Source organism: Dermacentor albipictus, chromosome 7 (genome assembly GCF_038994185.2).
Source record: "Dermacentor albipictus isolate Rhodes 1998 colony chromosome 7, USDA_Dalb.pri_finalv2, whole genome shotgun sequence".
Taxonomy (NCBI): domain Eukaryota; kingdom Metazoa; phylum Arthropoda; class Arachnida; order Ixodida; family Ixodidae; genus Dermacentor; species Dermacentor albipictus.
The window spans coordinates 86,820,425-86,892,513 of NC_091827.1; positions in this window are offsets into that span (position 1 = coordinate 86,820,425).

The following is a 72,089-nucleotide window of genomic DNA, read 5'->3' on the forward strand; positions in this document are numbered from 1 at the left end:
TCAAGGCGTTCGCTGAAACCAGAAATGCACAAAGTGTTGGGAAGCCCGGTGCTTCTTTAGAGTGCGTGATGTGTTCAGTGGTTCCGCAATGTTCTAAAAGTTAATAAAAATGAAATTACCCGCCGGGTTGCGTGTTGGCGAAGGCGCTGAGCTAGTGACCACGAGGTCGCGGGATTGAATTCGGGCCGCGGCGGCCGCATTCAGATGAAGGCTAAATGCAAAAACAAGTGTGGATTTAGATTGAGGAGCATGTTCAAGAGCCCCGGGTAGTGGAACTTTCCGGAGTCCCCCACTGTAGCATGCCTGATAGCAGGTCATTGTTTTGGCACGTAAACACCTATGCTTTTATATTTAATTTACTAAAAATGATATTAAACTTGGCGTTTCGTTTATAGTATCGGAAAGGCTGCGTGAATACCACGCAAAAGCCAGTGATCCAAGTAGGGATAGTGATATGTCGCACTAGGCTTAAAACACTGACATCAGTCAGACATAACGCCGCAAGCACCGCAGCTTTATTGCAGCCTGCGTCCGTGTGTTCCGCTGCTGACGTGTCGAGATGACCATGGCAGTGCCGATGAAGGCACGATGAAGATGACGATGAAGTTGGCGATACATCACTTCTTCCCCTCTTACAGGTCCAAGCGTTCAGGAGGCCGTCGCTGTCGGGTCGATCTTCGTAACGGTGGCGGGCTATCCGTCTGGGCCACTTCCGGACTATGTCGCAACGTGATTGGAGTGCTATCTGCAGGGTTTACGGCTACCCTCTGTGTCGAGAAAGAGTCTGAGACAGTTCGACGTCTCACCTGGTCCAAGTGTCGCCGCGGAATTCCTTTCCCGGAATCAACAGTGACCATTCTGGACCCCAGTTGATCTCGCACTACTCCTGGTATCCACCTGCGACGACTTGTTCGGCAATCGCGCATCCAGACTGGGTCACCTGCCTGAACTGGAGACCCTCCAACTCGTGGTTGGATTTCTGGTGACCTTTCATCGGGAGCGATACAGTCCAGCTTTGTTCTTATTTGGTACCCCAATAAGAGTTCCGCCGGCGGCTTTCCATCCTTGACGGGCGTTCGGCGATATCGACATAAAACCCGCGCTATGCGTATTTTGAGGTCTATTCCGGGGTTCTTCTTTAGTCCTTTCCTTGAGCGTACGCACAGCTCGTTCGGCTAACCTATTCGACTGTGGATGATAAGGGGCTGTTGTGAGTTGTTGCACATTATTCCGTGCCAGAAACTCACGAAAAACTTTGCCCACAAATTGTGGTCTGTTATCAGAAACAAAGGTTTTTGGAAGGCCGAATCATGCAAATAATGATCTTAGCGCGTTGGCCGTGGTTTGCGAAGTGGCAGTTTTCATTAGAATGGCTTCCATCTATTTCGTTTCCGAGTCGACGACGACTAATACCATTTGTCCGTCCAACGGGCCTGCGAAATCTGCGTGCAGCCGGCTCCACCTTTCCCCGGTGGCTGGCCAGGCCAAAGGTATCTGTGCTGGTGGCATCGCTGAAGCCTGCGCACATGTGGAACATGAGTTCACCAGTCGCTCTATGTCGGAATCCAGTCCCGGATACCAAAGCAACGTTCTCACTGTGGTTTTCATGGCTGTCATGCCGGGGTGTGTCTCGTGCAAAAGACGAAACACACGCCTTGCCGCCGCCAGGGGTAGAACAATGCGATGTCCCCAGTACACCAAATTATGTCTGATTGTAAGCTCTGTTCTTCTGTTGAAGTACGGCCGGAGATGCTCATGGCCCTGCGGCAGATATGACGGCCATCCCTGGGAAATCCATTTTTTAACCTGCAGAAGGCTAGTGTCTCGATTAGTCAGATGTTCAACCTCGCGGGCACAAAGCGCTGTTTCCTCAAGAGAGTGAGCATACAAAACGTACTCGTCGGCAGCAAAGTCCCGCGGCTCCTCCATTACTGGCAAGGGCAATCGACTGAGAGCATCAGCATTGGAATGGTCACTGCCCTTCCGGTACTGCAATGTGTAGTTGTAGTTGCCAAGAAACAAGACCCAACGCTGTATTCTTGCGGCCGCCATCGGTGGTATGGCTTTACCTGGATTGAATAACCCAGTAAGAGGCTTGTGGTCTGTTACTAAGACGAACTGATGTCCGTACAGGTAGTCTTTAAACCGGGCCACGCCGAATACCAGTGCCAAAGCTTCTTTTTCTAACTGCGAGTAATTGCGCTCGCTCTTGGTAAGTGTCCTGGACCGGAATCCGATGGGGTAGTCAATACCATTCACGCGGTGCGACAAAACGGCCCCAATGCCTACTGGTGATGCATCGCACTCCAGCCGCAGTGGCTTATACGGGTCGAAGTGAGCCAGAAACTTGGAAGCCACAATGGCCTGCTTAACTTGCTGAAATGCTTTCTCCTGTTCCTGGCTCCATTGCCACTTGACTCCTTTGGATAAGAGAGCATGTAGCGGAGCTAGCATGGTGGCCAGATTGGGCAGGAACTTGCCATAGTAATTTATGAGACCGAGAAAAGCTTTCAGCTCACTCACCGAGGTGGGCTTTGGGGCTTCAACAACGGCTTTGATATTGTCGTCCTTCGGTCGCAGACCGTTCGCGTCGATACGATGACCGAGAAATGTGACTTCGTCTTGCCGAAACTTGCACTTTCCCTTGTTCAGTCGGAGAGCATACTCCCGCAGCCGCTGCAGCACGGTTTTGAGCCTAGATGAATCATGTTTTTTCTCGGCGATGATAATGTCATTCAGGTACACATGCACTCCAGGAATATCCCCCAGCAGTCCGTCCATTCGCCTTTGGAATATGGCTGGAGCAGAACTTACGCCAAACGGTAATCTGTTAAAACAAAAGAGACCCTTCTGGGTGTTGAGGACTGTTAGCTTCTTTGCTTCCTCATGCAATGGCAAGTGGTTGTAGGCTTGACGCAAATCCAAGGTCGTGAATACTTCGCCACCGTTTAACCTAGCAAAAATGGCGTCCACTCGAGGCAACGGGTATTGTTCTACCACAGTGGCCGCATTCACAGTCATACGGAAGTCTCCACAAAGTCGGAGGGACCCATCGTCCTTCAAAACGGGTACCACAGGGGTTGCCCATTCAGCGGTTTTTACCGGCGTCAAAACGCCTTCCGCGACCAGCTGATCCAACGATTCAGACATCTTATCTCTGAGAGCGTAGGGTGCGGGCAGTACGGGCCTTAAAGAACCACGGACACGCGTTTTCTTTCAATTGAAATGTGACCGGTGGTCCTTTGCACAGGCCGAGTCCCGGAGCAAACACGTCGGCATATTCGTCAAGCAGCTGTTGCAGACCTGTGCTGACAGCCTGTATTCCAGCCGGTTGCAGATTCGCTACCACATTCGACAACGTTGCCACTCCAACTTCATTAAATGCCTTGATGGTGTCTCTGCCGCACAAAGATGGTCCGGAGCTGTCGACCACTATGACAGTGCCAGGAATATTTTTCCCGTCGCACGTAGCGGTCATGCTAAGCTGGCCGACAACTGGAAGTTCTCCCAAGAGACAAGAGAGCTTGAGCTGTGAACTCTCCAATGGAGGCCAGAGGTGCTTGTACTTGCGGAACACCGTTACGGGAATGACGCTTACAGGTGACCCCGTGTCCACCAACATAGTGAGCGGAACGTTATTCCAACTGATGTCCTTGTAAATAGGCCTAACCTTGCAGATACTGGCTGCGTGATGGAGAACCACTGTAATCGTGTGCAAGGCGTCGTCGTCCGAGCTTGTGTCCTCTCCGGCTGCCATGGCGTACGAACCCTGGCGCCGTTGTCTTGCTGGATAAGGTCCCTGCCGACGGTCACTATTTGTGCTAGACAGGCACATCCGACGTAGATGTCCTCGTTTTCCACACCGGTGTCACACCGCGCGAAGGTGTTTGCACTCGTCCTCAGCATGCGATTCTCCACACCTTCCACACACGTCGCGTTGTTCCGGCTTGGGACGGAACAACTCATGGCAGTGCCGATGAAGGCACGATGAAGATGACGATGAAGTTGGCCATACATCAGACAGTCGTGCAACGAGGCTGAGCGTTCACGTCAGGCAACGTGCGAGGAGCTGGCAAAGCGAATATAACGATAGGAGCTTTAATGAAAAAGCAGGGCGCAACCTGCAGGGAACGGAGGGTGGATGGCGAAAGGGCAATAGCGTGACGTCAGCACAACTTTTTTCTGACTGATAATTTTTTATGTCCAATACCAGAGGGGAAATTGACGCTGACTCTAGGCCTCATATAATTGTGTGACGCGACCTCAGAAAGCCACTCGGCTGTGTGCAGAGCTTCCTCCTCCCGGTTGCACGCTCACCCTGAGTGTGTGTGTATGCTTGCGTGTTTGTGCCTGTGCACGTGTGCGCGTGCCAGTGTAGGTACGTACCTCCGCGATTACATGCGTGCGTTAAGCGTTCAAGAGTCACCTCTTCAGGCACCACAGTAAAGGAAGCAAGCCGCCTACAGATGAATATTTTTGTGGTGCCCTGTGCTGCCTAATACGGTGCTTGAGACTACGTGCACTAAGTTTGTCTCATATAGTGAACCGTTTAGACAATAGAAAAAATGCGTGCTGCCCATTTATAGGCTGTGAAAATATAGCTCATTCTTCCGCTGCCTTCAGAGCACATGTCTGCCGATATCCAAAGGTAACCAGAAATAGTTTGCTTTGCCCACTGTTGTCTCACGGGCCAAGTACGCATGTGGAAGCTCAGGTCGACGCTACCGTAAACATTGTCAGGGCGAGAATCTAAAATGTTCTCCGTGACGTCCATACCACGAAGAGAGCACTGACGACACTGATACCAATGATAGTCTTTTCAGAGAGCACTTCTGTTTTTCACCGTGGGCGAGATTATACTAAATAATAAGCGCCAGCAGGTACAGTACATTACATATTGAAAGAGGTGCGGAGCAATTACAGCTTAAGCCAACCGATTGCATTGCAGGCGCTTCCAAAGGTTTCCTCACCATTGTGTGTAACGTTCGAAGCCATCACACTTTTTCATGGCAATACCGTTCCACGAAGGCATGCAGAAATGGTCAGTGTCGCGGTGCGCAACATACGTCACTTCGTAGGCTTCGAGGCACCCAAATAGCACCACGCTTGTGCATATTTAAACAACTCCAGCGGAGTGTCTTTTTATTCTTTTTAATTCACCTCAGGCAGTTAGCACAGTTCTAGCCCTTCAGCTGTTCCAAGGTACTTTCCCGAGAAATTCAATCGTGTAATCGACTGAACAAATAAATTTGTCAAGTAAGCTTTAGTGAACTATTTCACGGCACCCATATCAATTATTAAATTGCAGCCAGTGAGACTGCAAGGCATGTCCACATTAAGAAAGTTGACACGATTTCTCAGATATGCGCCATCAATGTGGCCATAAAATGCACTCTTGTTCCACTTAGTTCTTTAAGAAAACGTTGTTTCATGCAATGAAGCACAAGAGTAGCTAGAAGAACAATGTCTTGCGTTCCGCAGATTGGAAATAATAATCTCGAAACTGATGTGATCCTGTGAAATCCTTCCAATTGGATGCGCCTTGCGAACTGTTAAGCTACAATAAGTAAATTGCAATATGTTTCCTTGGGTGATTAACTTTCCTTATTTAGTCAGTTATGCTGTTCCATTTTTCGTGCCAAGAATGTCCCCACTGTGAGCCTTCGATATCACGGAACGAAATTGGGCTATCTGCCACAGGAGATTAATAAACCTTGGTTAATGTCCTGGCTGAGACAACCGGCGTACTGGATTGCAAATAATTGAAACTTGTGTTTGGGAATTTGCTTTAAAACACTATGTTATCATATCTGCTGGAAGTATAATAATTATGAGGCAACCAGTTATACATTACAAGCTAATAAATTCTCTTGGCCAAAAATACTGGGCGCTTGTACAACTTCGCATCCTCAACACGGCTACATCCAACCAGCAACCAGGAAACCTTTAGTGATTATGAAGCGTAGTTTCGGTGAAGCGGGTAATACCAGTTCACCTGAAATTTACGCCCAAACACAAGGCCTCTTAATTTGGTGCCCGCTTGGTGCTCCTGAAGCCGGGGAAACACCTTCTGAGAGCCCAGACATGAAACAACGTGTCCTACACAAGCCATCATATTTAATTGTACAATGCAATACATAAGAGAAAAGATATGACAACCAGGTGCAAAACAATACATCGCGCGCTGACTACCTTACTTTTTCTTGTAGTGTATCTATTCTTACATCGACTGAAGGTCAAGTATCGCATAACTCTACGAGGCACACTTGTGTACATGTAGTAGTGCCAAAGATGACCTTGAAAATGTCTACCGTTAGGTACAGAAGTGGGAAATCGATCTGTGCAAGTCGTGAACGAAAACCACAATAGCATGATTTACAGCAGGACAAATGGCACACGTGGGAGAGTTAGAGCAGATGACACACAATACACACTTCATTTCACTTCGATACATCAAGAACCACATTATAGGGGCATTATATAAGAGGTGGGGACATAAGAGGAATAACATCCGGGGACACGTACGCAATGAAGCCAGCACTCGTCAGAAATGTTCACCGCCAGTGAAACAATTGCTCTTAATACGCACGATGCATTGCGACTCCGCTGAGCGCTGTCTTTATCCAGAGCTTTGAGTTCAACGTGAATATACACAGTTTCCACGAAATAGACCTAGTGCACATATAATTACTTACACACAGTAGAAGGAAGCGTGCCCCTGACGTACTAGGCACGAATAGAGCCGTTGTTGCTTCAAGAACGACATGCTATGGTCTTTCTTGCGTTGTTTCTACTGGCTTAGTTGGTGGCCCTACGTCATTTATACACTTCAACTGCTCACGCGGAGCTGCAAGTCAAATACAACAGGCGACAGGGTGTGCTTAAAAAAGAGTACCGCAAGAAAAATCATTTGCAAGGGTGGGTGGCACTGAATACCATAGGTCAATAATCAACCTCAACTCATACGTCTACGCGCTGAAAGTGTGCTGTCATGTTACGTCCGCATAGTGTAATTGTCTCTGTAGCTATGTGTATCCTTGGTGAACCTAAAACAGGCTGCTCATGCATGATTGGAACTTCAAGAAGCAGTGGACACGTTGTTGTGCTTTAGGAGGAGCATTGTGACATGGCACGTGGTAGAAGGGGAGGCAAAATAAACAACATGTAGTAGAAGTGAATGATAACACCGCCTTCATGTAGAGTACGATATAAACAGTCATTTCCAACCAATTACATTCTTGACGCCAGTTTCTGGAGGCTCAACTCTTGTTCCGCGAATGCAGTGCCTAGATGCAACAAATGTCTGTGTTGAAGCAAGGTCTTTGTTGAACCAACTATTGGTGCCAGAAACTGCGCAGGATGAGAAGCAACTTGTGGCAGCCGTGTAAAGAAGTACCTAAAAGGGGCTAAAACTGATTAATACATCGGGTGTCATATAGCGTGCTATGACCTGCGACTGGTAATAGCAGAGGTAAAGGGGCCCACCTAGTAAAATGCCATCACAATTCAGGGAGCAAGGCAAAGAGGATTTTGCATAAATTTGAAGCTACCCTACGTAAGACCAGCTTACTAAATGAAATACATGATATTGGAGTATACCTTCTCCTGCCCCTTGCGACGCTGTGACCCCCATACAACTACATCACGCCTCTCGTTTTCACCCACATTGGCACCCAGCACTGAAACTGTTCCCTCCCATCTCAGCCGATTGCATCTCATTGCAGATTTAGGATTACAGTAGTAAAGGTTCATTTCACGCTAGGAAATGAAAACGTGAATATTACAGTATGAGCGAAATTCCGGGATCAAATGACAAATTACAAGTGGTTTTGTATGATCGTCCTGGCTGACATTTTTGTGCTTCACGCGTGCTTCAGGCTCTCGTGCTGACAAACGTCCCCGTTGTGGTTTTCAACATCACACGCTACCCATCCAGACCACAGGTTATCTTGCATTTTGTTTCAGCGCCCCGTATGTGCACACGAACAGCCGAGTATCCATTCTATGCCAAAAATCACTAATGAGCTTGACAGAAGAAACAAGTAAAACCAGAAGAACTCTGATAATTCAAATATTTGGGAAATATCCTTTCTGATCTCGTAATTACTGCGACCAACCATATCGTCTTTACAAGGAATACGTTTATAGTAGGGAGGAGAAGCAGTCTCGAATAACCTTTGCAGGAGTTGGTCGTAGGCTTCAGCGAGGTTATAACTCTTTCGAACTGGAGTAGTCGCAAGTGTGAGTTTGAGCGCATCACGCGATTCCACAAAATTTTCCCTCACGTAGTTGTCGCAACGCTTTCGTCCGCATAGCAAACAAAAGAAGCCTGGCCTGCTTGCACACTCAAGGCATTCTTTAGTGTAGTCAAAGAGTTCAGTATTTGACTTACTCCGATAAAAGGCCTGTCTCAGTTTCTTCTCTAACGAGTTGTGGGCGTAACCGCTTTTCTCTTCTACTTTAGAGTGTAAGCAGCCTTCCCTGAGAATGCATGGCTGAATTTCCTTTCTATCCAGTGCCATTTCAAGCTCTTCAATGGTGTCTACGTGGTCTGGGGGCTGTGCTAATGTCAGTCGAGACGTAAGCTCGCTGCGAATGTAGGCAGATAAGGGCAGAATTCCAAGAAGCCACGCTGTCAGCGCTATAAGAAGCCCTGTCTTAGTGAAATGCGCGCTTCTTGTTCCATAACCCGTGTCCACGGGTGCAGAGTTAGCCAGAAAAGACGCGACCAAGAAGATTCCAGAGTCCATAAGTGCATCTAAGTGTAAACTGCCGTATCTGAAGTAATCGAAAACATTCAAAGCAATCCACACGATCAGCGTAATGACTAGTAGGAGTAGAAGCCCCACGTGGGATCCTCCAATGAGCGCGATAACTGACATCTTTACCGGGGTATTATCTCTGTGGACGTAGAATGTTTGATGCGTGTATTGTAAGGGTTGGGGAAAAAAGAAATAACTGAAAACTCTTTCCTCCATTGATATAAGGTATACAAAAATGTCAGCGCTTCCGTTAATAGTAGCTCTAACCCCCTCTGCCACACTCGAATAGAATTTGTGTGAGAGCGTTGCATTAATAGCGACAAGCGCCACAAGCACATCTGTGAATGGTTGCACCTTACAGCTCACAGTGCTTGAACCTCGGTTGTCTATATTGGGCATGCATGCCAGGAAAATTTGTCTACCAGAAAATGACGAAGTATATGGCATTCTTCGACCGGTGTCAAAGTTGCCGTACTTTCGAGCAAGTATAGTTGCCCCAGTCAATGAGACACATACTTGACCATTCTGTATTGCTTTAATAGAAGTGGTCTTCCTGCAAGCCTGAGCCGTTTGGTTTAATGATTGCAGATCTTTCTTTGGCGTGTTTTGAAAAGGCAGGATTATCCAGTCGGACAAATAAGCATATATAGGATATTTCTTTATCGTTCCCAAACACCACGCTTCTTTTTCTGGCCCAGCTAGAGCAAAAAATACAGTCTTCACATTGTTCTTTATGTTGGTCAGGACTCTCGTAAAAAACCCAATATTCGTATGAGACCAGACTGTCCAGCTCTTAGGAAGGGCGGACAAAAGCGGGTGTTTGTATATATCTCTATCCATGCAGGCGAAAAACACGACATCAACTCGCTTATCTATCCAATATGCGTGAAAATCAGGATCACGTTCGTAATATTCTTGATGATATGGCTGCTCGCTCCGTGCTGTACAGTACCAAAATGCTAGTAAGGCAAACATGCATGTTGCAGAAATCTTCATTGTTAAGTGATTGTAGCATTAAAAGGCTATTCCCTGTATTCGTTATGCGTGAAGCAGAGTGCATGAAGCAACTTTCATGAAGCAATAATTTCGGTTATCCGTGCAGAGCTTGTTCGTATACTCCACCTCGGTTGAAGAATGGTGCTGATGTTTTTACAAGACCTGTATGTCGCCCTTCACTAGGTAGACCGATAGGTTCCAGGCTTGCAAGATATACCGAAAGTAAGTATGCCTTTTCTTATTCAAGCACAGTAAAATATTTTTACTTCTAGATGTGCGACGAGAATGTTGTTATCAAAAAATATTACTCACGTTGCTTTGCCTCTTTAACATTTCGTGCACCGGAAATCAAGGTTAAGCCGAAACCTGGCAGAACACTACTTCAAGAGATAATACATGTTCTTTAAAACTGCACTGGTGTCAATTACCTCTTTTGAAATTGAATACCATATTTGTGCACAACTGACCTACAATTCCGCCTGTAACAATGTGGTTCTGCGGAGGTAAAGAAATGCTGATGTTCGGCTGACCTTACTAATTGCGCATTCGATGATTAATTGGACGTTTCTGTTTAAAGCATGTGAACACGTGGAGTGGTACACAGAAGTTTAGTAAACCACTCGGTAAACCTTGATGAGGTATTGACCGCTGTGGCTACCACAATTTTCATCCACGCTTCATAAGAATACGGGACCCGGATAAAGTAGCGGCCATCATAGTAAGTGCACGTTCACAGGTCCTTCATGTAACAACTATGAATGCAGTCAGTCAGATGGCGACGACTTCCTTGTCGGCCGTATATAGCTTGACAGTCGTTTTCGCTGTTGCCCGCAGCAACGTCGTTTTGCTGTCGCAGGGACCGTCGCAGGGACTGTGGCAGGGACTGTCACCGGGATTTGCTGTCGCAGGGAAGACACGGACCGTCTTGTCAGGGGCTAAGTACGAATGGACGTCACTTCGAACGGACCAAGACATTTATATATCGCAGCGCTCGCGGAAACAGCAGTTACAAATTTCATCCGCTGTCACAAAATGTAGTGGGCAGCCCTCTCACAGTCTCCCCGGTTCGTATCACGAAGGGAATTCAGGCCAAGCTGTTTTTACTACGATGCTGCAAAATTTTGCATCCACATGTACGCATGCGCGCTGAGTGCTCTCCATCTGTTGCTGCTTTGCGGGCACCCGAGGTAAAAGCATGTCATCAACGTTGTGCACGAGCCCATCACGCGCTCATCACTTATCGAGCGCGTAAGAATCTTTGCGCGCGTACTGCTGAAGTCTATTGAGTCACTGCTTCTCAAGGGCTTCTGCAGGCCTGTTATTCTTACCGGTGACGTTGTTCCCGATCGAAGTGCGCACAACAGTACACACGCCACTAAGAGCCTTCGTTTTCTCTAGTTTAGGTCGACTGCAACACCACCCGTGATTTCTAGAATTTCGTTAGCTATATTTCCGGTATGCGTTCAGCCTAATCGCAAAGTATAGGAAAACACAACTCGCTGTCTTGACAACGATTTTGCTGACGCGGAAAGAAAGGCTGTCGACAGCAAGCTTAAGTTGTCGCACTTGCGGGCCACGCATTGGAATCTTTGTAATCGCAAGGAGAATGTGTGGAGCACGTGTCTTTTTAACGCGTAGCTGTGTATGGCTAGTTTCCAGCGGATCGACGTTCGCAGACCGAAAAACATGGGCCGATTCCTAAGATGGTGCAATACCGGGGCGACCCACCGCGGAGATGAAGCAGGCTTCAAACACTCCGCTAACTTGTAAAAATATGTTTAATATCGTCGGTACAAGCACAACCTGCATCAGATATTTAGCTGGTAAGCTGCTGCAGGTGAACAACTTTGTGCTTTCTTGAGCGCTGACGACGCGACCGCTTGCTTCTACGGGGGAACGCTGTCGGCCTAACTATAAGCTTGCACTCCCCGTTTATTGTGTTTGGGTAAGTTTCTTCGCAATTTTCATATAATGTAACCTAAAGGGAATGTAGCAGATGAAAAATATTGCGAGCGTAGCAGGGCTGCGACGTCACAGGAATGCGGGACGTTGATCAACGCAGGATGGCCTTGGCTACGGTAAAGCACCGTGGTGATGTGCGTGCTTGTTCTACGTGCCGGGATTCGTTAGTAAAGGTTGTCATGCCGCGTTATGCAATAAAACATGGGCGTGTATAGCCCTGGGTGCGTCACCCTATTCTGAGGCTCAACATCGTGGGGGAGCGACTAGTCACGCCTCGCCTTCCATTTATGTGCATACGGCGTTTGACACAAGACAATGGACAGCTCGCCATTATGGGCCCTACATACCCAGTTTCGCTGGTCATCTACCTTCACAGAGTGAAATAGCGTTGAAATTTTAAAAGTTACTTTACCACTAGCTATATATATGCCACATTATGGCAGCCCGTCTATAGAGTCTAGCTTCCATCTGCTATACTGGCAAGCCTACACTCCTCACTTAACCACAGTAACCTAAAATATAAGTGCAGATACTCGCAATTTTTTATATCAATAAATAAAAATTACCTCAATATGTAATGTACTGTTTACGTAACTATGAATTTCTCTCAGATACGCGATAGAATGTAAAAGTACACCCTGACAGGGCAACTTATATTAGAAATGCGTATTTTCAAAATTTCGCATGCACCTTCATTGAAGTTGTGTTACAAGGAATATACCGTTTATTTCATATTACCATCATATGAGACAGCTGCAACAAATATACAAGTAATACTTCAGTTCTCGCAATATCACCATGAGTGAAGGTATTCACCATGGCTGGAAATTGAAGGTCACAAACACTGCGGAGTCTTACCTACACGCGTCTAATGCTCGCGAGCCTTTTTTTTCAGAATTCTGGCTGTTTAGTATTCGAAATGGATTTATTCATCATTATCCAGGGATTCTCAACAGCTTAATCACATCGTAAATAAAGGTAACATGAAATACACTGAGCTTGCGCATTATAGTGAGCCACAGCAAGAGACGCTTAGTGTTTGACTTATGCAATAAACACTAGTGGAGATAAAGTTGAGAACTCAGATAGCCGTGAATTTGGTGCTGTAGCGTAACCAATCCTTCCAAGTTGCGTAAGCTTTCACTGGCATGGATTTCGACATGTACATACCATCTAGGCATGCTAAATTATCCATGTCAAATGCAATAATTACATTTCAGGCTGGGAGCAGCATTTAAGCTTTTCTCAATTGACGACGGAAACGGCGTAGATCTTTGCTGGATCAATTAGGCATTGCTACGCCCAAATAATCAATATAGATGTATAGCTTTCAATAAAAACGGGGGGATATTGTTACCAAATTTACTGAACCTAATTAAAGCATATAATTGAAATGAAAAATTTTCAAGATGAACTCATTTGAACACAAATGGCACAGAGTTCAATTTGGAGCAAATGTACTGCTAACAATTTAAAATGGTATGCAAATTGTGCAAATCCTAATATTTATTGTACCTTCTGAAAATTCTGAACAATGCGTAGTCAGTAAACGAAATAAACAACACCTAGCAATTTTTCTATCTGGTAAGCTGAATGTACAGAATAGTATTCAGAAATTGTACAGTTTTTCTGCAAGCAAATATCAAGCAAATTATTGGAAAAGATTTCGAATACCGCTTTGCAATTTGAATAATGCTCAGACCTCCATGCATGCAGACTGATGGCAAAAGCAGGTGCCTCGTGGTGGCCACGACACATTGTGCATTTCACGAATGGTTTCCTGAAAGTGCGGATTGAATTTAATTCTGGGGTTTTACGTGTAAAAGCCACAATTTGATGAGAGGCACGCCGTATTGAGGGACTTCGGATTTATTTTAACCTTCAGTTGATCTTTATCGTGCACCCAATTCGCCGGACACGGGTGTTTTGAGGCGAAGCCCTTAAATGGCTCGTTGCTCATGCACCCCGTGCAGACGGTAAATCAGCGAAGCCGAAATGTGCGGCCCCTGTGTTTATGTTTATGTCGACGTTGTCGCTGTTCTGCCTCGCGGGCCCGAACCGCCGGATCTCCGGCCAGACGTCGCCGCTGGCGATCTCACTCGGCCGCGGTGTCGTGGCGCAATGTTGCCCCTTTAGCTTCCCTTCGGAATTAGCTCGGCCGCACGATCCACTGGATCGGCCCGACATTGCCGCTTGCGCTCCCCATCGCGCGCCCGATCTTCTGCCGAGGCGTTAGCGCGACGCCGGCTATAAAATCCCTTGGTAATTTGAGAGTGACGCCACTCTTTGAGATCTGCCGCCACCGCGCGACCTCCTCGTCTCCTCCTTGCCCCTTGCTCCCCCTTCTCCCGCGGCAACCCGTTTTGCCCCCGTTTTTCTGCACGACGATTGGTCTGCCTGCCGTTGCCCTTGGAAACGCGTGGATCTTGCGTTTTGCTGGATTAAGGTGGATTATAGTGTATTAAGCAGATTATGGTGGATTAAGAGGGATTAGTGTTGATGGAGTATTAAGAGCGATTAGGGTGATTCAAGGTGGATCAGGGTGCATGAACTGGGGTGGATTTAGGTGGATGACAAAGGATTAATGTCGATTAGGGTGAATTAGGGTTGATGAAGGAGCATTAAGACTGATTAGGATGGATTCGGATAGATTAAGGTGGATTAGGGTTGGTGGAGATGAATTAAAGCGTAATGATGTGGATTAGGGTGTATTAAGCAGGATTAACATTGATTAAGGAAGATTAGGGTGGATGAAGGAAAATTAAGGTTTTAGAGCCTACTGTAATAAACCTTATTCCACACTAATCGATCGTCTATCTCAATCGGCCCTAATCCTCCCTAATGTGCCTTAGTCGACCATCATCCTGCTTCATCACCTTAACCCACCCTAATCCACCTTCACTGACTTTAATCCAGCCTAATCCTCTCTAATGCACATAAATCATCTTTAATCCATCCTATAATCCTCCTTCATCCACGTAATCCACCACAGTCCACCGCAATCCTCCTTAATGCACCTTTATCAGCCTTCATCAACCCTAAGCCTCTTTCACCGACCTTAATCAACCTAATCCTCTTTAATGCACATTAATCCACCATAATCCTTCATTCACATTAATCCAACCTAATCCACCATAATTCTCCCTAATGCACCTTAACCCATGTTCATTCACCCTTATGAGCTTTTGACTTTAATCCACCTTAATTCCCTTCAATGCACCCTAATCCCCCTCAATACGTCTTAATTGATCTTATTCCAATCACTAATCAAGCATTACATAACTTTGCTAATCAGTAATCATCTCTTATACACGGCTGCACATGCTTTCGTTCGCTTCCGGCATTCCTTCGTTCCTGTGATATTTTCTGTAGCTCACAACGTGACTCTGAAACAGATATCTAACGCTTTCGCTTATAAGCCCCACACAAAGGGATATGCCACAAACAATACTAGGTCAGATGCACGAAAAAATGCATCTCATCATGCGGCAGAAAAATTGTCTGGAGTGTAGAACTCGCTTCAAAGCTCCTTTTCCATCAGTATGTCCCCTTCATACCGCTTAAGAAAAACGAACCCCCTCATAAATGTTGCCTTCTGTATTATCGATGCAGTTGTCGACATTTCTCAAAATTTTCAACGTGACTGGGGCTTGCAACTGGCCCAATATAACACGCCTCCATGTACGGCACTGCCCAGACAGGTGGCGCGCCACTGACCTGCTTCCCCCCTGCGTCTCGTTTGAGCGCATTGGGACCGTGCGGATACCGGTGCGAGGATGCCCCAATACCCTTGCGTTTAATAATTTTAACGCGACAGCGTTAAGGAGCTCGTGTCGCAGAAAAGCCGGTGTCGTCGGCGTCCGCGGCGTTGGCCGTGAGCGGTAAATCCCACAGGCACTTCATGAATAAAAAACAACTTTCAAGATGGGCTGAGTGGGAATCGAACAAGGGTCTCCGGAGTGTGAGACGGAGACTGTACCACTCAGCCACGAGTTCCATGCTTCAAAGCGGTGCAAAAGCGCCTCTAGTGAATGCGGTGCTGCCTTAGAAACCAGCCGTAGAAAGTTATACTGTGGTGTATATCGGTAATTATGAACATGTAACTCACAGAAGTTGCAGTTACACGAGTAGGGAAGTGCGTTTCCGCTACATTTCTTCAGCGCTTTCTGCACACACAGAGCCATCTTGCGGCAAACACAGAAGATCACCTCCTCTCAATGTTCGGTGCTGCCCCGACAGGTGTCGCGTCAAGCGCGCATTGGGGTTGTGCGAGGACAGGTGCGAGGCGCGTCGCGTCCCGGGCTCCCTCTCCCCTGACGACGTTTCTCCTTGCTCCCACACGGGTTGCAGAATCAAGCGTCCTTCCATTCTTTAGATCACTATCTCTCTATCTCTGTGCCCGTGCCGATCGCGACGTTTGGCTGGCGTGCGTCGTTTCCCCGGGGCTCCGAGACACAGAGTTCTTTGGTTCGTTCCGCTTGCTCAGGCGCACGTTTCGTTGCCGCGCCGAACGCTCCGTTGCTCGACGCTCACCGCATCCGATGCGGGGCGCCTCGTAAGTGATCGCTGCGCCGTAGCCCATTGTCTTACACCCCTTGGCGGGTCAACGGGAACGCTGTCGCGTTCCACTCTTGAAGGCGAAGCTTAAGCGTCTTCCAATTTTTTTTGCTCTCTCCCCCTCCTGTTCAGGCGACGTTGCTCCTCTTTTCGCTCACAGCGCGATTCCTAGGTGCAGTATCCGATGCGGGACGCCTCTGAAGTTATCGCTGCGCCGTAGCGCGCCAGGTGAAAAAGCGTTCCCGGCGATGTGTGCCGTTTTGCTGGCGAGGAGTCATGCGTCTGCGTGGTGCTCCCAAGCGATATAGAGGACGATCCCATCGAGGCGTCAGCCCCATGATCGCGTCCGCCTTCATGGCGGGTCGCGGCCCGGCTGTCCGTGCCGATGACGACGTTTCGCTCGCTAGATCGTTTCTCCCTCCGAGGCACCGAGTTCTTTGGTTCGTTCCGCTTGCTCAGGCGCACGTTTCGTTGCCGCACCGAACTTTGCGTTGCTCGGTGCTCACCGGGTGTCTTTGTGTGACACAACAGCAGGCCGAGCGAATGAGTAGGTGGTGTGAACGGGGTGCGATAACGCTATGGCGTTTCTTTCTTGAAGGCGAAGTTTATGCGTCCTCCAATTTTTTTTGCTTGCTAACGGGGTATGAGCCTTAGCATTTCTGTTTGCTTACTGAGGTATGAGCCATTTCTGATAGTCATATGTTGGTACCACTTAATTTGATTCAGCGTATTTTACATAAAGCTGTACATGCCTAGGTGAAATGCACGCGGTCCGACCACGGAAACGCTCTTAAGCTCATGCCGCCTGAAACACTGGTTCATACCAATGGCTCAGTTGTCAACGCGGCCTCTCCATTACGACGACAGAAGCAAAATTCTGCGTTGGAGTGATGAGCGGCAACGAAGCCAGCTGTGGAAGACGACGATGCCCTAGCCATTGCTGATGATGATAGGTTTTTTCCAACGGAGCCGATGCGCAAAAAACTGGCTCTGGCTTAGCTAAGGTTAAGCCCAGGATCCGAGGCATACTAGCCTTTATTTTAACGCGACAGCGTTAAGGAGCTCGTGTCGCAGAAAAGCCGGTGTCGTCGGCGTCGGCTCAGGCGTGCGGCGCTTGCTCAGGCGCACATTTCGTTGTCGCGCCGAACGCTGCGTTGCTCGACGCTCACCGCGTCCGATGCGGGGCGCGTAGTAGCTGCGCCGTAGCAAAGCCACCTAGAAACAGTCTCTGTAGCCCGCCGCAACCTTCGCTTCTCATTCCAACGAGCAGCTCTGTCTCCAGGAGGCATCTCACCTCGTGAGTGTCTAGCAGAGGCAAGCGCACCTGCTTATATACCGCTGCGACGCCGCGAGCGACGGCGCGAGTTGGAGCCCCGTTTCTCCTCTGTCGTGACGTCACGGTGTCACGTGGTCAGCCTTGAAGGCGACGCCGCAAGCAACGGCGTGAGTTGGAGCCCCGTTTCTCCTCTGTCGTGACGTCACGGTGTCACGTGGTATTGAAGGCGACACCACCGCGCCTGAGGAGCTGGGTTGAGCTCTAGTAATGTGCTTCGCATAAAAGACGATGGCGGCGAACGCGCGAGCAGTGGCACTATAGCATTTGCGCAGTTAACGCCAAGAATTGTTACAGTAAATCTGTAAATGCGCAGTCGAAACGCTCGCGGTCCTGCCACAGAAACCCTCCGGCCATAGTAGTAGTAGTATAAGACTTTTATTCAGCCAAAAATTACAGGCCGAGTATATCGACCGCCTGGGCGGTCAGTCGACGCTGTTCTTCTTCACCTTCGGCGCTAAGCCAGTCGAGCCAGGTAGTTATGGAAAGCGAAGGGGAGGATAGGAACTTGATTGTTGAGCAGCCGGACAGTAGAATAGGCAATGGGATAGGTCTGCATAAGTAGAGGGGCAGTTGGGAAAGGAGGGGTCGAAGCGATAGCGATAGAGAAAGAGGCGGGAAGGGGTTACCAGTGCATTCATTTGGATGTGCCGCAGAAGGCGAGCCTCCGGCACAGTGAGTGATGGATGAGGGGGAGGGTTGAGGCGCTTGTCGAGACGGAGCTGGAGGTAAACTTCCTTGATAGTGCGGCGCAGGGAGAGTCCCCAAGAATCCTGCGAGGGCCCCGAGCAGGGGATCAACGGTGCCCAGTTAAACACGTCATGGGCGAGCTGATGGGCCAGCTCATTGCCGTCAATCTCCGAATGCCCAGGGACCCAGTGGAGTAAAAACGGTGGAAGGTTGCAGTGCGGAGACCGCTCGTTCAACCTCTTGTTGGAGTGAATGGGGTAGGGTGCGGTTCTGTATGTGGCGAACGGCGGCTTGGGAGTCGGTGTATATCGTGTACTCTGGGAGCGAGGGCAGGGAGGGAAATGATTGTAGGGCATGTACAATGGCAAGGCCCTCGAGAGAGAGTGAATCCGGAGGGTGTAGGTACGGCCCACTCATGTGAGTTTCAGGTGCTGGGAGGTGGCGATAGTAGATAGCGTAGCCGCAGGAACCTCGAGGGGCTATGAAAGAGGCATCCGTGTAGGCTACTCCCTGGGTAGTAAAGAGGGGGGAATGATGCCGCGCGGCCGCGTGCCGACGGCCGGCATGCAGGACAGGTGACATACAGGACGGGAGGGGGAGTATGCGAAGATTGGGTGCCGGGGTGGATTTTGGAAAGGTAAAGGAGGAAACGGGAATGGGAGAGATACCCGCCTGGGCCAGTAACCACTGACCCTGACGGGTAAGAGAAAGCCGGGCAAGCTGGGAGTCACGGTGGAGAGAGAGAAGAGAACGAAGAGGATGGAAGAGGCCTGTGGCGAAGAGCTTAGCAGTGGAGGTGGTGATAGGGAGGTTGAGAGCTGCCTTGTAGAGGCCCACAAGGGCGGTCTCGAGGATGTTAAGCTGAGTGTGGGCGAAGGAAACGTAAGGCACAAAGTACAGGAATTCGTTGAGGGCGAGCGCATGGGCAACTCGGCACGCAGGAGCCTCGGGGAGGCCCGAGCGCCGAGTGACCACGCGCCGCAGGAGGTGAATTACCGAGTGACAAGTCCTGACAGCGTGGTGTAGGGCTTGCACATTCTTGGCTGCATGCAACGGGAAGCCAAGAGCTTTGCATTGGGGGACAATAGGAATGGGAGAGCCGGAAAGATGGAGGGAGATTAGGGCGTTGTGGGTGCGCTGGTATGAGGAGTAGTTAAGAAGGAGAAGCTCGGATTTCTCCGGGGCAGGTGACAAGCCAGTAGTGGAGAGAAAGGAGTTGATGAGATCGAGGCCACATTGCAGGGTGTCCTGTACGTGACCGGGAGAATCAGATGAACACCAGAGGGTGATGTCGCCGGCATTAAAGATGTGGTGGAGGTCAGGAATCTGGGCTAGTTGGGAGGCGAGAGGAGTCATAGCAAGATTAAAAAGGATAGGAGAGAGAACAGCACCTTGAGTAGTGCCACGGGTGAGCGGGTGGGGATCGGACAGATGTTTGTCCACTCGGAAACGAGCCACTCCGTTAGAGAGAAAGGAGTGGAGATAAGAGTACATGCGGTGTCCGCAGTCCAGGGAGGAGAGTTGAGACAGAATATGGTCGTGGCACACACCGTCGAAGGTCTTGCGGACATCAACAGTCACAAGAGCGTGGATCTGGCTGGAATTGGGTGAGAGCAAGGTGTGCTGGAGGATCAGGAACATGTCCTCTGCACAGACGCGCCGTCGAAAGCCGATAAGAGAATGGGGGAAGAACTTTTTCGCTTCAATAAAATCAGTGAGGCGAGTCAAAGCCATTCGCTCAATGGTCTTGCCAACACAGGACGTCAAGGAGATAGGGCGAAGTTTAGAAAGGGAGGGAGGTTTGCCCGGCTTCGGAATCATAGAAATAAGGGAGGATGTCCAAGCACCCGGCAAGCAGCCGGTGTCCCAGGCATTGTTGAAAGTCTGAACGAGGAATTCCTTGGAGTGGTCGGGGAGGTTGCGGAGTGTAGTGTATGTGATGGTATCCCCACCGGGAGCCGAGCGAGAAGCATTAGCAGCCAGGGCAGCTTCGAGCTCCCGGAGAGCGAAAGAGCGGTCGAGGTCTGGGTTAGGATCGCCAGAGTAGGCTGGGTAGGAAGGTGTGAGAGGGGGTGGGAGATACAAAGAAGTGAGCTTGTCAAAGACATAGGAGGGAGTCCCCTGAGTGAGGGCTTTTGCTAGAGTGGGAGCAAGGGCAGGCTTCGCACCTAAGAAAGATTTAAAAAGGGACCACGTGGATCGCGCGTGTAATGCAGAATCGAGGCCGTCACAAAGCGCACTCCAACGAGAATGCTCGAGGGTGCACCATGGGCGACTATCTCGGCCCGCAGAGCAGCAATCCGGGAAGAAAGTTGGGTGTTTTGGGGTTGGGAGAGCAAGGAACGTTGGAGACGTTTCAGCCGACGCCATAAACGTAGAAAGTGAGGATCCGGGTCTGGGATAGGGTGACGTGAGCGAACGCGACGGCTGCTGGTCGAAAGCGCTGCGGAGATGCGTGACGGTAGAGGTACGGCACTTGACCACTTCAAACGGAGAAGTTCGCTCTTTCGCACACAGTGATAAGTAACGTTGGATTCGCCGCTGCAACTGCCCTTGACCAAGATCCGCGGACCGTTCGAGCATCCCACGACATAACATGAACGTAGCATTCTCACTGCTTGATCGAAATGCAAGTTTCGCGAGCCAGCAGAACTAGTACAGCACGATGCGATAACAAAACAACTGAAACTCCATAGCGCGCACGGCGCAGAGTCGAGCGAAAACGAAACCTTTCGACCACCCATACTACTCAAGGGTGACGTCAAAATGTTATTTTTTTCTTAGAAATGAAGAGCCGTAGACAAGCAGCATTTATTCCGTCTTATAACCTAATGAAATTATCTTTTTAATACCTGTAGTTGAGTACTAGTGACGGAATTTATGATGAGGAGTGCCTTCGTCATTGGGCTAGCACAGGAATGTCGCTGGAGGGTCTCAAACCGTGTCATGCATTTACCTAAATTTCGCAGTTACTAAAGCTCTGTTCGCGACTAAATTGACGCGTTAGACGTTCTAGAGCATTGCTTTATCACTTTCACTTGACTTCATACGAAACTTTAGTGTCCCTTTAAGGACTTGGGTACACGATAAAGATCACCTGGTGGTCAAAGTATATCCGAAATACTTGGGAGGCGACACTCTCCGAACTGGACCTGGGAAGCCAACTGGCGACCCTGGACCAGGCCCGGCGAGCCGCGATCGCCAGTGGAGCCCTGTCAGAGGGAACCACCCAGGAATAAACCGCGCAACGGTTTCTGCAATAATAAAGTTCCTCCTCCGAAATACCTCACTACGGCGTGCCTCATAATCAAAGCGTGGCTTTGACACGTAAGTAAAACCACAGAATTCAATTCCCACTTACAGAAAAACATTCGCCAATGCACAATGTGTCGTGGCCACCACGAGGCACCTGCTTTAACCATCAATCTGCATGCAAGGAGGTGTGAGAATTAATGAAATTGCAAAGTAGTGTTCGAAATCTTTTCCCATAATGTGCGTGATATGTACTTGCAGAAAAACTGTACAACTTCTGGATAAAATTCTGTACATTCAATATATCTGATGGAGAGAAGTGCTAGGTGTTGTTTATTTCGTTTACTGGCTACGCATTGTTCAGAATTTTCAGAAAGGGCAATGAGTATAACGATTCACACAATTCGCAGACCTTTGTTTTTAATATCGTTAGCAGTAGATTTGCTCCAAATTGAGCTCTGCACCGTTTGAGTTCAAATGAGTTCATGTTGAGATATATTCATTTAATGCGATGTTTTAATTAGGATGAGTAAGTTCTACAACAATACCACCCTGTTTTCAATGAAAGCTATATGTATAAAAACATTGGGAGCAGGAATGCGTGCTTGATCCTGCAAAGATCTACGCAGTTGTCTCCCTCAACTGAGAAAAGCCTAGATGCTGCTCAAAGCCTGAAATTAAATTATTACATTTGCCATAGATATTTAGCTGCGTACAGGGTATTTAAATCTCGAAATCCATGCCAGTGAAAGCTTACGGAACTTGGAAGAATTGGTTAGGTTGCCGCACCAAATTCACGGTTGGGTGAGTTCCCAACTTTTCTATGGTAGTGTTTATTGCATAAGTCCAACACAAAGCGTCACTTGCTGTGGCCCACTATAATGCGCAAGTTCACGGTATTTCAAGTTACCTTTATTTATTATGTGATTCAACTGGTGAGAATCGTTGGATAATGGCGAATAAATGCATTTCGAATACTCAACAGTTAGAATTCTAAAAGAAAGAGCCTCATGAGCCTTAGACGCGTAGAGAAAACGCTCCGCATTGTTTGTAACGTTTCATTTGCAGGCGCGGTGAATACCTACATTCAAGGCAAGATTGCCAGAACTGAAATATTACTTGTATATTAATAGAAGTTGTCTCAAATGAATGTATTATATATAAACAGTACATTCCTCGTAATATGGAAAATTTTGAAACTTCGCATTTGTAATATAAGTTGCCCTGTCAGGGTGTACTTTTACATTCTATCGCGTTTCTGAGAGAAATTCATACCTGTTTAAACGGCACGTTTATTATTGAGGTAATTTTTATTTATTGATAGGAGAAATTCCAAAAACCTTCCCTTTTATTTTAAGTTACCGTGGTTAGAGGGTAGGTTTGCTAGCATAGCACATTGAAGCTCGACTACATGGACGGGCAGCCCTAACGTGAAATTTGCAGTTAGTGATAAAGTGAATTCAGAAAGCCGCGACACAAACTGCTATCTACCTCCGTAATCGAGGCCTGGAAATTTCCTCGGAGAAATGCGCACTAGTACCATTTACGCGCAAGCCCATGGCAAACTACAATGTAACGATAAATGGCCAAATAATACGACGGGTCCGATCGTACAAGTTTCTAGGTGTCATAATCGACAGGGACTTATCATGGAGCCCACACATTACTTACGTGAAAAAACGGTTGACAGGCATCCGCCACCTGTTCAAGTTTTTCGCTGGCAAGACCTGGGGAATGTCGCCTAGTGCCATGTTACAACTGTACAGGGTGTTTTTTCTGGGATTTCTGCGATACAGCTTGCCAGCAATAATCAACACAGGCAAAACGAATCTACGCACAATACAAAGTCTTCAGGGTCAAGTGCTCCGGATCTGTCTAGGCCTGCCTCAGAGTGCTTCAACAGTGGCTACGATAGCAATCGCTAGAGACCACCTTGTCAAGACCCACATTGAAATTGAAGTACTCAGGACCCATATAAGGAATCTAGCCAGGACTCCTCGTCACCATTTAGCCTCTCTACCAGCAGACAGGCCACACACAGCTTTCAGCCAAACGATAACTGCATATGATGAATCAGTGCCAGCTTGTTTCACTCCGGCTGCGAGACCTTCGATCCCTCCATGGTGCCTCGCTCAGCCAAAAATCAACCTCGCAATACCTGGTATCTCGAAAAAAGCTGATCTGTCATCACCAGCCCTTACACAGCTCACGCTACTATATTTGTACGAGAACTACCGTGACTCTACGCATATTTACACTGATGGATCTGTCCTTCCGAGCAGCTCCGCGGCGGCAATCGTCACACCAGCGAAAGCTACAACAATCAAATTTAAGACGATCCACGCGACAACATCGACGGCAGCAGAGCTCGCAGCGCTCTTTACTGCTCTTCATCACATTAGTGATGAACCGCCACACAAATGGACAATATTCTGCGATTCGAAGGCGGCACTGCAGTCTCTACTGTCACCTTTACGACGCGGACCGCACGAACAACTAATATTCCATATTACAGAGACATTACACCATATAAGTGATGCAGGCCACGAAATAACCTTTCAGTGGCTTCCAAGTCACTGCGGGATTGTCGGCAATGAACGGGCGGATCACGCTGCCCGCTCAGCCCATACTGAGGAGCGCCACGTTCCAATTCCTCTTTCTAGAAGTGACGCGGCACGGACGCTCCGCCTACTTGCTCGGCAGTGCACCGCGTCGCAATGGAATGAGCCACATTTAAGAAATCCGCGACTGTACTCACTTGATCCAACATTAAGTCTTCGCGCGCCATCACAGCTTCGCCGTTGAGACGCCACGCTTTTATGTCGACTTTGGTTGGGCGTCGCCTTTACTAAAGCCTATGCCTTCCGCATAGGGATGACCGACACCCCAACCTGTGACCACTGCGGCCATGAAGAATCAATTGGCCATATTCTGTGCACCTGCCCGCAGTACAGTCCACAGAGGGCATGCCTCGGCCAGGAACTCGACCAACTAACTGGACGACCAACCGCTATCCGAAAAAATGGCTGTGGCTTAGGTAAGGTTAAGCCCAGGATGCGAAGCATACTAGCCTTTATTTTAGTTGTTGAACCACTGTTTAGCTTGGTGAACTGCTGTTGCTTGGCTATATTTGGTTCGGCTAGACGAAGAAACAACTCATGCGTTACTCTGCTTCGCCTTGGACGCCCCGCATTGGACGCGGTGAGCGTCGAGCAACGCAGCGTTCGGCGCGGCAACGAAATGTGTGCCTGAGCAAGTGACGCACGCCTGAGCCTTAGAAACAGCTCGTTTCTAAGGCAACACCGCATTCACTAGAGGCGCTTTTGTACCGCTTTGAAGCATCGTACTCGTGGCTGAGTGGTAGCGTCTCCGTCTCACACTCCGGAGACCCTGGTTCGATTCCCACCCAGCCCATCTTGCAAGAGTTGAGCCAAAGCCACTTCTCCTCTGTCGTGACGTCACGGTGTCACGTGGTTTCAAGGCGACACCGCCGCGCCTGAGCAGCTGGGTTGAGCTCTCGTAATATGCTTCGCATAAAAAGAATTCTGCAACATCCAAAGGACCTACCATCACAGAAGAAGGCCGTGCGAGCGCTTTTGCGCTTCTTGCGATCTACCGGCCTGTGTGAACGACTTTAACTGGAACGCCTTTTGTGTGTGTGTCTCCATGTGTGCGCGTTCGTTTTTTTTTGGCGTTTTCCTCTCTGTCATCTTTCTAACCCCTATCCCCAATCCCCAGTGTAGGGTAGCAAACCGGAGACTCATATTTATTTATTATTTATTTATTTATTTATTTATTTATTCATACTGTCGATCCCATCAGGGATCATAACAGGAAGGGCATACATAGTTATCTTGCAGTGTAACAATAATAATTAGCGCAATAATAAGGTTAGACATATTAAACATGCAGTTAGCAGAGGCAGACAATGTAGTAGGCATAAAAGTAACGTTATCCACTGTAATAATGTTGATAAAAAAAGCAACAGGTAATCAAAGCCAGAAATTATACAAAGGTGAACAAAATGGTATGCATAAATTACACAATACATAGCATTAAATTTAAGAGTAACAAGGGCTAATGAGGTAGTCTGTCAAACATCAATGGTGGTAAGCAATAATTACAACAAGAAGGAAGTAAACAATTAGCATAAATCAACAATAGTACTCAGTAATGGCAAATTATACAAGTTATAAAAGTGAGGTATACACAAGAGGTAGTAATCCATAATATACGGTTAAGGTGTCGTTAAAGAAATTGGGATTATGTACACAATCTAATGAAATAAAATGGCACAAAAATAGATGGTGACACAAGTACATCATAATTGCGAAGCGCGCAATTCATTTTCGGCTAATGTCAAAAAAGTAGTTAACGATGGGCTGTCTGTAATATTAGGGTCCAGCTTGTTCCATTCACGTGTAATTAAAGGGAAAAACGAATGCTTATGGCTTTCCGTATGAAATGGGTGTTCGTTTAATGATAGTGAATGTTTATGTCGGGTGAGTCGTGTTTGTGCTAAAGATATGTATTTGGAACTGTCTATTTTCATTTCATTATGAATAAGTTGATACATAAATTTTAATCGTGCAAGCTTGGCTCGTTTTTGTAAGGTCAGTATACCGGCCTGTTTTAGCAATTCTGTGGTTAACCTCCCTGCCTTTCCTCTTCATTCTCTCTCTCTCTAGTGATAAAGTGGCCTTCATAAGTCCATCGCTATTTCAGTCTGTGAACGTCGATGACCAGCGAAGCTGTGTATGTAGGGCCTTTAATGGCGAACTGGCCATTGTCGGGCGTCAAACGCCGTATGCTCATAAATGAAAGGCGAGGCACGATTAGTTGCTCCTCCGCGATGTTGAGCCTCGGAAGATGATGACGACGCACTGGGGGTTATACACGCCCATGTTTTGTTGCAAGATGTGGCAGGAGACCTTTGCCTAACGAATCCCTGCACGTAGAACAAACGCTCACCACACCACGCTGCTTTACCGTAACCAAGGCGATCGTGCGTTGATCAATGTCCCGCATTCCCGGGACATCGCAGCCCTGCTGCGCTAGCAAATTTTTCATCTTCCAGACTCCCTCTAGGTTAAATTATATAAAAAGTGCAATGAAACTTACCCAAACACGATAAACGGGAAACTCAAGGTTATAGTTAGGCTGGCAGCCTTCTCCCGCAGAAGCAACTGGTCGCGTGGTCAGCCACCGAGAAAGCACAAAGTTGTAGATCTGCAGAACTTATCAGCCTAATATCCGATATGGGTTGTATTTGGGACCAAGATATTCAACCCGTTTTTAGAAGTTAGTGGGCCTGCTTGACCCGATATTGCACAGTATTCAGGATCGGCCCATATTTTTGGTCTAGGGACATCGATCCGCTGGAAACTACGCATACACAGCTTTGCGGTAAGAAGACTAGTGCTACACATATTATCCTTGTGATTGCGAAAATTCGAATGCGTGGCCAGCTATTGCGAGAACTTAAGCTTGCGGTTGACGGCCTTTCTTTCCGCGTCAACGAAATCGTCGTCAGGACAGCGAGTTGTATTTTCCTATACTTTGCGTTTAGACTGAAAGTATACCGGGCATATAGCTAACGAACTTTGATCGGGAACGACGTAACGGGTAAGAATGATAGGCCTGCAGAAGTCGTTGAGCGGCAGTGCCTCAAAAGGCTGCAGTGATACGCACGCAAAGATTGAAGACTTACGCGCTCGATAACTGATGAGCGCTGGATGCGCTCGTTCACAACATTGATGACTTGCTTTTACTTAGAGTGCCCGTAAAACAGCTCCAAATGGAAGGCACTCAGCGCGCATGCCTACAAGTGCATGCAACAATTTGTGGTCTCGTATGAAAAAAAGCTTGGTCTGAAATGGCTTGATTTACGCACTGGGGGCTCTGTGAGAGGGCGCCCATTTACATTTTGTAACAGCGGGGTAAATATATAACTCTCGTTTCAGCGAGCGCTGCCATATATAAACGTCTTGGTCCATACGCAGTGACGTCATTTCGTACTTGACCGTTGGCAGCACGGTCCGTGTCTTGAGATCGCATGATGCACGAGACTGCGACAGCAAATCGACTTTGCAGCGCGTAACAGCCAACACGACCGGCAAGCCTCCATAGTTGTCACCATCACGGAACTGTGTCCTTGCACTTATTATGATGGCCCCGGCTTTAATAAGGTCCCGTATTCTCATAATGCGTGGATAAAAATCGTGGTAGCCACAGCGGCCAATACTTCTTCGAGTTCAACAGAAACGTCCAAGAAATCGTCGAACGAGTAATCAGTAAGGACCGCAGAACGTCAACATTTCTGCACTCCCCAGGACCATTGTTACAGCTGGAATGCTAGATTATTTCTACAAAATTATGTGATTCAATTTCATATGAGGTAGTTGACGCTTGTGTAGTTTTATAGAATCTGTACTACCTCTTCAAGTTGTGTACTGGCAGGTTTCGACCTAACCATGATTTCCGGTACGCGAAATGTTAAAGTGGCAAAACAACGTGAGTAACATTTTTGATAACAGCATTCACATCGCACATATAGAAGTTCAAAGTTTTTGAGCGTGCTTGAATAAGAATAGGAACATTTACTTTTTATTTTTTCGCAAGACTGGAACATTTCCGTTCACCTAGTTAAGGCAGACATTCAGGTCTTGCAAGAACATAAGCACCATTATTAAACCAACGTCATGTATACGAATTATTCCTTCATGCAAGTTGCTTCATGCACTCTCCGTCAAGCATAACAACTAAAGTGGATGGGATACTAATGTTACAATCACTTAACAATGAAGATTTCTGTAACATCCACGCTTGCCTTACTAGCGTTTTGGTACTATACAGCATGGAGTGAGCAGCCATATCATCAAGAATACTCTGAAACTGATCCTGATATTCTCGAATATTGGATAGATAATCGAGTTGATGTCATGTTCTTGGCCTGCACGGACAGAGAAAAATACAAACACCCGCTTTTGTCGGCCCTTCCTAAAACGTGGACACTCTGGTCTAATCCCAATATTGGGTTTTTGAACCGAGTTTTGACAAGCACCGATAACATTGTGAAGACTACATTTTTTGTTCTAGCTGAGCCAGAAAAAGAAGCAAGGTGTTTGGAAACGGTAAAACAATATCCGATATTTGCTTATTTGTCGGACTGGATAATCTTGCCTTTTCAAAAAACGTCAAAGAAATATCTTCACTCATTAAACCAAACGGTTCAGACTTGCAGAAAGACTACTTCTATTAATAACGCAATACAGAAGGATCAAGTATGTGTTTCATTGAGTGGGGCAACTATAGTTTCTCGAAGGTCTGGTAAATTTGACACTGGTCATAAGATAACATTTGCTTCGGCATTTTCCGGCAGAAAAATTTTCCTAGCATGCGTGGTCATTGTAGTAGATCGAGGTTCAAAAAACATGAGCTGTAATTTCCACCCATTTCCAGAAATATTTGCCGCGCTTGTCGCTATTAATGCAACACTCAGATACAAATTCTATTCGACTGCACTAGAGGGGGTTAGCGCTACTATTAACGGAAGCGCTGACATTCTTGTATCGCCTATAAGACTGGAAGAAACATTTTTTCGTCTCTTCTTTTATCCCCAACCCTTAGTATATACGCACCAAACATTCTACGTCCACAGAAATAATACTCCAGTGAAGACGTCATTTTGGGCGCTCATTGGAGGATCCCACGTGGGGCTTCTACTCCTCCTAGTCATTACGCTTACCGTGTGGATTGCTTTGAGCGTGTTCGACTGCTTCAGATACGGCGATTTACATTTAGATGCATTTATTGACTCTGGAGTCTTCTTGGTCGCGTCTTTCCTGGCTACCTCTGCACCCGTGGACACGGGTTATGGAAGAAGGAGCATGCATTTCGCTAGGACAGGGCTTTTTATAACGTTGACAGCATGGCTTCTTGGAATTCTGCCCTTATCCTCCTACATTCGCAGCGAGCTCACGTCTCGACTGACAGTAACGCAGCCTCCAGACCATGTAGACACCTTTGAAGAGCTTGAAATGGCACTGGATAGACAGGAAATTCAGCCGTGTTTTCTCAGGGATGGCTGCTTCCGCTCAGTCGTAGAGAAGGAAAGCGCTTACGCGCACAACCCGTTCGAAAAGAAACTGAGGCAGGCTTTTTATGGGAATAAGACAAACACTCCTCACCTCTTTGACTACGCTAATGCATGCCTTGAGTGTGCAAGCAGGCCAGGCTTCGTGTGTTTGCTGTGCGGACAACAGCGTTGCGACAACAACGTGAGGGAAAATTTTGTGGAGTCACGTGATGCGCTCAAACTCACACTTGCGACAACTCCAGTTCGAAAGAGTTATGACCTCGCTGAAGCCTACGACCAGCTCCTGCGAAGGTTATTCGAAACTGCTTCTCCTCCCTACAATAAACTGCTTCCCTGTGAAGACCATATGGTTGGTAATGTTCGCAGTAATTACGAGAACAGAACGGGTATCTCCCAAATGTTTGAATTATCAGAATTCTTCTGGTTTTTCTTGTTTCTTTTGTCAAGCTCTTTTGTGATTTTTTGCATAGAATTGATAATCGGTGGCTCGTGTGCACTTACGAGGAGCTGAAACAACATGCAAGATAACTTACAGTCTGGATCGGTAGTTCGTCATTGTAAAAACCACAAGGGTGACGTTTGTCAGCGCGACAGCCGGAAATAAGCGTAAGTGCAAAAGCATGTCATGATTTCTGCTGGACGCGTGGAAAAGAAAAATAACGTCAGCCAGGACAATCATCGAGTGCTACTGATTGTGATTTGTCATTTGATCCTTAAAAGTCCCTGTCACTCCAATATTCTCGTCTTCAGTTGTTAGCGTGATATGGTACTGGGCTACCGTCTGTGTAAAAATAAATCGGGTATAATCTTATACGAGGCAGGGGTTTTACGTGGTTTCAACTGGTTAACGGCTTAGGTGAGAGGGAACCGTGTCAATGCTGGGCGCCGATGTGGGTGAAAACGGGAGGCGCGATTTAGTAGTATAGAGGATCACTCAGCGTCGAAAGCGGCAGTTTTTTTAGCTAAAGCTAAGAGAAGGTATACTCAAAAATTATGTATTCTGTTTAATAAGCTGTTCTTAGGTAGGGTTTCTTCAAATCCATGCGCAAGTCCTCCATGGCTTGTTCCTGGAACTGTGCCTGTGCTATTAGCAGGCGCCCCTCATAGCACGCTACATGACACCCAATGTATCACTTTGTTTTAGCTCTGTTCGGTACCATCTGTAGACGGCTGGGACAGCCTACTTTGAATGACAATTCAACGTGGTTTTGGTCACCCATAGCTGGTTTCACAAATACATTTGTTCAGTCTAGGCCACCGCATTCGCGGAACAAGGGCTTTGCCCCAAGAAATTGGTGTGAACAAAGTAATCGGATAGAAATGTCTCTTTATATCGTTATATACATGAAGCTAGAATTACCATTCACTTCTGCACCTGATTTTCTTTTTTTTATTTTGCCTCACCTGTTACCACGTGCCATGTCACATTTCTCCTCCTGATACGTCCGAACGTGTCCACTGGCTCTTGAAGTTGCAATCCTCAATGAACAGCCTGATTTGAACTCACCTAGAACACACATAGCTCGTTCAGCGCTTCTCTCCTCATGACGCCGCACCATAGAACCTTTTGCCTTTTAAACATATAGCTACAGAAACCATCACACCAAGCGAAGGCAACTTGACAGCGCACTTTTAGCGCATAGATGTATGAGTTTAGGTTGATTATTTACCAAGGGGGCTCTGTTGGACCCACCCTCTGAAATAATTTTTCTTGCGGTATTATTTACCTTAGATTGGATGTGTTCAACCTCATGGCCAGAGATGCGTATTGCTATTTAACATAGTCTATATGTTGTGCACCGACACGTGAGTGCAGGACCCCCAATGAGGATGAACAAACCCTCATGAATTTTAATCACCGACTCGCGTGTGTTGTAGTTGACTTCTAGCTGCGTTTGACCAGTGGAAGTGTAGGAATGACGCAGGAGGCAGCCACCAAGCCAGCGGAAACAGCGCAAGAAAAGACCACAGCATGTCGTTTTTGAAGCACCAACCGCTCTATTCGTGCCTAGTACATGCGGGGCACGCTTCATTCTACTGTGTGTAGTTAATTGTATGTGCACTAGGTCTATTATCTGGAAACATTGGATATTCACGTTGAACTCCAAGCTCTGGATAAAGACTGCGCCTTGCGGAGTCGCAATGCACCGTGTGTATTAAGGGCGATTATTTCACTGGCGATGAACATTGCTGATGAGTGTTGGCTTCATTGCGTATCTGTCCCCGGATGTTATTCCTCTTATGTACCCACCTTTTATATAATGCCCCCTATCAAGAGGTCCTTGATGTATCGCAGTGAGATGAAGTGTGTATTGTGTGTCATCTGCTGTAACTTTCCTACGTGTGCCGTCTGTCCTGCTGTAGATCATACTAACGTGGTTTTTGTTCACGAAGGGCCCAAATCGATTTGCTGTTCCTGTAGCTAACGGTAGAAATTTGCAAACTAATCGTTGCCACTACTAAATGTACACGAGTGTGCTTCGTAGAGTTCTCCGACACTTGACCTTCAGTCGATGTAGGAAAGGACACAAGGAAAGAAGCAAAACAGTCAGCGCGCGATGCATTGTTCCCGCCTGTTTGTCATATCTTTTTTTCTTGTGTATTGCCCTGCACAAATAAATACGATTGCTTGCCTAAGACCCGCCGTCTCATGTCTGCGTTCTCAGGTGGTTCCCCAGCTTCAGGAGCATCAAGTGGGCGCGATATTATGAGGGCTTGTGTGTGGGCCTAAGTTTTAGGTGATCTGGTAATACCCACTACACAGAAACTGCGCTTCATAATCCCTAAACGTTTTCTGGCTGGTGGTTTGGAGTAGCCGTGTTCAGGATGGCAATTTGTACAAGCGTGCAATGTTTTTGACGCTGTTGAGAAATTATTAGTTTGTAATGAATAAATGGGTACCTCATAATTATTATATTTGCAGCAGATATGATAACGTTATGTTTTAAACAAATTCCGAAACAGCAGTTTCAATTGTCTGCAATGCACTATGCCAGTTGTTTCTGTGACGCCATTAACCGAGGTTTAATAATCAGCTCTGGCAGATAGCCCAATTCAAATCCTTGAGCTCAAAGTCTCACAAGGGGGACATTGTTGGCACGAGCAAGGGAACTGCATGACTGAATAAATAAGGAAAGTACTAATTAAATTTCAATTATTTACCCCCAAAATGCATATTGCAATTTACTTATTGCAACTGGACAGTTCACAAGGCGCATCCACTTGGAACAATTTCAGAGCAAAGCAAAGCATTGCTCGTCTAGTTACTTTTTTGCTTCAGTGCGTAAAACAGCGTTTTGTTAAAGAAGTAAGTGGAACAAGAGGGCACTTTTACAGCAAGATTGATGGCGCTTATTTGAAAAATCCTGTCACCTTTCTTAAAGTGGACATGCCTTGCAGTCTCACGGGCTACCATTTACCAATTGCTATGGGTGGCGCGAAATAATTACCTAAAGCTTAGTTGAGACATTCATTTAATCAGTCGATTACACATTTGAATTTCTCTCGAAAGAGGTTTGGATCATCTGAAGGACTAGAGGTGTGCTAACTCCTTCAGGTGAGTTAAAAATATTAAAATGAAACTGCACTGGAGTTGTTTAAATTTATGTAAGCATCATGCCCTTTGGTCGTCCCCAAGCATACGACGCGACGTATGCTGCTTACCGCGACACTGATCATTTCAGCATGCCTGCGTGAAACGGTATCGCCATGAAAAAGTGTGATGTCTTCGAAACTTATACACAATGGTGCGAAAAACTTTGCAACCGCCTGTAAATGTATCGCTTGGCTTCAGCTGGCATTTCTCCACACCTCTTTATGTGTGTACTGCACTGTATCTGCTGGTACTTGCTACTTAGAATCTCGCACAAGGCGAAAAAGCGAAGCGCTCTCTGAAAACACTATCATCGGAAACAGTGTCGTCAGTGCTTTCTTCCTGGTATGGATATCCAGGAGAACAGTTTATATTGTCGCCCGAATATCAACCTGAGCTCCCAAATGAGCATCTGGTACATGTGACAACTGCGGACAGAGCTAAGTATCTCTGGTTACGTTCGGATATTGGCAGACATGGGCTCTGAAGACTGCGGAAGAATGGACTATTTTTTTCTCAGCCTATGAACGGGCAGCACAGATTTGTTCTCTTGTATAAACGGTTCGCAATATGCTAGAAACTTAGTGCGCGTACTCTCAAGCACCATATTAAACGGCACAGAGCACAACAAAAATAACCACCTGTAGGTGGTTTGCTTAGTTTGATGCGGTGCCTAAAGAGGTGAATCTCGAACGCCTAACGCACAGAGATCAGCACGCATGTACGCACGTATACCGACACCCGCACACGTGCACAGTCACATACGCACATGACGAGCACGCAACCAGGAGGCGTGAGATCTGTGCACCGCCTAGTGGGTGTCTGAAGTCGCATCGCACAATTATATGAGGCCTACAGTCAGAGTAAATTTCTCCTCTGGTTTTGGACATCCAGAACAAATATAACAGTCACAAATAAGTAGCGCTGACGTCACCGCTCTTCTGCTCTCGCCCTCCATCCTACTTTTCCCTGCCGGTTGTGCCCTGGTATTCCCTTGAAGCTCCTATCCTTACCTTCGCTATGCCGGCTGCTCGCACGTTTCCTGGCTTGAACACTCAGCGTCGTTGCACGGTTATCGCTACGGGAAGCGCTGGCTTTTGCTCGTTATTCACGCTGTGTACCAGAGACTGGTTACCAAACGCCAACATTATGGGCCAAAACCACTACAAGTTGTGAGGCATGCCGTAGTGCGGGAATCGGGAAAATTGGAACACCTAGGGTTCATTACCATGCACGGAAATCTAAATACAGGTGTTTTTGTATTTCGCCCTCATCGAAGGAATGCGGCTGCCGCGGCCAAAATTCGATCCCACGACCTCGTGCTCAGCAGAGCAACACCATATCCACTAAGCAACCGCGGAGGGTGATTTCATATTTATTAACGTTTTGAACATTGACGATCCGCCCAACACACACCGCACCCTAAAGCAGGACCTGGCTTTTCAACAAATTGTGCATTTCTGGCTTCAGCGAAAGACTTGACCCTCTTCAGTGCAGCCCTCATGGTAATTTTTTCAGTGGTCTTCTTTTGAACATCAACTTCGGGCACGCCTGCACTTCCCCTCTCCACCTGCGCGCAATTCTTGCCTGCGACCATAGCACATATATTTCACCCCGGCGTAGCGGGTTCAGTCTGCAAAGACACATGTGCATACATCACGTAACTTTCTATTGAAAAAGACAATCGGAAATTGAAACAGAAGATAACTGAAATAATACACATTGTAAAAGTTGCAAATGACCATTTCAGCATTAACAACTTGCCGGCACAACTCCTACTCCCCCCTCCACTTTTCTGTCCCTACCAAAATGGCGTGTAATGCAAAAAAGACGTAATGCAAAAAAGACGTAGCGTACATGTAATCTTCGCATGCCCTTACCACAAGCTAACTAGTCAGCGCTGTGCGAAATCTGCATCTCAGTGAATAGACTGACACATTCCATAAGTATGCAAAATAATTGTGTGCGTGCGTGCGTGCGTGTGTGTGTGCGTGCGTGCGTGCGTGTGTGTGTGCGTGCGTGCGTGCGTGTGTGTGTTCGTGCGTGTGTGTGTGTGTGTGTGTGTGTGTGTGTGTGTGTGTGTGTGTGTGTGTGTGTGTGTGTGTGTGTGTGTGTGTGTGTGTGTGTGTGTGTGTGTGTGTGTGTGTGTGTGTGGCCGCTCCCACGTTGGCACTGTCAGGCTAAGTCTTTCAGCTATATCAAGGGCCCTCTGGATTGCCCTTAGTTGGTCCTGAAACAATGATCTTTGAATCCTTTTCTCCCACTGTGTCCATTCTTCAACGAGATTGGGGAGAGTCGCGGGAAACCCCGCCAGCATATGTCTGATTCCAATGATGCCATTACAATCGTTGCAGTCCATCTTAATCGCCCTCTGGATATATTTTATTAATAGTGTGCGGTGGGGGATATGTACCCGTTTGAAATATACGCAAGGAGACTGCCTCAGCCCTTTTGGGCTTTGAATGTGGCAATGGGAATTGTCTGCGTCCTAAATAGTAATGTTTGGTAACGTCATTGTATGTTATAAAATGAGCTCTAGATTCTCCGGCTTGACGGTGAACGGCTCGGTTGTGACTGTCACGGTTAGCAAGTCCTCATGCCAAGTCATGAGCAACCTCAATAAGGCTTACCCGAGTCTCGTCCACATTCCCCATGTGCGTAGGAAACCATCGGATTTCAGTTTTCATAATCGCAATGTTTTAAAAAAGTTTAGCTGCAACTCCTGCTACGTAGCATTTATCCAAACACTTTACAGCGTATTTCGAATCACTGTAAATGCAGGCCCACTCATTACTCCTGATTGCTAGAGCAATTCCCGCTTTTTCCACCACCATGGGGTCCTTGGTAAAAATAGTGAGAGCGTCTTGCACCTTCCCTTCATAATTTGATACAATGGCCATATATGCTTCTTCACCTTTCACCCAGGCAGCATAAACTATAGCTGCCAGTTGGTTCTGCTGCTCTATTTCCTGCAAGACTGCTTTAGGTCTGACCTTTCTCCTTTCGACATTATATTCTGGATGCATGTTTCTGGAGAGAGGGTTGGTTCTGATCTTGTTCCTAACTTCAGTCCTTTATTCTTCTTCAGCCTCTATTGGGCTCCCTGATGTAATAAGTCCTGCACCTATTGCCTGTAATATGTTCCTGCCAGCTCGTGACTTTCTCAATCTTTCGAGTTGCGCCAGCTGTTGTGCCTCCGAGATTTCTTTAATCGTGTTGTGCACCCCAAGGCTCATGAGTTTGTCGGCTGCAGCGTTACTCGGTATCCTTAGGGCTACATTAACAAGCTTCCTGAGTATCACATTAGGTTTGTTAAGTTCTGCCTGCTTCCATTTGAATAATACAGCCACATAAGTGAAGTGACAGAGAGCAAAGGTGTGTATTAGCCTCAAAGCGCTGTCTTCTCCTAAGCCTCTGTGTCTATTGGTAATTCTCCTTAGTAGTGGCACTACGAGCAATCTGTGCCCTCAATTCGGCACTTTTCCCCCTTGAAACAAGCATTCGACGGTAACTTAAACAAATTTCCTCAAAGTGTATTACAGAACGCACTTGCTACAGGGTGATATTGTGAACCTGGGGACATGGTCATTACAGCCACGTGATCGCCATTTTGAGGAGCAAAATATCACGCCGCTGCAAGAATGTACAAAGGTCTGCTATGACTGTCGTAATACTATGTAGTTTATATTATTTAAAATGTTTGCCGGTAAGATCTCATCATTTGAAGCAAAATGATTTAAAGCATCCTTTCATAATGGCGACGTTTGCACTTATCGCAGCAAATGATTTCGCATATTCTCTTTCCAGAGTAGTTCTTATTCTTGGCGGATAAATTATCAACAAATGTCTTTCTTACTTTTCCCTAGCCCGGACAGCACTGATTCTGCAGTTTGCTGGCGCTCTGAAGTTACGGCCTCCTTTATTGTTTTCTTTCAGTACTCCTTCTAGAGGATAATAAACAAATAAAATTTTGTCCAGGCCATATTATGTGCATGCTTGCTAATACGGGTATCATTCTTCATAATTGTGGCAACTTAAATTGCTTTCTTTTGTAGTTTAAATTTAAAAAGTATTTTCAAGACACATCATTTTGCATTTTGATACAAAACGACTCAGCAATCTCGCTTTTCCGATTAGTTTTAATTCATGGCAACGTAGTTATTAGACAAGGGTGTGCGCATCTTTTGGTTACACAGACGGCCACTCGGGGAAAAGCTGTCATTGCTGCTGCCTCCTCAATCGGCTCTTTGGTTTTACCTGCGGAAGAAAATCTATATGAATGACATGCCTACCAATGACAAATGATTTAATGGCTCTATTCAGGGCCCGTTTGACTACACAACACATTATTACCTATTAATAGATGCAGCATTTTTTCGTTTGAAATATTTAGGAAAAGGTAGTTAGGCAAATGTGGTTTAGTGGCGCAAAATCGGCTAAACCTATACTGCGCCAAACAGCAGGTGTTTTAAAATCCAACTTGAAATGGAAAAGACTGTGCTGATCTAGAATTTGGGTAAAAAGTCTCGTTAACCTAGAAATTTACGCACGTCAGGTAATAGGACTATCGGATCAACTCCGAAAATTAAAGTGCGTTATAAAGGTGTGTGTTTTTTGTTTCAATTGCGCTAAAGATTTCGTATGTGTACTTTAATATGTGTGCATGTCACTAATATATGCATAATTTTTAGTGGTTCTTGGCATTTCTCGCATGTTGGTGCATCTTTCGTAAGCAAAAAACTGTGCCTGAGTTGTGTGGGCACAATGGGCGTAGTCGGCAAGGAACTACTTCGAAGAACCTCTCCTGGTGGCTACATGGCTTCCACTCACCAAATATGTGTTTAGTAAGATGTAGCTTGTCTGCACAATAGTCCCATTCGTGTTGCCATTTTGGCATTGAGGCTTTTCTTATCGCATGCATATTATCTTTATATGGAAGTGTTGTGTTTGTTATGTCTTTGTATGTCGCCATCGATGCACATCTATCAGCTGCTTCGCCTCCCGTTATCGCAACATGGCTTGGGATCCAGCGGACAGGAATTGACCTCCCATATTTGTTAAGCGCCACCATGTTTTAAACGTCCCCTATCAGGGGTTCACTCTGAGATTTCAGAGTCAGAGCCTTTAGTGTGCTTAAGGAATCAGTGTATATATCACTGCATGCTTGTGTTTCTGAGTGATTATGTTTTACCAATCCATATAGCATAATCATCAGCCATGAAAACAAAAGCATGCTGTTGTAATCAAATACTTGTGTCCCAATTTTCCGTTAGGGCTCCGTACCCACGTGCTCATTTGTTTTCGAGTCATCAGTGCGAAATTCCTTGTTATTTGTATATTTGTCCTCGAGAGCGCGGTATCCTTTTAGGCTAGTGTTCGTGTGGTTGTTTTTTTTCTTTAGATAAGTTAACGTCCAGTCACGTACCTGTGTGAAACTGTACCATGACAAGAATCGCTGTGGTTTTGTCGCGTCCTGTCGGACTTCAAAAAGAATTTCACACTCCCGACAATACCCTTCATATTCCAGCTCAAGTGGCCCAATCATGTTCGGTTTATTTGTTGCATTGAGTTGCATTGTGTTATGTTCTTGTAGCATATGTGTTGTGGGCATACCAGAGGGGCCATATGGAAAGCATAACAGAGAGAGGAATGACTTTGTTGAAAGAGTTCTTTTTCACTATAAAGAGCGTTGTGCTAACTATGAAACCTTCTGGCACGCTGTTTTCCTGGATAAATGCGCGCGAGAGCACAGCGCCAAGAGAAATGCACAATGTTAGCTGGTCTTAAAATCAGTGAGACCGATTAGGATTTTGCCATGGATTCCTAATGCAGCGTGGTCACGCAAGATCTCAAATATCCAGGCGGTGTCACACGCATTTTCTAGATCGAAGGATACTGTCAGGGAGGGCTGTTTGTGTAAGAATGCTTCACATATTTCATGTTTAAGACGGACAAGGTGGTCAGTCTTTGAAGAGCCTTTTTTTACACCAGCACTGCTGTAAATGAATTAGGTTCCGCATGTCAATAGTGAATGTTAATGTCAGATTTACGATACTCTGGTACGATGTACCCAGATAGCTTGTCAGGGCAACGGTTCGAAAGCTGCTTGTAGGTATGTAAGATTTACCTGTTTTTAAAAAGGTACCCAAACAACTATGGCGTTTTTCCAAACTTTTGGCATGATTGCAGGTTAAAATATTTTATTGAAAAATATAAGAAGAACATCTGCGGAAGATCAAGACAGGTGTGCAAGCCTGGAATAGTGAATCCGATCATTACCTACTGCAGTTTTTTTTTTTTGCCAGCACAGAGTATCCTGTTCAATTCCTTTAAAGTGAATAGAGAATTGTATTCTTCCTTTGACATACAAGTGGTTCGCAATTTCTTCTTTTCTGCTGACAGTTTGCATTTTAAGAATATGTTTGGATAGTTCGCTATGCTAAAGATATTATAAAAATGCTCCCCAGTATATTCGCTTGTTCTTGTAGCGTTGTCCGAGTGCCTAAATGTGAAAGTAATGGTATCGTGTATGTAGAGTAGTCAACCCTAAACTTCCTTACATGTTCCTACATCGTTTTCGACGTGACCCTGCTAATAATTGCGGAAATATACTTCGGCCATGACAACGTTTCGGCTTGTCTCTGAATATATCGAGCGTTCGCTTTGGTTTGCTTGAAATTCATAAACTTGCTATTTGTTCGGTATCTACACAAGATAACCCAGGACTTATTTTGCTGCGTTTTTGATTCGGCGCATTCATGTGTCCACTAAGGATTAAGCATTACGTGAACAATGCCAGAAGATTGACGAATGGCCATTCCGGCTGCGGCAATATTACACTTGCTAAGTTTTTCATTCATTTCACGAAACCATAGGTCTGTCAAATTGAGCTCCTACAGCCAGGCACTTTCTGTGAAAACAAAGCTATTGGCCATTTGTAGTTTCCAACCACGCGGTTAATAAAATATAAGAGGTAGTGCTGATGTGAAATTTATTATAGCAGGCAAATGAACACTGCCATAGGCGTATCCAGTACTTCCCACTTAATGTCGCTAAAAATATCCGGTGAGCAAAAGGATGAATGAAGGCCGCTCAAATTACGTGAGCTCAGTGAAAAATACGTTGGTGCACCTGAGTTCAAGAGACAGATGCTGTTTGTTAAGATAAACTCTTCGATAACGTAAAATCTTCGATAAGTTGTGCGCTTTAGTCATTCTTGTCGCAGCCCCAAAGTGTGCAATGACCAATAAAATCCGAACTAAACAAAAGCCTCCGTCAACTGGTCAATTAAATTTTCAGGGTCTCGAATAGTGAATTGGGTATGGGAAAGAATGTACAGTGAACAGATGGTGACAGTACTAAATGATAAAACGGCCACAGCTACAGCCTCGCACGGAGTATTTAACAGAACGTTCCGCGGGGGATGCCACTTTGAATAATAGCGACACCTCCTAATAGACGGGTGGAGTCCTCGCGGTTCTTTCGTACGACCGCAATGCCTTTAGGAAAATGTATTTTTGTGGCCCAAGCTTGTTTCATGAAGGCTGAATGCTAATGGTGACAACGTATTTAAAATGCCTTTGATGTCGCCTAGATTGTGATTTAGGCCTCTGCAAGTAAAATGAATGATGAAAGCCATTTTAATGGAATTTGAAAATTTTGCTTATGTGTGTGAGCTTACAAGTTCTAAGTGACATGTTTGAAAAAGTAGATTGCTCTTATTAAGGCCGGTGATCGTCCAGGTTACCTGTCCGTTTTTCGTAGGAGTTAAAGAAGTTTCTCGTTCTTGGTGCGCTCCAAGGAGCGTGGATCTCTTGGCGTCAATGACGCCGAGGTATTCGGGTCGAACTCCATCGCTTTCATCGAGACGCTGGAAGATCGGGAGCCATGCGTGAAAACGTCTGGACCGGGGTTTGTTCTCCGGACCGGAGACGACGTTTAATTCGTGTAGGGTCTGTTTGACTCCTTCAACCCCAAACTCCGCGTTTAGCTCCGGGTTGTCGGAGCCCCCCGTAATCCTCAAGGGGCGTAGTCGCCGGGCCGGAAACCACCGGAAGGTACTTGTTCACCAGCTTGCTTAGGATTTCGTCGTTCGAGGATTCGTACCTGGCTGTGCGCACAATGCGCGCCACCGTGCTCCATTGGTTTGACTTAGTATTCGTCTCGTCCAACAAGTGCTTGAGGTGGTTCTAGACCCCCTTAGCGCATCTGATCGTCTGTCAAATTGCAGACATCGTCCCACTGCTGTCTGGAGAGCACCTTGCAATGCTCCTCTATTATTTGTTGACTTCGGAAATCTTGTTACGGAGCCTTGTGTTGAGACGCGGCTCCTTCCAACTGGATAGCAGGTACTGCTCTTCCTGGAGCAGATGGCCGAGCCTGCTATTTATCTTCTCGACCGGGAGATATGTGCTGACATCCTTGGTGGCGGCCTCGGTATCTCTTCTGATTTGTTCATTCCAGCGCTGCAGATCACGCTTCACCTCCACATATACGGCACATTCCCCCCTAATCCTTCGAAACTTGTCCCAGTCAGTGACCCTGAACTTACGCACTCTTTTCTGCTCTACCCGTAGGGCCGTGGCCAAGATGTAGTGGTCAATGCCCAGGTCTATATTGAGGTTAGCCCACTTAGTTTCCGCCACTCTTTGACGAATGAAAGTGCGAAGTTGTATTCGTGCTGGCGGGCGTACCGCATCTAGTAGGGAATGATAGGTCGGTGCCGAGCATTAGGTCCTGGTTGGGAGCCTCTCTCCAAACGTCCTCCCCGTTGTGGCTGTCATACGGGTTGCCGCAAATGCGATATGGAGCGTTAAGGTCGCCTGCAATGGGGAGGTGGGAGTTTCTGGAGAGCCGCAATGCCCTGGAGATCAGGCCCCTGAATCGCTGTCTCAAGTCCTTTGGGCTTCTGTAGACGTTCAAGATGAAGAGGTGGGTCCGAATGATCTCGGTCGTGGTGTATCTGAGCTTGAATCCGGTACAAGCACGTTTCCCTGGCGCCACGATGGCTCCACGGTTCGTGATTGCACACGTCTCGTCGCAGCGATCTGGCTTGTGGTCGCATGTGGTCCCTTCGCATGTGGTCCAAGTCACCGATGGTGGAACACCAGCCGTTATTGACATGTGTCCGGCCCGCGTGAGTGCCGCTGGCCATCATACCTCTGTTTTCGTTTATGCATTAGAGCACTGCCCTCACAACCTCATCCTGGGCCTTGACTTTCTGCTTACCCATTCCGCTTTGATAGACTGTTCTGCTGGTGTTGTGCAACTCGCTCTACCTGCAGCTATTGACCCTCCCGATAGTGCTCCGATACGGCTATGTTCCACACAGCATATCCACCTCCCTCACCATGCATAGGCGTCTCCCCCGTTCCACCTGTACCAGACTGTGACTGCATCGTATCTCCTCATCCAGATGTCCTGCTCTCGCATAACGTCGTTACCATTTCGGACAACACTTCATGCCTTCCGCTTGCGAACCTTGGACTCTGTACGCAAGTACTCCCGCGCGGCATATCCCTGGCGCAAAAACGCCAGCCAGACACTACCACATTTCGGCTTTAACTTGTGACAGCTCCTCGTGTTCAACTCCTGCTTTGCCCCCTATCCCTTCACACCTGAATGCCCTAACAAAAATGATTGCTCCCGACCTTCCTCCCCAGCGTGCTCAAGAACTACGTTGCCTCCTTGCCTCATACTGGGACATATTCGACCTTGGAGAACGCCCTCTAGGACAAACATCTGCCGTAAAATATCGAATAAACACCTGTGATGCGAGCCCGATCCACAGGTGACCCTACCGCGTCTCGCCTACTGAGCGACATATAATCCAACACGAAGTTGACAAGATGCTTTCTCGAGACATCATCGAACCTTCTTGCAGCCCATGGGCATCCCCTGTTGTACTAGTTAAACAGAAGGACAACAGTTGACGATTTTGCGTCGATTATCTACACCTCAACAAGGTAACAAAGAAAGACGTCTATCCGCTACCACGCTTTGACGATGCCCTGGATTGCCTGCATGGAGCACATTTTTCGTCCATCGACCTTCGCTCCGGCTACTGGCAAATTGCCGTCGACAACATGGACCGCGAGAAGACAGGTTTTATTACTCCCGATGGCCTATCTCAGTTCAAATTGATGCCTTTCGGTTTATGTTATGCCCCGGCCACGTTTTAACGAATGATGGACGCCCTCCTACGCGGTTTCAAGTGGTCCATCTGCCGTTGTTACCTGGACGACGTAATCGTTTTTTCTCCAACTTTTGCAACACACCGCGAACGCCTGTCGGCGATCCTATCTGTTTCCCGCCAGGCGGGGCTACATCTAAATTCGTCCAAGTGCCACTTCGGTCGTCGCGAAATTTCTGTGCTCGGGCATCTCGTCGATACTTGTGGTGTACGCCCTGGTCACAATAAAATACGGGCTGTCAAAGACATTCCCGTGCCAACATGTGCCAATGATGTTCGCAGATTCTTGGGCCTTTGCTCCGACTTCCGTCGGTTTGTCCGAAATTTTGCGAACGTTACGCGTCCTCTCAATCAGCTCCTCAAGAAAGACACTGCATTCCTTTCGGGCCCTGAGCAAGCTGGTGCTTTCACCGAGCTGATTGGGCTGCTTACGTCCCCGCCCATTCTCACTCACTTTGATGCATCAGCTCCAACAGAAGTCCATACCGATGCCAGTGGCCAAGGTATTGGAGCTATCTTGGCACACAAACAACAAGGGCGGGAACGTGTTATTGCCTACGCCAGCTGCCTTCTCTCCTCTGCGGAGAGCAATTATTCTATCCCCGAACGCGAGTGTCTGGCTCTCCTTTGGGAAGTGGGTAAATTCCGCCCCTATTTGTACGGTCGCCAATTCAGTCATCAATGATAACCACGCTCTGTGTTGGCTTTCCTCCCTCAAAGATCCTTCAGTCCGCCTTGGCCGCTGGGCCCTGCACCTTCAAGAATAGAACTATTCAGTTGTATACAAGACCGGCCGGTTACATCAAGATACGGACTGCTTCTCGCGACATCCTGTCGACCCTCTTGACGTTTCTCTGGCCGGCATACCTGTCACCATTCTCTCTGGCTGCTTCTCGCGACATTGGAGCCGAACAACGTCGGGACGCCTCCTTGCCACACCTTATTCAACGACTCACTTCAACGACGCCCGATCTTTCCCTTTGCATGTTTGAACTTCAAGATTGTGTACTGTACCGCTCTAACATGCGCCTGGACGGCTCTGCCCGACTCTTCGTGGTGGCTGAGCATTTGCGTCAGACAGTTCTCGCCCAGCTTCATGATGTAGCGACTGCAGGTCACCATGGCGTGTCACGGACTTATGACCGCGTTCCCCGGCGCATTGTTTGGCCTGGTCTATACCGCGACGTCTGTCGTTATGTCTTTGCATGTGATGTTTGTTAACGACGCAAAAAGCCGACCACACTCTCTGTTGGTCGCCTACAACGACTTGTCGTACCATCAGACCCATTATTCTGTGTAAGTGTTGATCTTGTAGGCCCTTTTCCTACGTCAGCTTCGGGAAACAAGTGAATTGCTGTAGCAGCAGACTACGCCACCCGATACGCAATCACACGGGCTCTTCCGAGAAGTTGTTCAACCGATGTTGCTGACTTCCTCCTAGAAAACGTCATCCTTCACCGCGGCGCCCCTCGACAGCTCCTCACCGACCGAGGCCGATACTTTCTTTCTAAAATTGTCAACGACATTCTGAACTCGTGCGCGACTAAACACAAACGTGCTACTGCTTACTATCTACAAACGAACGGTGTAACCGAGCGCCTCAACCGCACCCTTACTGACATGCTGTTCATGTATGTCTCCGATGACCATCATGACTGGGACGTTGCGCTGCCGTTGGTTACTTTCGCCTATAATTCCTCTCGCTATAATACCGCAGGCTTCTCTCCTTTCTTCCTCATGTTTGGCCGTGAGCGTATGTTACCTTTCGACACCGTTTTGTCTGCTAGTCTGAATTCCACATCCGAGTACGCCCGAGAAGCCATCCTGAAAGCACAAGGAGCACGCCATATTGCCCGACGTCGACGTGTGGAGTCGCAGGACAATCAGTGGCGCTTATACTACGCCAGCCATCGTGACGTCCATTACACACCGGGTGCCTGGTCCTCCTTTGGTCACCGTTGCGACGCGTTGGCCTCTCGGAGAAGTGACGCTACTCCTGCTACTCCGTGTCTTGCGTCAAGTAGCTGACGCCACGTACGAAATCGCCCTCTTGACCCACCATGGCTCCGCATCGCTCCGACGTGGTCCACGTCGCGTGTCTTAAGTTGTATCACTCGCCCGCCTCTTAATCAGCATCGACCCGGTGCTTCAGCCGCCGGGGGCCATGTAACATGCTGGCGAAGAAGATATAATCATCGTCGGAAGAAGACGATGTTCTGGTCTTCGCAGGCTGTCTACCATCTTGGCAGCTGCTATAATTATTGTAAATATTCTGTAAATACACATCTTACTGTTTTAAGCACGTAACATTATATTGTTACGCATGAAGAAAACGAAGACCAGTGAACGTGCTTGGAGACGGGATCGGCTGCAGGAGATCAGCTGGAGCAGTAGATGGCCGTTTGTGGCACTGACACTGCATGCAGCTGGCCACATACGTCTCAACAGACTGTCGCATTCCAGGTCAATAAAAGCGTTCCTCAATACGGTAGAGTGTTCTCGCCGAACCTAAATGGCCAGACGTAGGGTCGTCGTGCAGAGCACTCAGAATCGCTGTGCGAAGGCTCTCCGGTAGCACTAGGAGAAAACGTGCGCCAGTGCCGGAAAAGTTATTCTTATACAGGAGGCCATCACGTACACAGAAAGGGTTTGCTGTCGTCGAGGCGAAGAGCGGTGTTAATGTATCGTCTGTTAGCTGTTCGGCTTTGAAGCAGTCGAAGTCTGGAAAACGCGGCGACACAGAAACCGATGTTCGAAGTCGTCGGCGTCACACCGCTGATCGAAGTCATTGGCGTAACAGTATATATATATATATATATACATATATATATATATATATATATATATATATATATATATACATACATACATATATATATTACGTTAGAGCGGCGATGTTGTTGGGCTCGGTGGTCGGTGGCTACCGTCGCGCCGCTCAAATTTCCGGGGCTTACATCGCAAATGCTTCCACTCCGCGACTATCACCGTAAAAAAAGAGGGCCGCCGAAGCAGCATTTCTGTTCCATTTAAAACCGTACCGAGAAACCTTGCCAAAGAACTATCCTTCACAGTGAAGGCAACACAACCGTAAGAAAACTGTCATCTTTCTCGTATCAAAATTCCTATCAAGCGCACTCAGACCAGGCTGCAAAGCATTGAAGATGGCAAGCGAAGACTTCCTCGTCGTACTGACAAAGAACGACCAAGTTAGAAGGATAGCTGAACAAGTATCGGTGACCATTTTGTCACAATCTCTCCACATCGCTCAAGCAAAACAAGCAGATGAGTATCAACAGCAGAGGATTTCTTGAACCTCAGTGACGGAGATCGCCTTTAGTCATTCCAGGAGCAAAAGGTAATGGAGGGACAAATAAATAAAACTTCGACGAAATGACCAACAGGTCCCCACAAAACAGGTAATACTCACATTTGGTTCTGGTACTGGGCCCATTTCACTCGACGCAGGATACCTGAAAATGAATGTTCGGCCATACATCCAGGTGCTGCTTCAAGTACCAGAGGTTTCGGCATGCATCACAATCATGCAGACCGAAAAAAAGAAAAAAACGTGCGAAGTGGAGTGCGAACGACCATCCGTCTCACAGCTGCAATGCTCCTGTACAATATGACAATTGCAATGGCTATCATCCAGCTTACTCACGAAGCTGACCTTGCTGGAAAAGAGAAAAGGAAATCATCCCAATGACTCTAAAGGAAAAGATCTCATTTTATGAAGCGATGACAAGGCTAAGGCCCTTGGCTCAAATAAACATTGCCAGTGTTACGCGGCAGGCGCAGCGCTAGACAGGTTTCAGGTGCCTACAGGACCCGCGTTCGGTGTTCCTGTAGAAATTCCCACCGGCCCTTGGTGGCTGCAGCCAGTGCTGCTCCATCATCATCGAACGTGGGCCGGCAGACCGATATGCCGCAGGGGCCAAAGTTGAACCGAGCTCCACGGCCCAAGACGCACGCCTGGCTCTCGATCCTCCAGCGTCTCGGCGTAGGCGATGGAGATCGACCCGAAAACCCCGGCGTCATTGACGGCAAAATATCCGCGCTCCTTAGAGTTTGCCAAGAAGGAGAAACTTCCTGGAACTGCGCCGAAAAGGGGACAGGTAACCTCAACTGTTACCGAACTTAATTCATGTCGCCTACAACTTGTAAGCTCACGCACATCAGTAAATTTTTCAAATTTCATTGAAATGGCTTTCATCATTCATTGGAATTGCAGAAGCCTAATTCACAATCTAGGTGACATCAAATACATTATAAATAGGTTATCACCAGCCGCATTCTGCCTTCAAGAAATGAACTTAGGCCCAAAAAATACACATTTTCTAGCAGGTTTTACGGTCCTATACAAAAGGGCCACGAACACTCCAGTCGTCTATTAGGAGGTGTCGCTATTGTTCAAGGCACCATTCCTCCACGGAACGTTCTAATAAATACTCCATACGACGCTGTAGCATTCGCTGTTTGATCATTTAATGCTAAGACTTTCACCATCTGTTCACTGTAAATTCCTCCCCATACCCACTTCACTACTCGAGAGCTCGAAAATCTCCTTGACCAGTTGCCGGCGCGTTTTGTTTTAGTTCAAGATTTTAATGCTCATCGCCCTCTTCGGGGCTGCAATAAGAAACACCAAAGAGGAAAATGTATCGATGATTTTATTGTCACGTGGTAGTGACGGTGACGAAAGAAGCAGTACGGTGGAATACAAAACTAGCTTTTATTGGGCGAACCTGTGCCCACAAAACAGGCTACACTTATAGCACAACGAAAGCGGTGGACACGCTCGGCGATCGTCGAAAATCTGATCAGCGGGTCAAGAGCGTCGGCTTTTATAGATCAGTCGTCGAATGTTCCAGATTAACTGATGGAACCCGCGTGTCTTCCACAAAGTTCTACACCATTCGTGTCACGCGATGAAATCTGATAGCACAAGGTTCGGCGACAACAGACACGCGGATATAAGCGTCGATAACTTTCCAGAAACGTCGGATACATGCAGGCGCGTCCCTCGCTCTGCGATTACAGTTGTTAAGCGGCGAAACGTGGTTGCGCGATAAAGATAAGTACACGTGTCATTATTTTACCAGACGACATCTATCTTTTGAGCTCACGTGAGCCAACATATTTTTCACCGAGTTAACACCCATTCAGCTGCTTTGATCTAGCCTTTTGCTCACCGAATGCTTTTACCGATTTTAAGTGGGAAGTACTGGAGAGTTCATATGGCAGTGATCATTTACCTGCTATAATCAACCTCACATCAGCGCTACCTATTATATCTCATAAACCGCGCCGTTGGAAAGAGAAAGAGCTAATTTATTCGAGTGAAGGCAGAGAGGTCGGCTTGAGCTAACGCGCTCTAGCCTGCTACTCTGCACATGGGGAGGGGGATCAGGGACATAAACGTGTGACGAGGTATGATGATGACATAGAAAGAGGGATGCGCAACGGTGAAAGCAAGTTCAACATTCTGATGACAAACATTCAGAAAGCTCATTCATGAAGTCAATATCTGGTTCCGTATTTAGTCAGTAGTCCCCAATTCGAGGGAACTTAAGGGCACTAGGATGAAACTGGTGTGTGGGCCTCCCCTGCGTGAGCAGTACAATCGCCAAACAAAAGCTTTGTAACATGTATAGTGCTGCGATAAGCGGCTCCAGCACGGCGAACACCTGCAGGGCACTTTAACGGCCGGATTCTGGACACCACCGAGAATCACGCACATTGACTCAACCAGGTGCTTCAGCATTTCCTGTACGCTCTCCTTCTCATTGTTTCCATCTCCGTGCTTGCCCATAGTGCCACCGGTTTTATTAGCCCTATCATTCTTGGCTTCGTGGCACAGAGAACCACTAGGACCCGCTTGCATGGCCGTGGGCCTGGAGGGCAGCAAAGGCCATTCCGTATTTGTATCAGCTGGTGGAGGTGAATGTTTGCCACGGGCTGTCATCAATCTTGCATTAGCAGAAGGCGCCGTTACCATCCTCTATGCACGCACAGGCAGAGGTGGTCATGGCGCCTGTGCCCCGCGATTTAGTTCTTCTGAAATGGCTTTGTGGCGCTTCTTTCGCGATCGTTGGTCACTTTGCCGAACAGATTGAGCACCCTGTTTACGTGAAGATTGGTCTCTTGCCATTTTTCGAAGAATAGGAACTTCGTGTTTCATCTTTGGAGATTCCTTCGAAGTCGCTTCGTGAGAGCCAGTACAGTTGGGGCATTTAAATGAAAACGCATCACAGTCGGTGGTATTATGCTCTCCGCCGCAATGCGAGCAGCTGGCTTTACTTCTACAAACAGCGCTCACGTGTCCTATCTTTAGACATTTTCGGCCCTGCACATGCCTCGGAACGAATGGTTGCACACGGCGAATGGTCGTACATTTTAACAGACGCTGGTAATGTTGAAGAAGCAAACATTAACTTGATACATCGGGTGTTCTCCAAGCTATGAATCTCAAGAATGCGCACCGATGACATCAAAAGACTATTGAGGTCCGCACGCTTGCTGTCAAGCTCCACGTCGGAAATCACACCAGTCGTTGTCTCCATCCCGTAAGTAATAAATGAGCGCATGGGGATTGCGATTAACTGGGGAATGGTCTTCAACTTCTCTAGTATTGCGGGATTTTTCACGTCTATTGTCAGAATGTTCTTGCGAGCGTTGATCATGATGTCGTTGACTTGCCCAGGGGCCACACTTTCAAAATATTCGGTTAGAAACTGCCTGCTGAGGGAGTCTCAATACCATAATCAAGAGAGCCTATAAACAAGCCCTACATCTTTCCATCACCACCTCTAACGAGAAACTGGACCCCCTCGGCATTCATAACACCATAAACGAGCTCATTGAAGCGCAACGTATTAGCCAATACGAACGACTCACCAATTCCACCACGGGCAGGCACATTCTAGGCACCCTAGGCATAACCTACACCACCCAATTCGGACCAAAAGTACCCATCCCTCCAAACATTCGTGCTCAGATAGTTATCCCACCCATACCTCGCAATATGCACCCTGAACACAATCCGGAGAGACGTGCAGAAAGAACTAAACAACTACAAAAGCGCTACGACCAAGCCGCTGACGTAACCTACATGGACGCAGCAGAAAACCCCAACCAAAACGCCATGGCGGTAGTCGCAGTCGCGGGTTCACAGTACCGCCTCACCGCGGCCGTATCAATATTCACCACGCGACCCGAAGTAGGAGAAGAAACGGCCATCGCTTTGGCGTACGCGGCAACCAATGCACACTACATCATCAGCGTTTCTAAAACGGCCATTCGTAACTACACAAGAGGACTAATAGCACCCCAAGCGCAGAAGATTCTCTCTGGCACTCCTCCCTCAAGGCAACGCCGCGTGCAGATCATCTAGGCCCCTGGTCACTCGGGTCTGGCTGGAAGCGAAGGCGCCCACGATGCCGCTCTACTCTCGCACACCGGGCGCGTCATCCTTCTTCTGCGTCTTCCGATCCCGACCAGCCCTCTGTTCTGCATCGCGGTCACGCGCGGGACCGAATGGTCACAATCAGAGAAATTCTACACTACCGCAGAGAGCGGTTACGCTACCCCTCAGCACACAAAACACAATAAATCTCAATACACCATTTGGCGACTCCTTCAGACACGAACTTCTCCGAACCCCGTGCTTTACAACCGCATTTACCCCGAGGCATACTCCCCACTCTGCAAAGCGTGCGAGGCCCGCGCTGACCTCGATCATATTATCTGGCAATGCCCCGAAGCCTCACCCACCAACACCTCCCGCACTAACACACGCATCATAACTACGGCCGAGCAGTGGGAGACATTGCTGCTCAGCTTGGACCCAGAGGAGCAGCTCTGAGCCATCCGAATGGCCGAAGACGCCGCCAGAAAGCAAGGACTGGCCGCCGTATGAGGAAGGGGGGATTGGGGGTGAGTCTCCCGATCCCCGCCACCCCTGAACCCCATCAAGGACATACTAAAGTCTTATCTCTCTCTCTCATGTTGTGTGATGTCGGCCCGTAAGAAACCATGAAGAATTCCCGCCCACTCTGATTCGATCAAGTCGTCTTAGTCGACATAGGGCGCATCTTCTTCATACGCCTGGCCATGACTACGGTGTACTCGCTGTCATAGTGCATAACTTCTGGCGTTGAGCTCTCCCAGGAATCGGGCTGGTCCGAGCTTCCCAAGGCAGAGAGAGTGAGAGAGAGAGAGTAAAAACTTTATTGAATAAAAATAAAATAAGGCACGATGGTTGGAGCCCCTATTCCAGGACCCCACTGGCACGAGCGGCTCGCTGGCCTTGGTCCAGAAGAGCCAACTGGCTCTACCGACCTTCTTCCGCAAGCCATGCCTCCCACTGCCTATTCCTCATTCGTGGATGTTGGTGTAATATGGGGCCGTCTATGTGCTGAGGCCTCCTGGGGCACTCCCATGTGATGTGTTTTAGTGTGGGTGTGTCTGTGCACCACGGGTCCTCGTCAGTGAACCTCGTGGAGTGTATTCTATGTAGGTGGTGGAGGTCGGGGTATGTATTTACGTCGTACAAAAGTGAGTGATGAAGCAGACGACTGACCTTGTTCAAGTGGTCGTGGGAACATCTTCTTGCGCATCTTTCATAAAGGACTCTCCCGAAAATGCCAACAGCGTAAAAAATTGCATAACAGCGAGAGCCCCAGAACACCAGTGAGCTCTGGGCACTTCTTCCTTTTCCTTTCCGCCGTTGGAAACTACAAATGGCCGAATGGTCTGCATTCATTGGAAGTGCCTGGCTGGAGCAGATTATTTTGACAGACCTAAGCATTGATGAACAGAATGAAAAGTTTAATTTGTATAATTGCCACACCGGAAAAGGCCATTCATCAATTTTCTGGCATTGTTCGGAAAAAGCTGAATCCTTGCTGGCCATATGAATGCAGCGAAGCAAAAAAGCCGCCAAATAAGGCCTGGGTAACCTTCCGTAGATACCCAACTCATAGCAACTTTCTCAATTTCAAACAAGTCAAAGCGAACGCTGAATATATTCAGAGACACGCCTAAAAATTTTCATGCCAGAAATACATATCTACAATTACTCGCACCGTCACATCCAGAAGGATGTGGGAACAGGTCAGGAAGTTTAGGGGGGACTACTCATCATACACGGCACCCTTAATTACACCTTCAAACACTGAGGAAATACTACAAGAACAAGCGAATATACTGGGGAGCATTTCTATAACATCTCTAGCTCAGCCAACTATTGAAGCACGTTCTCAGTATACAATCTACCAGCAGAAAACGAGAAATTATTGACTGCTTGTACGTCCAAGGAAGAATTCAATGCTGCATTCGCTTTACAGGAACTTAATGCGGTACTCTGTGTTGGCAAAAACAATAAAAGCTGTAGTACGTCCTGACCAGATCCATTGCTCCATGATTGCACAGCTGTCCCAAGCATCCATAGATGCTCTCCTTAATTTTTTCAATAAGGTATTTGAACCTGGAATCATGTCAAAAGACTGGATAAGCACAACAGTTGTTTGTGCCTTTCTTTAAATGCAGGTAAATCCCCGATATCTCAAAGTAGCTTACGACCCATTACCCTGAGAAGCTCTCTGGCTACATCGTACTAAAGTATCGTAAATGCGAGATTAACATTCTCTCTTGGCATACAGAACCTAATTTATTTCCATCAGTGCGGTTTAAAAAACGCTCTTCAACGACTGATCACCTAGTCCGAACTAAACATGAAATGCGTGAAGCAATCTCACGCAAATAGCCCTCCCTGACAGTGTTGTTCGACCTAGAAAAAGCGTATGAAATCACTTGGAGATTTTGAATCTTACCTGACCTCGCTGCTTTAGGAATCCGTGGCAAAATTCTAAACTGTTTCGCTGACGTTATGTCCAACAAAACTGTCCGAATGCGTTTAGGCGCTATACTCTGGCGCATATTTATTCTGAAAAGCGACGTTCTTTAGGGTTTCATACATAGCACAACATTCATTATAGTAAAAATGATCTCTTTTAACAAAGTCCCTCTGTTATGTCCGTAACACATATGCTAGAACAGCATCACACAATGCAACTCACACTTACAATATACAAATAAACCGAACATTATTAGGCCACTTGTTTTGTGATATGTAGAATATTGTCGCAAATGTGAACACAACAATTTCCTCGGTGGTACGATTTCACACGGTTATGTGACTGGGCAATACCACAACTAAAGAAGAAAGGCACCCACACAAACACATCCTACAAGAATTTTGCGCTCTTAGGGACAAATATAAAAATGGCATGGAATTTTTCACTGATGGCTGTAAAACAAATGAACACGTGGGTGATTCGGCCGTAAAGGAAAAAATGTGAAACAAGTACTCTATTACCAAAACATGCCTCTGTTCCCAATGCTGAAGTTTATGCCATACGGAGTGTAGTTAAAAAGATTATCACTGACAACCACAAAAATTGTCGTATACACTCATTCCTTAAGTGCATTAAAGGCACTACATCTGAAATCTTAGAAGTGAACCCCTGATAGGGGACATTTTAAACATGGTAGCGCATAGCAAATACGCGAGATCAATTCGTTCCTGCTAGGTTCCCAGTCATGTTCGGATACCGGTTTGCGAAGCACCTGATAGATGTGCATCGATAGCAGCGTAAAAGGGCTGTTATCGTTCAACTGTTCAATTAGGAATGCCTCAACGTCTAAATGGCAAAAGGAATGGGAGCATTGTGGAGACAACAAGCTACATGTTACTAAACTCATATTTGGTGAGTGGGAGTCATGTAACGAACGAGAGAGGTTATTCGAAGTAATTTTATGCCAACTACGCATTGGGCACACACACTTCACGCTCAATTTTTGATTTACGAAACAAGACGAACCGACATGCGACAAATGCAAAGAACAACTAACAGTTATGCATATATTACTGACGTGCACACATATCGAAGTACACATACGGACCTCTTGCTCAATTACTATAAACTACATACACCTTTATATCGTGTTTTAATTTTAGAAGATCTTCTCATAGTACTACCTGACTTCAGGCACAAACTTCAGGCACAAACTTTTCTTTCTCCAGCTTTTCTCGCCCTGGTTCATCCAGGCCTATATCAACAGGAATGTACGCTCTGCGGCGCACCTAGAGCTAACTTCCATCACATTATGTTCTTATGTTCTTATGCCCTGAGCTCCAGCCACCCTCTGATTGGCAACTCACCGACGTCGAGGGATGGGAGACCGCGGTTTCTAGCTCCAACCCAGCCGACCAAATACGGCTGGTGGACTGGGCTCTGAGGGTCGCCGAGGGCCACAAACTCCCGGACACCCTACGCGCTCCTGAGCCCCCTCACAAGTAATCTTGTAAAAAGGCTCAAGCAATAAATGTTTACCACCACCCACCCCCTATGTGTGCGTGTGTCTGCATCTGTGCACGTGTGCGCGTGCCTCTGTACGTGCGTGCTTACGTGCTTGAGTTAAGCGTTCGAGTGTCATTTCTTCGGACGCCACAGCAACGCAAGCAAGCCGCCTACGGATGGTTATTTTTGTTTCGCCCTGTGCAGTCTAATATGGTGCTTGTGACTACACGCGCTAGGGTTGTCGCATATTGATAACCGCATAGTCAAGAGAACGAATGTCTGCTGCCCACTCATACGCAGTGAAAAAATAGGTCATTCTTCCACTGTCTTTAGAGCACATGTCTTCCGATATCCGAAGGCAACCAGAGATAAGTCGCTCTGCCCACAGTTATCACATGTGCCAAATGCTCATGTGGAAGCTCAGGTTGAGGCTACCATGAAGCATTGTTAGAGCGAGAATTTAAAGTGTTCTCCATGATATCCATGGCATGAAGAGAGCACTGACGCCAGTGATGCCAATGATAGTCTTTGCAGAGGGCACTTTGCTTTTTCTCCTTGGGCGAGATTCTAAATAACATGCACCAGCAGGTGCACCGTAAATACTTAAAGAGGTGCGGACAAATTACAGCTTAAGTCAACCCATTGTATTGCAAGCGGTTGCGAAGGTCTTCTCACCATTGTGTATAACTTTCCAAAGCCATTATATTTTACCATAGCGATACCGTTCCACGCAGGCATGGAAAAATGATCACTGTCACGGGAAGCTACATATTTCGCGTCGTATGCGTGGAGACACCCAAATAGCAAAATGCTTATGCATATTTAGAGAACTGTAGTGGAGCTTCTTAGCATTTTCTTTAATTCGCCTGAGGCAGTTAGCACAGTTCTAGCCCTTAAGCTGTTGCAATGTATTTTCACAAGAACTGCAATTATGTATTCGACTTATTAATTAATTCGCGAACTAAGATTTAGCTAATAATTTCATGGCAACCATAGCAATTTGCAGATTCTAGCCGGTGAGACGTCAAAGCATGTCCATTTTAACAAACTTAACACGATCTTTCAGATATGCGCCATCAATCTTGGCTTAAGAATGCACTCTCGTTCCAATTACTTCTTTAACGAAATACTGCTTCACGCAATGAAGCTCAAAATTAACAAGTCCAGCAATGTTTTGCTTTCCAACGTTTGGAAATTATAATCTCGAAACTGATCTGACTCTGTGAAATTGTTTCAAGTGGATGCGCCTTTTGAACTGTGTGGCTACAATAAATAAATTGAAATATGTTTCCTTGGGTAAATAGCTGAAACCTAATTATTACTTACCTTAATTATTCAATTATGCTCTTCCATTTTTCGTACCAACAATGTCCACTCTGAGTCTTCGAGCTCAAGGATAGAATTGAACTATCTGCCACAGGTGATTATTAGAACTAGGTTAATGTCGTCGCAGAAACAACCGGCATACTGCATTGCAAACAATTGAACCTAGTGTTTAGAAATTTGCTTGAAAACATAATGTTATCATAGCTGCTGCGTGTATAATGATTATGAGGAAACCACTTAGTATCTACAAACTAATAAATGCTCAACAGAGCCACGAATATTGGACGCTTGTACAAATTCGCATCCTCAACACGCCTGCCTCCAACCAGCAACCAAGAAACATTTAGTGATTATTAAGCATATTTTCTGTGTAGTGGGTGGTACCAGATCACCTGAAATTTACGCCCAAACACAAGGCCTGTTAATTTCGCGCCCGGTTGATGCTCCTCAAGCTAAGCAAACACCTTCTGAGAGCCCAGACATGAAACGACGTCTCCTACACAAGCTATCATATTTATTTGTACAATGCAATACATACGAGAAACAATATGACAACCAGGGGCAAAACAATGCATGGCGCGCTGACTGTCTTCTTCTTCTAGAGTATCCTTTCCTACGTAGACTGAAGGTCAAGAATCGCATAACTCTACGAAGCACACTCGTGTACATGTAGTAGTGCCAAAGTTGAGCTTGAAAATGTCTGCCGCTAGGTAAAGGAATGGCAAATCAATCTGTGCAATTCGCTAACGAAAACCACACTAGCATGACTTACAGTAGGACAAACGGCACACGTAGGAAAGTTAGAGCAGATGGCACACAATACACACTTCATTTCACTTCTCTACATCAAGAACTACTTGACAGGGGCATTATATAAGAGGTAGGTACATAAGGGGAATAACATCCGGGGACACGTACGCAATGAAGCCAACACTCGTCAGCAATGTTCATCGCCAGTGAAATAAATGCTTTTATTACGCATGGCGCATCGCGACTCCGCTAAGCTCAGTCCTGATGCAGAGCTTGGAGTTCAACGTGAATATACACAGTTTCCACGAAATAGACCTTGTGCACATAGAACTAACTACACACAGAAGAAGGAAGCGTGCCCCGGATGTACTAGGCACGAATAGAGCGGTTGTTGCTTCAAGAACGACATGCTAGGGTCTTTTTTGCGTTACTTCTGCTGGCTTAGTAGCTGGCCCTACGTCATCATTTATACACTTGAACTGGTCACGCGGAGCTACAAGTTAACTACAAGAGACGACAGGGTGCGCTTAAAAATCCATGAGTGTTTGTTCATCCTCATTGCGGATCCCGCCCTTGTATGCACGTGTGCAACATATATGCTATGTGAAATGAGAATACGCGTCTCTCGAATGTTATGCCAATGACAATGGTCATAACACAGCCAATAGCAGGTGAATTCTCAATGTTAAAAGAGTACCGCAAGAAAAATCATTTGCAAGGGTGGGTGGCACTGAATACTATAGGTCAATAATCAACCTCAACTCATACGTCTACGCGCTGAAAGTGCACTGTGAAGTGACGTCCGCATGGTGTGATGGTCTCTGTAGCTATGTGTCTCCTTGGCGAACCTAAAACAGGCTGCTCATGTAGGATTGCGACTTCAAGGACCAGTGAACACGTTCTGGCGCATCAGGAGAAGCAATGTGACATGCCACGTAGTAGCAGCTGAGGCAAAATAACAAATCTGCCGCAGAAGTGAATGATGAAACCGCCTTGATGTATAGTGAGTCATAAAAAGACATTGCCATCCGAATACTTTCTTGACGCCAATTTCTGGAAGCTAAACCCTTGTTCCACTAATGCGGTGGCGCACACGAAACAAATGTCTGTGTTAAACAAGCTATTGCTGCCAAAAACCACGTTGGATACGAAGTAACTTGTCGCAGCCCCCTAAATATGTGACCTGAAATGGGCTCAAACTGAATAATTCATCGGGTGTCATGTAGCGTGCAATGATCTGCGGCTGCTCATATGAGAGGTACAGAGACAGTCCTAGTAAAATGTCATCACAGTTCAAGGAACAAGGCATGGAGAACTATTATATGAATTTGAAGAAACGCTACCTAACAACAACTTAAGACATTAAATACATGATCTTGGAGTATACATACTCCTTGATTTGGCTAAGTAGCTGCCACTTCCAACGCTAAGTGACCCTCTATACGACTGCATCACGCCTCCCGTTTTCACCCACATTGGCGCCCAGTGTTGAGACGGTTCCCTCCCACCTAAGCCGTTAACCAGTTGAAACCACCTAGAAGACCTGCCACTGGTATAACGTAATTGTAGATTTAGGATTATACTGACAGTATCGAATGTCCGTTTCACGCTAACAAATGAAGACGAGCATATAACAGTGACAGCGAACTTCCAGGATCAATGACAAGTCACAACCATTGGTTCTGGATCATTGTCCTGGCTGACGTTTTTTGTGCTACACGCGTCCAGCACATATCACGACATTTTGTTTTGCACTTACTCTTATTTCTAGCCCTCGCGCTGACAAACGTCAGTCTTTTGGTTTTCAAAATCACACACTACCCATCCAGACCGTATTTTATCTTGGATTTTGCTTCAACGCCACGTAAGTGCACACGAGCTGCCGAATATCAATTCTATGCAAAAAATCACAAATGAGCTTGACAAAAGAAACAAGTAAAACCAGAAGAACTCTGATAATTCAAATATTTGTGAAATATCATTGCTGATATCGTATATATTGCGAACATTACCAACCATATCTTCTTTACAAGGAATCCGTTTATTGTAGGGAGGAGAAGCAGTTTCGAATAACCTTCGCAGGAACTGGTCGTAGGCTTGAGCGAGGTTATAACTCTTCCGAACTGGAGTTGTCGCAAGTGTAAGTTTGAGCGCATCACGCGACTCCACAAAATTTTCACTCACGTAGTTCTCGCAACGCTTTTGCCCGCACAGCAAACAGAAGAAGCCTGGCCTGCTTGCACACTTAAGGCAATCACTAGTGTAGTCAAAGAGGTTAGGAGTATTTGTCTTACTCCGATAAAAAGCCTGTCTGAGTTTCTGCTCCAAGGAGTTGTGGGCGTAAGCGCTTTTCCCATCTATGACTGAGTGGAAGCAGCCATCCCTGAGAATGCACGGTTGAATTTCTTTTCTATCCAGTGCCATTTCAAGCTCTTCAATGGTGTCTACGTGGTCTGGGGGCTGTGTTACAGTCAGTCGAGACGTGAGCTCGCTGCGAAAGTAGGCAGATAAGGGCAGAATTCCAAGAAGCCACGCTGTCAGCGTTATAAAAAGCCCTCTCTTAGTGAAATGCATGATCCTTCTTCCATACCCTGTGTCCACGGGTGCAGAGTTAGCCAGAAAAGTCGCGATCAAGAAGATTCCAGAGTCCATAAGAGCATCCAAGTGTAAACGACCGTATCTTAAGTAGTCGAGGACACTCAAAGCTATCCACACGATCAACGTACTGACCAGGAGGAGTAGAAGCCCCACATGGGATCCTCCAATGAGCACAAAAAATGACGTCTTGACCGGGGTATTATCTCTGTGGACGTAGAATGTTTGATGCGTGTATTTTAATGGTTGGGGATAAAAGAAGAGACCGAAAACTGTTTCCTCCAGTCTTACAAGCGATACAAAAATGTCAGCGCTTCCATTAATAGTACCGCTAACCCCCCCATCCACACTCGAATACAATTTGTATGTGAGCGTTGCATTAATAGAGACAAGCGCGACAAATACATCTTTAAATGGCCGGATCTCACAGGTAACGGTTCTTGACCCTCGGTTTGCTATAGTGTTCATGCATGCCAGGAAAATTCGTCTCCCGGAAAATGCCGCCGTAAATGTTGTCTTATGGCCATTGTCAAATTTACCGTACTTTCGAGAAACTATGGTTGCCCCAGTCAATGAGACACATACTTGATCATTCTGTATTGCGTTCATAATAGAAGCGGTCTTATTGCAAGCCTGAGCTGTTTGGTTTAATGATTGCACATCTTTCTTTGACGTGTTTTGAAAAGGCAAGATTATCCAGTCTGACAAATAAGCGAACATCGGATGTTTCTTTAGAGTTTCTAAGCACCACACTTTTTGTTCTGGCTCAGCTAGAAGAAACACTGTAGTCTTCACATTGTTCTCGGTGTTTGTCAAGACTTTCTTAAAAAACCCACTATTGGGATAAGACCAGAGTGTCCAGCTTTTAGGAAGGGCGGACAAAAGCGGGTGTTTGTACTTTTCTCTGTCTACGCAGGCAAAAAACATGACATCAACTCTATTATCCATCCAATATGTGAGAAAATCCGGATCATGTTCAGAATATTCTTGGTGATATGGCTGCTCACTCCATGCTGTACAGTGGCAAAATGCTAGGAGGGCAGAAATGGATGTTGCAGAAAATTTCATTGTTAAGTTATTGCAACATTAAAAGCCTATCCACTGTATTGGTTATGCGTGAAGGAGAGTGCAGGAAGCAACTTTCATGAGGCAATAATTTCGGTTATCCGTAAAGAGCTTGTTCGTATCCTCCACCTCGGTTGAAGAATGGTGCTTATGTTTTTACAAGACCTGTATGTCGGCCTTCACTAGGCAGACGGGTAGGTTCCAGGCTTGCAAGATATACCGAAAGTAAATATGCCTTTTCTTATTCTAGCTCAGTAAAATATTTTTACTTCTAGATGTGTGACGAGAATGTTGTTATGAAAAATATTACTCACGTTGCTTTGCGTCTTTAACATTTCGTCCACCGGAAATCAAGGTTAAGCCGAAACCTGGCAGAACACTACTTCAAGAGATAATAGATGTTCTTTAAAACTGCACTGGTGTCAATTACCTCTTTCGAAATTGAACGCCATATTTATGCACAACTGATCTACAATTCCGTCTGTAACAATGTGGTTCTGCGGAGGTACAGAAATGCTGATGTTCGGCTGTCCTTACTAATTACGCGTTTGATGATTTCTTGGACGTTTCTGTTTAAAGCATGTGAACACATGGAGTGGTAGACAGAAGTTGTGTCAACCACTCGGTACACCTTAATGAAGTATTGCCCGCTGTGGCTACCAGAATTTTCATCCACGCATCATAAGAACACGGGACCCGATTAAAGTAGGGGCCATCATAGTAGGTGCACGTTCACAGGTCCTTCATGTAACAACTATGAATGGTGTCAGTCAGATGGCGACGACTTCTTTGTTGGCCGTATATAGCTTGCCAGTCGTGTTCGCTGTTGCCCGCAGCAACGTCGATTTGTTGTCGCAGGGACCGTCGCAGGGACTGTCGCAGCGACTGTCGCAGGGAGGACACGGACCGTCTTGTCAGTGGCCAAGTACGAATGAACGTCACTTCGAACGGACCAAGACATATATATATCGCAGCGCTCGCAGAAACAGCAGTTACAAATTTCCTCCGCTGTCACAAGATGTAGTGGGCCGCACTCTCACAGTCTCCCCGGTTCGTATCAGGAAGGCAATTGAGGCCAAGCTGCTTTTAATACGATGCTACAAAATTTTGCATCCACATGTATGCATGCGCGCTGAGTGCTTTGCATCTGTAGCTGCTTTAGGGCACTCTAGATAAAAGCATGTCATCAACGTTGTGCACGAGCGCATCAAGAGCTCATCACTTATCGAGCACGTGTCTTCAATCTTTGCGTGCGTATCACGGTAGTCTCTTGAGGAACTGCCACTCGAGGGCTTCAGCAGGCTGACTATTCTTACTCGGGGCGTTGTTCACAATCGAAGTGCGCACAACGGTACATACGCCACTAAGAGCTTTCATTCTCGCTCGTTTAGGTAAACTTCAACACAGCCCGTGCTTTCTCGAATTTCGTTAGCTATATGTCCGGCACGCTTTCAGCCTTAACGCAAAGTATAGGAAAATACAACTCGGTGTCTTGACAACGATTTAGTTGACGTGGTAAGAAAGGCCGTCAACAGCATGGTTAAGTTGTCGCACTTGCTGGCCACGCATTCTAATTTTCGCAATCACAAGGTGAATTTGAAAACATGTCTTTTTACCTCGAAGCTGTTTATAGCTAGATTCCAGTGGATCGATATCCGTAGACTGAAAAACATGGGCCGGTGCCTAAGATAGTGCAATACCGCGGCGACCCGCGGCGGAGGACAAGCAGGCTTCAAACACTCTGCTAACCTGTAAAAATATTCTTAATATATTCGGTACAAACACAACCTGTATCAGACATTCAGGTGGTATGTTGCTGCAGCTGTATAACTTTGTGTTTTCTTGGCGGCTGATGACGCAACCAGTTGCTTCTACGGGAGAAGGCTGTCAGCGTAACTGTAAGCTTGAATTTCCCGTTTATCATGTTTGGTTTAGTTTCTTCTCAATTTCTATACAATGTAACCTAAAGGGAGTGTGGAAGATGGAAATTTTCGCGAGCGCATAAGGGCTGCGACGTCCCGGGAATGCGGGACGTTCATCAACGCCCGATCGCCTTGGCTACGGTAAAGCAGAGTGATGACATGCCCGTGTGTTCTACGTGCCGGGATTCGTTATTAAAAGTTGTGCGGCGTTCTGCAACAGAACATGGGCTTGTATAACCCTCGGTGCGTCACCATCTTCCGAGGCCCAACATTGTGGGGGAACGACTAGTCGAGCCTCGCCTTCCATTTATGTGCATACGGCGTTTGGCGCACTACAATCGCCAGTTCGCCATTAAGGGCCCAACATACACAGCTTCGCCGGTCATCGAACTTCAAAGAGTGAAGTAGCGCTAAATTTTTAAGCGTAATTTATCGCTAACTGTAAATTTCACATTAGGGCAGCCCGTCTATGGAGTCGAGCTTCAATGTGCTATATTACGAAGCCTATACTCTTCACTTAACCACAGTAACTTAAAAGAAAAGTGCAGACTCTACAATTTATTTACATCAATAAATAAAAATTTCCTCAATAATTAGCATCCTGTTTTAGAACTATGAATTTCTCTCAGATTCGCGATAAAATGTAATGAACGCCCTGACAGGGCAACTTGTATTAAAAATGCGAATTTTCAAAATTTCTAACGCACCTCCATTAAAGTTGTGTTACAAGGAAGGTACCGTTTATTTCATAATACATTCATATGAGACAGCTGCTAAAAACATACAAGTAATAGTTCATTTCTGGCAATGTTACCATCAGTGTAGCTATTTACCATGCCTGGAAATTAAACGCTACACACAATGCGGAGTGTTACCTATACGCGTCTAAGGCTCACGACACTTGATTGCAGAATTCTAGCTGTTGAGTATTGGAAATGCATTTATTCACCATTATCCAGCGATTCTCCCCAGTTTAATCGCATCATAAATAAAGCTAACATGAAATACCCTCAGCTTGAGCATTACAGCGAGCCACAGCAAGTGATGATTAGTGTTTGACTTATGCAACAAATACTAGTAGAGAAAAAGTTGAGAACTCACACAGCCGTGAATTTGGTGCTGCAACGTAATCAATCCTTCCAAGTTCCGTAAGTTATCACGGGCATGCATTTCTACATTTAAATACAATGTATGTATGCTAAGTTACCTATGTGAAATGTAAAAATTTTATATGGGGCTGTGAGCAGCATTTAAGCTTTTTTTCAATTGACGACGAAAACTGCGTAGAACTTTGCTGGATCAAGTGGATTGCTGCTGACAAGATATAATCATCGATATATATATATACAGCTTTCACTCGAAACACGGGGGTATTGTTGCAAAACGTACTGAAAGTAATTAAAACATCGCATTTATATGACTCACATTGCCGTGAATTTGGTGCTGCAACGTAACGAATCCTTCTAAGTTGCGTAAGCTTTCGCTGGCATGGATTTCGACATGTAAATACCCTGTATCTATGCTAAATTATCTATGTCAAATGCAATAATTTAATTTCAGGCTGTGAGCAGCATTTAAGCTTTTTCGAATTGACGACGGAAACTGCATAGATCTTTGCTGGGTCAATTAGGCATTGCTGATCCCAAAATATCAATATAGATGTATAGCTTTCAATAAAAACAGGGTGGTATTTTTGCCAAACTTACTGAACGTAATTAAAACATAGCAATGAAATGAAAAATTTTCAAGATGAACTCTTTTGAGCACAAATGGTACGGCGTTCAATTTGGACCAAATCTACTGCTAACGATATTACAAACGCAGGTATGTAAATTGTGTAAATCCTAATACTTATTGCGCCGTCTGAAAATTCTGAACAATACGTAGTCAGTAAACGAAATGAACAACACCTAGCAATTTTTCTATCTGATAAGCTGAATGTACAGAATAGCATTCAGAAGTTGCACAGTTCTTCTGCAAGTACATATCAAGCACATTATTGGAAAAGATTTAGAACATCACTTTGCAATTTCAATAATTCTCAGACCTCCATGCATGCAGATTGATGGTAAAAGCAGGTGCCTCGAGGTTGCCGCTACACATTGTGCATTTCACGAATGGTTTCCTGTGTGTAGGGATTGAATTCAGTTGTGGGGTTTTACGTCCCAAAGCCACGATTTCATTTTGAGGCTCGCCGCAGTGAGGAACTTCTGATTTATTTTGACCACCAGGTGATCTTTATCGTGCACTCAATGCACGCGACACGGGTGTTCTTTAGGCGAAGTGGTTAAGTGGCTCGTAGCAATGCCTTATACCTAAAACACACCGCTCGTGCACGCCGTACAGATGGTAATCCAGCGAAGCCGAAATGTATGGCCCCGGTGTTTCTGTTGATGTCGACGTCGTCACTGCTCTGCCTTGCGGGTCCGAACCGCCGGTGCTCTGGCTGGACGTCGCCGCTGGCGATCTTACTTCGCCGCGGCGCCGACGGCGTAACGTTGCAACTCCAGCTTCCCTTCGGAACTAGCTCGGCCGCGTTGGCGCGCCGCCGACAAGATCTCTCCAGCTCCTACTGTAGACGTTGTTGCTCGCAAGCCAGCTGCTTTTCAGGAGAACGAACGATGCGCAGCCGTCGTCTTGCGATGTCGGAGAGTAACTATGGAATAAAGAACCAACTATAGAGAAGGGAAACTGTACCTTTCGCAGTGGTACGAAAAGAAGCAGCGGCAGCGCATGGAACTTACCTACGTGGTGCTCAGATGACGGCGCTCAATCCGGAAGTGGAAGTGCGTTTTTTCTAGAGCAAAATCCAATATGGCCGTTTTTCGACGGTAGCGTAAGCTGGTACGCGCCGTGCTTGCCCTGCCGGCTATGCGGCATGCCTCAATTCCTTGGCTGCCGCTTAACTGGTGCGTTCTAATTGCCAGGAGACGAGAGAGCCTCTACTGACGCCCATGCAAACAAGCCACAAGTGAGTGAACAGAACATGCGACTTTATTTGCAGACCGCAAGCAGTGTACATTCTCGTGCAATAGCAGCAATAAAATTTGCGTGTCGAGATACGCTGGAATCATTGACGCGAGCTGGTAAACGGCTCACCGTCGTCGTCGCACATGGCGGTCTCATAACGAGCGACAACCAGCGGCGCAAGCAGATTGGACAGTGTCCCACCTGTTTGCAGCGGCAGTCGCCGTTAAAAACGAGCAACTTGCATTGCGAAGAAATCGGGTGATGCAAGCATCTGCTGCCGCAGCCAACACAGCAATTTGGACTACCCGGCATTTTAGCGTTAACTCCTTTTCAACCTGCACGTTTCTTTTCTTTCGGGGGCCACTAATGTGTGGCTCGCACTTGGTGTTCCACTTTGTCTCGATAAAGACAAGTCGCTTTCGTGGGCATCACCTTCGACAGCCATTCTTGCGGGCCTTTCCACCCATACGGTTATACACTTCGAACCATGTAAGCCCGTATGCTGGTCACCGTTCATGCCTAATCGCGGCCGAGTAAGGCCAGAGGTACAATTTGCCCATGGCTGTAGCAGGAATGGGCGAATGGGGAGCACGAATCATGGTTCATGTAAATTGGGAGTCTACGTCGCTGTGCATACTGCAGGAGCAAATTCTTACTTCGAGAGACTGCTTCCCAATGCAATTGACCAGGTCGCCACATTCAAGAAGCATAACACGGCGACTATAACCAAGTTAGATAGCAGTGAAATTGAACAACAATCAATGAATCACCGCCTAGGGTTCATGCAATACATTATACATTGGCTACTAACTATAGGGCAACAGTGAGCATTCACACACACGGGTCTCTTAAGATACATTCAGCCGCCTGCTTACAGGCCTAATGTTTGCCTTTGTCTCACGTGGTGGCCTGGTAACGAGAGACAACTAGCACTACAAAGAGATTGGACAGGGCGTCGCACCTGTTTGAACCCACAGTTGCCTTTGTAGATGAGCAACTTGCATTGCGAAGCAATCAGGTGATGCAGGCATGTGCTGCCACAACCAACACAGGGACATGGAAACCCGGTATTTTAGCGTTAACTCCTTTCCAACCTGCACGTTTCTTTGCATTCGGGGGCCACTAGCCTGTGGCTCACACTTGGTGTCCCACTTTTTCTCGATATGGACAAGTCGCTTTCGTGGGCATCGCCTTCGGCAGCCCTCTTTGCGAGCCTTTTCACGCACGTGGCAATCGATTTCATACACTTCGAACCATGTAAGCACATATGCTAGTCTCCGTTCTGAGTGCCGTTCTGAGCAAATCATGGCCGAGGTAGACCACAAGCACAATTTGGCCATGGCTCCAGCAGACAAGAACGAACGGAGAGCACCAGTTACAGTGCGCGTATTCTGGGAGTCTATGTCGCTGTGCGGACTGCAGAAGCAGATGCTTACCTCGAGAGACTGTTTACCAACGCAACTGACCAGGCCCCCGCAACCCAGAAACGTAACACGGCAGGCACAACCGAGTGGGGCAGCAAAACCCGATTCTGCAATCAATCACTTCAGTGTAGCTTGAGCAAAGACCAATGCTATCGAGGGAGAGTCATCAACAAGACTAGGAATATGGAAAATGAGAAAGCTTGCATTCAAGAGAGAAGCCACTCTGCTCTGCAAGTATTGAAGGTTAAAACATCAAGAAAAGTAAAATGGTGCATAGCATACGGGGTGTAGGTCAATGCAAGACACATGGTGATGCTGCATCAGCCATTTCAGGAGAGGAATTGTGCATGACAACATACACTACAATATACTGCTACAGATACAGATATGGTACGTTACCAGATAATGACTGGTATTGATTATCATTGAAGAATTGGTTGACCTTTATCTTTGGATGAGGATGAAAATGGGCAATGAATAGGTTTGTATTTATACAAAAAGTATTACACTTGGCACAAATGGAATTCGCATAGCCAGGAAGCTGACTAAGGGCACACTGACGGAATTCTTTTGACCAGCGTCATCGGCGCTTGGTCAGACGTTGCAGGTGTATCGGAACACGGAGAATTTCTAGAAAGTCCTTTTTTTTAGTTACCTGCATGACTCAGCCAAATGTCCGTGCAAATGGAATGGTGGCTGAAGCTCTTTTCAGTCTTGACACAGTCCTCTGCAGACTTGATATCCAAATTCTTCTGCTTGCGCTTCTTTGTTCATGGTGTAAAAGCATTGCAAATTCGGCTCCAGCCCCTTCCTGTTGGTGTAGATGGAAGCTCCTGTGACGCCCAAGATGTGGTTGGCATAGACTCTGTTGGGGCAGAACAGTGACACATGAAATACAGCACAGATTAGTCAAACTTGTGTAGTTTTTCTTTCATGTTCGAACCAATTATACTGAACCATAAATGTTAAAGAAACATTCATATCTACTGCAAACAAATGACATATAACTCAAGACTAGCAAGCCAATACAGCATATATCAAACATGTTTATTTCTGAACCCGGTGTTGTTTACCTTGTAGTAGCAGCTAAAGTCCACACAATGGCCTTGCTGTAGCAGGCAGCAGCTTCTCTTTAGTGCGCAGAGTGTGTTGTTTTATACTGGTGCCGTCCTCATTTCTGCGTGTCAGGAACAGAAATTCTGACTGCATCAGAAATTGAAAAATCACAATTTAGCAACATCAAACGCAAGAAAAATGTGACATATATATTCTAATGGTTTGCGGCTGCAGAGCACATGCAAATGTACGCTGTCTGTTGTAGGGTGCATAAGCAGCATGTTAAATAAATGTTGCTATTGTCCATAAAATTGATATCTGCCTAACTACAATGGATATCAGCAGCTGAAGTATTATCAAGATCAGAAATGAGAACATTTGTACACTTATTTATACACTTGAAGATATCACACTGCTGGTTCCACAAGCAAATGCAGGACAGTCATGAAGCTATTGGATCTGATGGATTATTCTTCTGCACGAACGTGATGCACCACTTCACTATTGCGAAAATGAATGTCCTGCGGTAAGCCAGACTGAACAGCAAGAACATTTGGAACCAACAAGTACGAAATATCGGTGAATAATCGTGCTTGCAACTGTATAATAGAATAAATTCTGTACTTTCACTTCATTTTACCAAAGGATTATTCGGTTTTGTAAACGAAGGAAGTTGCCGGCGGACTCAAAGATTTATACGTATATTGATAAGGCTACTCAGTCACCTATGGCCACGCCTACAATAATATGAAAAATTCGACGCGCGTTCCGATATCGCTCTTTCTTTCTTTCCTGATTGTGTGTGTAAAACGACAGCCTCGCAAGTAAAGATTCATTTAGGAAACAGCAACGGAAGATCCTGACTGTCAATATGTAATGCAGGATCTAGTTCGTTCACTTGTCTCCGCCTGTAAGTTAATGAGACGAATATTATATAACGACGTAAGCAGCGGTGTTAAACGGCTGACCGTTATTGCCGTTGTCCGCCGCAGCAGAATCCAGCTCCCGCTTCGATGGAGACGTGTTCCGAATGGCTCACGACCGAAACCTAGTTTTCGGCCTTACATGTCCGCTTGCAAACACGTCACTTCAACCCAAGTTAAATAACGCGAGATATCGAAGCGCAATGAACTAGTTTTAGCAACAAAAAAGCAGAGTGTACGAACGAATGAATCCGTGCCACGGTGCACTCGAAAATACCGGTAAAAAATTTTAAATGCAGACCAGAGGTCACATGAAAGATCGATGATGCTGAACGCTATTTGCATTTATAGTGACAAAGAACAATAAACTTACTAATAAATGGTGCTATATCTAATTACCAATGATAATTTTGCCGTCTTTTTTATGTAATAGATATGCTTCGGGAATTGTAAGAGAAGGTTTGTAAAATTGCGGTTATGACGGCCCCATTAGCGGGAAATATTGGAACTAACGTAAGCATCCAGAACTGCTTCTACTATGCTGGTTTTATTAGCAGCGGCGCGCACTCGATTTTTTCTCCCTCTGTGGCCATTTGTGAACTTGAGTGTGTGCGGGCATGGCCGCGTCGATCACGCGCGCACGGCGGGGCCTGCAAGCCCCATCGTGCGCGCGGGATCGAGGCGGCCGTGTTTTGGGCCCGAGTAATTACTGCGCGCGCGCTCTGCTGTCAGAGAGAAACACGTCACAAACCGCGTAGCCCATGGCGCGCCACACTTTCCGCCGGATTGTTTCTGTGGTCGGACCGCAAGTGTTTTGAATACGCATATACAGGCTTTCTTACAAAATGCTCGGCGCTAACCGCTCAAACGCGCTCGTGCTATTGCTCGCGCGTTCGCCGCCGTCGTCGTTTGCCATAGTCGGCTCCGTTGGCAACAAACTATCATCATCAGCAATGGCTCGGGCGTCCTCGTCTTCCGCAGCTGGCTCCGTTGCCGCTCATCATTCCAGCGTAGAATTTCGCTGCTTTCGCCGTAATGGAGAGGCCGCGTTGACCATTGAGCCATAGGTATGAGCCATTGTTTCAGGCAGCGTGAGCTTAAGGGCGTTTCCGAGGTCGCACCGAGAACGTTGCTGCTAGTCATATACAGCTTTCTTGTAAAAAACGCGGAGTCTAGTTGAGTTGTACAAAAATATCATCATCAGCAATGGCTCATACGTCCGTAAGCAAGCAGAAATGCTAAGGCTTATACCCCCGTAAGCAAACAAAAAATGCGGGGACTCATACCCCCTTAACGTAGAGGCTCCAAGCGCTCAGCAAAGTGAAGCAAACGGTGCATACATTCACTGAAACCACCCATACAACACAAAGAACAGCATTCGTTTCAAAAAGAAGAAGCTCAAAATAGCATATTTATCAGGGAGAGGTGGGCTTCTTGGTGGTCGATATTGGAATCAGCGCGGACAGAAGCTAATATGCGCTTGTCCTCTGTCTTTCGTTCTTCGTTCGCTTCCTTTGGGCTGTTGCATAAAGTTCACAAGTTCGTTCGTCTTTGTCCGTGCACACGGTAAGCGATCCCTATTTACACAGCTGATGTTAACAGTATTTTAAACGCCCCAGAGAACCACGACACTTCATCGTCTGCTATCGCCACAAATGTCTCATCTTTCGAGCACAACGACAACTTTTTCAGGCAGTTGTTGATCTTTGCAAAGTTTCTATCCATCACGTAAGGTATTGTGCACGTTTAGGTTTGGAGGATACTCAGTGCTATTCGTAGAATCAGGAATTACAAGTGAAGCTTTCCTTCGCTCTGCCCTTGGGGGTGGCGATGGGCGTTGTTTTCTGTCCCTATTTATTTAGGAATTTACGAGTATATAGAAAACTTCTGATTCAGTGAGAATTAGGTCGCTACCGGCTTGCCGAGCAGGCAACATGGGGCACTGGATATGTTGCCGAATATATAGCCGGAATACCAGCATTGTTGTATGTCGGTATGCTTAGTAATATGCATTGAATCCCTCCTCGTCTCCCGTAGTTGCTCCTCACTCATTCCCTCGTTTCAGAGGCGTAAGCTTTAGCGGAAATGAATGGCGAAGGTTGTGCGTCGACGTTTGTATGAAGAGGGGTTGATTCTGCTGAAATTAGGTGGACATGAGTGTACAGAAGGGGGATACTAGTTAACGTGATCATGAACAAATGTCACTGATAGCAAGTTGGAGTGTACGTAGGCAGGAATTGCGGACGACTGTCACTGAGTTTGAGTGAATTTCATTTCATTTCATTTTTATTTCCTTAAAGACCCCCTGCAGGGGTTTTTTAAGGAATGCGTGTATGAGTGGGCGATGGTGAGTAGAGTGGATGTGAGTTTTAGCATTCATGGGTTCTTGTAAGACTAGACGAGGCGAGTAAACGAGGCGACGAGGAGTAGGCGATGTTGAGTGTACCTAGGCAGGATCGCGGGTGAGTATCATTGAGTTTGAGGGAATGCGTGAAGGAGTGGGCGATGGTGAGTACACTAGACGTGAGTTTTAGCATTCATGGGTGCTTGTAAGAGTAGACGAGGCGATGAGGAGGAGGCGATGTTGAGTGTACCTAGGCAGGATCGCGGGTGAGTATCATTGAGTTTGAGGGAATGCGTGAAGGAGTGGGTGATGGTGAGTACAGTAGACGTGAGTTTTAGCATTCGTGGGTGCTTGTAAGAGTAGACGAGGTGACGAGGAGTAGGCGATTTTGAGTGCACCTAGGCAGGATCGCGGGTGACTGTCACAGAGTTTGAGGGAATGCGTGAATGATTGGGCGAGGGTGAGTACAGTAGACGTGAGCTTTAGCAATCATGGGCGTTTGTAAGAGCAGACGAGGCAACCTTGTGCTCACTCTTTTGTCACGAGCGACCATTGCTGCCCTTTGAAACTTTCTTGGCTCACATATATGGCAGATTTGAACGTCGAAAGTGTATACAGCAGTGCCAGAACGCGCGTTTATGTTAAAGCGCATGCACACGAGTAATCAGATTTTCACTATGCCAAGCATGACACTGTCATTCCACAAGCCCGGTACACATCACTGCAGGGTTGCTTAGCGCGACAACAGCCTCAATAGGACAAAAGAACTGGGTCCACCCAGGAAATTCTGCACATTTGGGTAAATTTCTTAGATAAAACTGGCAGCTCACTAAATGCAGAGTGCACTTTTCTTTCCTCGCATACTTTACTTTCTACTCATCCGTGTCGTCTGATAAGTCGATTGAGCTAGACAGCAA